Source organism: Sycon ciliatum, chromosome 5 (assembly GCF_964019385.1).
Source record: "Sycon ciliatum chromosome 5, ocSycCili1.1, whole genome shotgun sequence".
NCBI lineage: Eukaryota > Metazoa > Porifera > Calcarea > Leucosolenida > Sycettidae > Sycon > Sycon ciliatum.
The window spans coordinates 25,582,806-25,649,475 of record NC_088647.1 but is presented as its reverse complement, the minus strand read 5'-3'; the positions used below and the strand labels follow the sequence as shown (position 1 = coordinate 25,649,475).

General features: G+C 48.3%; 3 protein-coding genes across 4 annotated transcripts in view; all 3 read left to right on the top strand.

Annotated features, from left to right (window-relative positions):
• The first annotated feature begins 23,148 nt into the window (after window positions 1–23,148).
• Window positions 23,149–38,670, top strand: LOC135818169 (E3 ubiquitin-protein ligase TRIM71-like). 2 transcript variants are annotated; one of them, XM_065331513.1, is made up of 6 exons: window positions 23,149–24,779; window positions 26,490–26,594; window positions 27,186–27,241; window positions 29,357–29,459; window positions 30,180–30,326; window positions 31,145–32,066. In XM_065331513.1, the coding sequence occupies exons 1-6, from the start codon at window positions 23,250–23,252 to the stop codon at window positions 31,346–31,348; spliced, it is 2,145 nt and encodes a 714-aa protein (XP_065187585.1). In that variant the 5' UTR covers window positions 23,149–23,249; the 3' UTR covers window positions 31,349–32,066. The 2 variants fall into 2 exon arrangements, with proteins under 2 accessions (XP_065187585.1, XP_065187586.1); XM_065331514.1 differs by lacking the exons at window positions 26,490–26,594; window positions 27,186–27,241; window positions 29,357–29,459; window positions 30,180–30,326; window positions 31,145–32,066 and adding an exon at window positions 37,278–38,670 and having other exon boundaries at window positions 23,149–24,636.
• On the top strand, window positions 35,725–37,273 carry LOC135816486 (E3 ubiquitin-protein ligase TRIM45-like; the record flags this gene model as incomplete). The annotated part of the gene is made up of 1 exon (XM_065329685.1): window positions 35,725–37,273. A coding segment is annotated over exon 1 (1,380 nt), but the record flags the coding sequence as incomplete, so codon positions are not given.
• A 27,886-nt stretch (window positions 38,671–66,556) lies between the features above and the next one.
• The window catches only part of LOC135816693 (uncharacterized), a 7,166-nt gene continuing 7,052 nt past the window's right edge, over window positions 66,557–66,670 (top strand). The window contains exon 1 of the mRNA XM_065329823.1: window positions 66,557–66,670. This exon is cut by the window's right edge and continues 214 nt beyond it. The gene's annotated coding sequence lies outside the window, so the exon portion shown is untranslated.

The following is a 66,670-nucleotide window of genomic DNA, read 5'->3' as shown; positions in this document are numbered from 1 at the left end:
AATTGACTGAGTTACGATAGTTTGAACGCACGCGATCCAGACAAATCGCGTATATGCGCGATGTACACTCAGGACGTAATATTACGTCCTCCGTGGTGCAGTGGTATTCTGAATGACGTATTATTACGTCCTTCGTGCTGAACAGGTTAAAAGCACACTGTGAAGTGCTCACTGTGAAGTGATCTGAAAACCACCCGGGCCTCCAATAAAGGACACCGTAGATCTACGGTAGTATACGTACGCACATTGCATGTACAGTCATGTACATGTTAGGCCATCCCCTGGATTATCAAAATGTGTGCCTTTATCATTTTTCTGTTGTTTTTACACTTCTCCGTGCTTTGTAATGAATATGTGTAGTACCACATGTGCATGTCATCATGGTCAGTCGCGCGGATCGCGCGCTGTGCACCAACCTCTGAAATGAGGTTGAAATAATAATGGAACAGTCTCCAATAAAGGAACGTCTCCACTAATAGCACGGGGCGGAGGTACATTGAAAAAATAAAGGACCGTGCTTATATTAGAGATAATACGGTTATGTGTATTTTCTGATTGCTTTTTCACTGCAGGAAGCCTCTGAATTCATACCAGGAAACCCTATTTCCGGTGCTCTTCAAGTAAGTAAATACGGTTGTGTGTGAAGTGTGTGAAGGCCGGGAGGAGTCTGGTAGTGGTGGTAGAAAGACTGACAGATAGTCATCAGCGGATAATGCCCGCATTCTAGAACTGTTTCACCATAAGCCAGAGGGTCATCTCTATTCTTTTGAACAGCGCACAAATCTTAAACTCTATGTTTTCGTGTACCGCTGCTTGACCCCACATCTTGCTAGTCCCCTTCTCCAATCCTTGTTCCAGCTTAGGGCTGCTGTGCCTGGACACCAGGCTCGCACGCGCGGCCAGGCACAGCGCGCATTAGTTCTTCCGCCTGTTTCTACGCAATATGGCATGCGTTCTATTTCTTTCCTGGCGGCAGACAGATGGAATGCTCTTCCCACTGACTGCCGTCAGGCCCCGTCTCTTACTCTGTATGTAAACATGGTAAAAATTCACCTAGGGTTCCCAGTAAAAAGGCAACGCCTGTTGGGACTCCCCTAGTAAAATAATAAAATCTACTACTACTACTACTACTAGGGTCCGAGACGGGGCATGCTGCGTACGCACTGCACAATTGGCATGCAACCAGCATGCATAGTTTGGTGCAGAACGTGATCAAGTTTCCTGTGTTTTCACGATCCCTACGACTGAACTTATTTGTTCATGCGTGTGTTACTTCCCAGCATTTTTTCACTTGATTTTTTCAGTTCTGAAGAAAGAAGTTACTAAATACTTTCCGAGAACCACTGTTTGGTTTTTGTTTGCAGCAACCGTCGTCACTAGTCCAAGAAACCCCACTTGTCTTTTCATGCGTTCTCTGGTGATACTGACATTTGACACTCTTGAATCCAGGCTAGCCGGCAAGAAGAAGGCCTCAGTTTGCTGTGATATTATCGACAGTGTTGTGCTCGGAACATTTTGTCGATGGTGACTTTCATCCTTGCCTTTGCGAGGACACGAACCGTCCTGCTAAGGGACTCTGGAGCTTGAGAAAAGGCATGTCCCATCCCTGCTCTCGCCATGCAAGGAAGATCGACTGCTTGCTGGCGCTGCTCAAGCTGCTGATGTTGAACTGCAGAGAGACACAGCCTCATCACTTTGATGTGCGGAGAAAGTCATCCGAGTTTGAGCTGTGGCTGTGTGCACGATGTGACAGACTATCATATCGCATACATAGCAATGTTCTGTTCCCCTCTCAGACCATTCTTCATTTGGCAGTTCATCCACGGACTCCACAGCCATCGATGGCAAACCACCCAAAACACTCTCCTCCATCTCCAAATGGAAATCTACAATGTCTCGCCCTGCTCAACAACTGATACTCTGCACAATAGGGCTTGAAAGTGAAGACGTCAAAAACGGCCAGGGAGTAGTAAGTTGACATCAGATCTCTATTTTGGATCCACTAAGGTGTGACTTTGCTATTGCCTCAGTATGTGGGTGCATAGCGACCCACTCATGTCGTATGCAGGGGTGACTTTTACTTCGCCACCAGTTGTAACCCCGCCCCCAGTAGCCAAATCAGTCAGTTTCACTGGTTACATCACCTTGCTGTGAGTAAGACGGCTTGAAATGTGCTTGGATCCATACAAAAACTGGATCCAAGTGGATCCAGTTTTTGAATTTTTGAAATTGTTGCTATGCTGTGACGTAGCACTTTCAAGCCCTATAATCGAAGAGGATGCCGCGTCTCGGATCACGTGACCTTTATTGTGCAAAAGGTCTATTTTGAGCAGAGCCCCAATTTATCTGAAAAAGGCATCCGACCAAAGAATATTTCGGCATAATCACTGCATAAAGCAGAAAAGGGCCCCAAATCGTGCCTCAAACGGCCTCATTTCGGGACCATTTGGTTTATCAACTGGCATAATTTAGGCATAACCTTGTCATTTGTGCGGCATACTACTAGCGTACATGTAGCTAAAAGAGTATTCCAAGCAAATCAGATACCTGCCAGTCAAATAAATAAATTTACAGTATGCTGCAGTGTACACTGTATACTGATAACTGTATTGTGTTTTGTGAACTATGCCAGTATGCCGGGGGCATTGTGCTTGCCATGGTGGGTGCAGGTACATTGACAGCAAAGTCTGTGCTACCTGTCATGACAGACATGGCCGGCCTTATTAGGCAAGGCTCAGCTTGTCATGCAGTCTCTGAAAGGTACATCCAATGACAGGACAACTGTCTGCATGTATATATGTGAATGTAGCCTACACTGCACAAGCATGATGTGCTGCGCTCCATCTACTACTGACACGCCACATTTATCTCTGTGTCCACCGCCAAGTGCGAGTATTATTTTCTTCTGGAGATTCCTCGTACTGCTTTTGTGATCCCAGAGAGGTTGCAGTGTCCCTTTGCCAGCTTGATTGTTGAGAAAACGATTAGTAAGAAACAGTGTGTGTTGGACAAGAGAATAATTCCTGCTTGAGACATGCCTTCTGTGAGCTGTGTAGCGTGTGGCTGTGAAAACAAGAGGATTAAACTGGTCAAGTGCCTCCACTCTCTGTGCATATCGTGCCTGGAGCAGAATGTTGATGAAGATTGCTCCATTACGTGTCCGAAGTGTAGGGCTTCAACACCGTTGCAGGTTGGACTTTCTCCCATGCTGTCTTTGCCAGATAGTTATGCGAATGTAGAGGGTGGTGGTGCAGAGCAGAAGTCTGCAGTGTCGTGTGATGAATGTATGGATGTAAAAGTGGCTGTTTCGCGCTGTGCAACATGCCGCAGTCATCTGTGTAGTTTTCACACTGAAGGACACAAGATCTCCCGAGCTACACATGGTCATGCGGTACTTGCATTGACTGAAGCAGGCACTGAGACTGCTGAGACCACTACTGCTGCTTCAGCTACTCAGTCACAGCATCACTGTGCACTGCACCCAAGCAGTATCCTGACCAAGTTCTGCACAAAGTGTAAGAAGCTGTTATGTGAGCGATGCATTGGTACTGGAAAACATGAGCCACACAAACAAGATCTTGTGTCTATCAATGCTGCAGCAGAGAAGATGAGAGCATCAGTGAATGATTTGTTGTTGAGCTGTGTGTCTGAGAGTGATGGCGTTCTGGAGAGCTCCATTCAGAAAGTACAGTCCTCCATTCGTAACCTGCATGATCAGATAGAGCTTGCATCAGAAGAGGCCGTGCTATTTTTCCGTTCTCTGGTAGAAGCTATTCAGAAACGTGAAACCAGTGTTCTGAATGAACTTGATGATCTTCGAAGTCAGGCACTGGGACCTCTGGAGAAGCAACTCGCTAGGCTGCAGGGCAGTGTGTCGCAAACAGAGGTGGTGAGAGGCATGCTGGATGCTTGCCAGGACAGTGTTGATTTTGTGCGCATGTCGTCTTGGCTAGTGACAGCCTTGAACGGTGCAGCGGAGGTTGGCAAGAGTGATGCTGAGGCATGTGTTGTGAGTGGCGTCGTCTTTGCGGCAAGCGACACGCGTGATCTTGTGGCTGCCATCAGCAAAGCTGGTCTTTGTGTTGACGCAGCAAAGAACAAAGTGCGTTGCTCAGGCAATCGTAAGATGGGCAGTGATGTTGAGATCGACATAGAGATGGAGCAACTTTCCGATGCTGCTACTATCAGCCAAGACCAGCTGAGGAAGATCGATGTAGGAGTATGTGTGACAAATGCGGACGGCAAGACAGTCCAGTGCGAGCCCCTACAGCAATCATCTACTGGACATCTGGTGACTAAATGCCGTCCTGCTGCAGCCGGCGAATACGCTGTTTCCACTACGATTGCCGGTGTCCCTCTGAAAAGTAGTGGAGTGAAGTTCAGTGTTGTTCCACTAGCACCTGCTCAGCCGGCACCTGCACCCGTGTTTGATATCAACCGCTGTGATGAATATGTTCAGATCAGTAACAACAACCGAACCATCCGTAAGTCGTCCGGCGGGAACTGGCGTTCAGTATGTAGCTCACCGATACAGGAACAGTGCGGTAGTAGTGCTATACAGCTACGTATAGATGTCACACATAATGCCAATATGTTTGTATGCTTATGTGCATCGTCTAGTCCAGTACTGAGGGGTGTACATCGCACACAGGGTGAAGTGTACGGTTGGTGTGGTTACATTGCTGAGACCTTTCGTGGTGGTGGTGCTCTAGGCCAGCCCTGGCAGAGCAATGATTTGATCACATTGACATTAAACCATGATGATCATAGCCTGACCGGACTGCATCATCGTACCGGTGTAACTCGAGTGTTGCGCAACATCCCAACCAGTAACCTATGCTGGTATGTATCGTTGTGCTACGAAGGTGATCAAGTGACAATAGTCCATTGAAGCCCATTACTGATCTGCTGGCAATGGCCTAATCTGTAGTAATACCAGCACAGGATACTTGTCAGGATGGACTTGTTGCGGCAATGCTGGTAATCAAGTTACGTGTATGTTTTGTGAAGTATCGTTTTCGTTAGTAGTCTCCGGCTACAGTGACTACACAGTACAGACTGATGTCAGAATAGGAATTGTCTGCTTTATTAGATATTTCTATGTTGCTGGATGTCTTGCTCACATTGTTCTGTTGTTTTACCCCAGTATATCTCGTGATATCTGCTTGTACGTTTACTGCCTGTATTTTATACCATCGCACTGGCTTTTCATGTTTGTTTGTTTTCCCTAGCCTTTTCCATCGCTGTAATGCCTTTGTGATGACCCTGCGTACACAGTAATGCTCGTAAGCATTTACATGTAGCAGTTATGTACCCTAATGCTGAAACCATGACTATGCATAATAATTAGAACAGTAGCATAGGTACACATGATGTACATTTCTAGAAGATGGAGTCACGTGTTTAGATATGTTCTGCTCCTCATCATCACTACAGTCACATCCTGATGGCACTCCTCAATGGGTTGCCTAGACTCGCCCTTACCACAGAACTGTAATCGATCGTCTTGTCTTTCCGTCTGCGCGATCTGCCTGTTTCCATTGCACGTTTATAGTGTTACAGTTTCCTTGCAGCAACGTTCCGCTCGCTCCTGCTGACTTTGCTCTCGCTCTGTTTGCTGCTGCCTGCTCGATGCTTCTCTTCGCAGCTGCTTGCTATAGACTTCAGTGGTATAAGTTTGCTGACTGGAGTAGAGTGTGTCAGTTGAGTGCAGTAGAGTTGTGGAGTTGAGTTTATTAGAGAGTTTACATTACCGCTCAAGTGGACTTGTCCGCTTGAGCCGGGTTTTTGCATTGCAGTTTCTTACCTATCCTTTGCATTTCTACTTTTACTATATCGGACCTTTGTGCTCCGCCACGCTGATTTCTCTGTGCGTTGGGTCTGAGGTATGCCTGGGTGGAATGACCAAGAGGTGCACATATACTTTGTGCAAACGGGCTTGGGATAACTCACACGTAGGGACGATCGGCCGACCATGACACTTGGTGCTGTGACCAGGATTCTTCTTGGTCTAGTTTCCCAGGCCCTCCGCCCTACTCTTGGTCCACGCTCTTTCACTCTTCGTCTTTGTTCCGTCCTCCACTGTCTGTGGCCCCGCTGTGTCTGCATGCCGCCTCGCAAATCCCTTGGGTTGTGAGTGCCACTGATATTTCCTCGTCGATCGCGGACGACGAGTCGCGTGCCAAATCCTCCGTTGGCCTACGCCTTCGTGACCAGTTCTGGTGATGGAATTGGAACCAGTCCGTGAGAGGCACGGGTTCCTGGAAGGCCGACCGCACATTATCTCGCCCTGACTAGCACAGGAGATGTTCATGAAACTGGTTCGGACCGGAGGAGGACTCCGGCTCGCTCGGGACCATGCGTACGTCTCGACTGTTCCGCGACGCTGTCTAGCTGCCGAGTGCGGGCGTCGCGGACCACAGCCAAGTGGACCCGTTGCGAGGTGCGGTGAAGAGGAAGGAAAGGAGTAGGTCGTGAGGACCTGAATTATAGCAGCTGGCTCTTCTCCGGTTGATCACCGGACGCACCCAGGGTAAGTGGTAATGGATGACTAATGCATAACTAATGCATGCAAGTAACAATCGTGCTCGTATCGTGTAGGGTATATGGCTGCCCGTGTGTTGGAAATTGTTGTTGTTGCTCTTCGCGGATCTCCTTGTTGTGTTGCCTTGTCTCGTACTGTACTTGCCTGAAGATTTAGTTTCTGTAAGCAGAAATTGGTTGACTGGTTTTAAAGGGTTTCAGTGGTAATAGATGAAAGTCATTGAGTTCATTGAGAAGGTTGAGAAGTCGAAAGGTTAATTGACGAAATACGTAATGTAGAAAGTTGAAGCACCAGCCGTTGACGTAACAATGTTTTCGTTTTCATTTTTGTTATTATTTTCGGGGGTTTGCCGGTTCATGAACCGATTCTGTCACGGGTTCCAGGTCACAAATGAGTACATACACCACTCCTGTCTATGGGGAATACACCTTTGGGCTGTTACTTGTCAGCGCTATCATAGCGTTGGGTTTAGTTTGAAGTTTGTCCGGAGGTGGGAATCTTGTCGTGTGAATCGTTGTGGGGAGTTTGAACCGCCTTTCTCATTGCTGCCGTTGTCTATCGGCAAGAATGTGCACTATGCCGCCCAGTGGGACTTCCGTATTCATGTGTCGTTCATTCCCGCCGATTTGCATACTGTGGTTGCAAATCACTCTAGTCCATATACCAGACGACAGTGTACATTGTGCGCCCCTTTTCTCGAATGACATGGCTCTTCCGCCGCCTTGTGCTTTCTGTCTGGCACACGCCGCCGCTGCTGATATTGCAGCCAAGGAAACCTATTTGAGTCTCACCTGTTACAGTGTAATGTGTGCGCCGTCCTTTCCGCCAATCAAATTATGCTCTTCTGTGGTGTATTTGGCATTCCGCTGCTAAGTCCACTAAGCGTGTCATTTACACAGCATTGTGCTGGGCTGTTGCCACCTTGCTTGACTGACAGGTAGCCCATCCTCGCCCGTCATTCTCGTTGTTACGCGAAGCTGGATCATCTTGTGAGTTCAATCATTGTGGAACACCGTTTGGGTCCTTATTCCGCTGACGTTTCCGGTGTTAACCCCGTTGCTGGAGCCGCTCAGATCATTCTTGACTTAGTCTGTGCAGGAGACATGCAACAACGCATGCGTACAGCTCTCTAGCTCTCTTCATCCCTTGATTTGCCAGAGGCATAGAACCACATGCGCAACGAATTATGTCATCTGCCGATAATACTAATGCTAGTAAGACTGTGTTTTCCGGAGTAAAACAATAAACACCAGAAATTCACCCCCCAAAAAAAGTCAGTACGGGTTATGTACAACGCTGGTGATAAACAGGATACGGGTAGATGTCTGTATTTCGTGACAAATGAATAATCTGGGCAGGGCTCGGGGGAAATACGGAACATGTCTATACCTGTTAGGCTGTAGTGTGTACTGACTGTCTGTGTGTTGCTCACACTGATACGTCGTTTATGGAAATAGACTAATGACGATGAACCACGTGTGTGTATCATAATTACTAATAATCAGGGCAAGCAACACCATTATGATTGTGTGCATGCGTTGATGTACGAGCTTGATGGCACGCTTTTCTTTTCTTTTAGTTCCGAGCGTTCACACTTGTTCCTGATCCTTTTGGGTTGCTCTCCTCTGTTTTATTCTTGCTCTTGCTCTTGCGTTTCGTCATGTTGTGTCTGGCACTGCTGCCACTAGCTCTCTGGTTGTTGTTGTGCCTAAATACTTGTGGGACCGGAAGAAGGTTTCGCTCCCTTCAAGTTTTGCCTTCGAGTGTTTCTGTTGTTGTAGTCACAGTTTTACCCGCGATGAGTGAAAAACTAGTGGACTAGGGGCCAAGTCATTCGCGGCCTCCAAGCCATTTTCTGGTAGCAGCGGATGGTTCTGCGAAGGTAGCTGGCATTGTACATTGGTCGTATCCATTCTGGTTAGCTGAGCCACGAGGGAGTTGAAGACACTATTCGCCAACTAAACCAGTACATGAACGAGTGTCGCAAGGTACGTCTACCTGGCGGAACCGATACGTAGTGGAGTCGAATGTCAGAGACCAGAAAAACTGAAACTGCTAGCCTTACCAGCTTGGTGTCACTGCGTGCAGTTCGAGGATATCACAGACTGTCAGTGTGAATTCCGAATGTATGCAGTAGTCGACGACGCACCACACATCGCAAGACTCTCAATCGTGGAGAGATTTGTTTGGATGGCAGTGAGTGCTAGAGCAGACGGAATTGATGTCGGGTGAGGTTGGGAATATGGAACTCACTCATCAGAGGACTTTGCCCAAAGGACTGATCTATTCGGATTAGGCGCCGCTGTTGGCAGTTGTCACTGTGAAAGTCACACACGCGGGAACTTCGGCCAGAAGAGTGACCCTGTCAGATTCGTGGACGGTGGAGGAGGACAGACCACATCGTCGCCAGCCTTACATAGCAGCAGTCTCAATTCTCTCAAGTACAAGGTATTTGCAATTTTATAACCTGAAGATAAAAAGTACGGACTCGGATGGAGAGCCAAGGATACATTTATTGGGGTACTAGCTGTGCTAGTACTCGTTAGCAACAATCCGAACTAGCGCATACACCGCGCTGCATTACTCTGTGCTGCCTGCAAGACTGACGTCATGCGCTTTGCTTTGCTGCGTAATCACAAATGGCACCCAGCCCGTTTTGCTGAAAAGAAAAGAAATCTTGCTTGCCCTGTTGTGTTCCTCTAGACAGCAGATCGTGCTTCCGCAGTGTTACTTTTCAGCGCTCCTTTTCCCGAGTGTCATCTCGATACTGTATTTATTCAGCATGTCCGACCTAACTGTCGACACTGTGAAGGCAATGACTTGCCAAGCCCTCCGAGGCGAGCTTTCCCAGCGCGGCCTCGACGCGAAAGGAAATAAAAGTATTTTACAAGACCGTTTGCTTGCACAGCTAGCCCTTGGAAGTCAGGTCTGCTCCGGCCTGGAAAACCAGCAACACGACATTGCGGACACGGCTCGTGAGCCCAGGAGCCCGACCGGCACCAATGCCTCCTCCACCAGCTCAGGCGACGTGGGCGCAATGGATATCCGCGCTCTCGTGCGGGACGAGGTGCAGTCGGCTTTGTCGGCCGCCATTCCAGAGAGCATCGTGCCGCTCCTAACTTAAGGCCAAGGCAATATGGCTGCTGCCGCTACAACGCCAGCCCAAGGCCCAGGCTCTTGCAATCCACCCGTCCAGCCACCAGCACCAGCTGTGCCCAAGGCTGTGCAGGAGCGTATCTTGCGACTTGAGTTTGTCGATCTTTCAAGTTTGTTGCCTGAGATTCTCGCACTTCACACTTGCGGCCGAACATTCCGACTGGTGCACAGCCCGAATAACGACAGCCAACTAAACATTGTCGAGTCGGATGATGCGAAGCAGGTACGTCGCAAGGTCCACGACATAGCTACATGGCTCGAAGCATGGACAACTTACATGTCTGTTGTCACGGCTGCTGCCCCACACCGTACCGCCGAACTGATTGCGTACCAGCAGTTGATCCTGACTGCTAACCGCCAGTTTTTTCGAAGCGCGTGGCTGGAGTGCGACCGCCAGCTGCAGATGCTCACGGCCCAGCAACCGGGGACGAAGAAGTTGGACTCCATCGACGTAAACCTGTGGCAGATAGCATTCACAGGGCATGCGCGCCCAACATGCGCCCAATGTAAGACTGTTCACCCAGGGGCGGGTTTGTGTCCTTTTCGTACCCAAGCCCATTTCCCCAAGCCAGCAGCATTTACCTCCAGCGGTCGCACACACACCAATGACGGCCAGGAAATCTGCCGCAATTTCAACGGAGGCTGCTGCTCCTCGTCGTCGTGCCGATTCTCCCATACTTGCAGCCAGTGTGGCAAGGAGCACCCACGCACCAAGTGCAACCAGCTTTGCTCTTGGTTTTGCCGGCCAACATGACATTTCTGTTTTCTCTAATAATCTGCCCTCGGCTAACACTCACGCTGCATTTATCTCCGTGCAATTAGCTGCTTCCTGCGCACGCGGCGAGACCGCAGGCCCATTTTCCTTGCCGCCATTTCAGTTCATGCGCTGCTTTGGCATCGGTGCCGTCCCCAAAAGAACGGCAAGCTGCGCATGATCCACCATCTGTCTAGTCCAGCAGGCGCCTGTGTGAACGACAGCATTCCCGCCGAGCCGTTCTCTCTGCACTACGTGAGCATTGACGACGCGATCAACATCATCATGTCATGCCCACAGCCTGTGTATTTGTCCAAGCTCGATGTTCGCAGTGCATTTCGGCAGATCCCTGTCCGCCATCAGGACTTTCACTTACTTGGTATTCGCTGGGAAGGCTCCTACTACTACGAGCGTGTTCTGCCTTTCGGCCTTCGCTCCAGCCCAGCCATCTTTGACTCAGTAGCCACAGCAGTCAACTGGATCATGCAGCACGAGTTTGCTTTAGAACACCTGCTTCATTACCTCAACGACTTTCTCAATATCTCCACTGGTTTGGTTGCAGCCAACCAGCAACTGGCCATCCTTCTGAGGCATTCACGTATCTCGGCATTCCCCTGGCTCCATCCAAGCTCAAAGGGCCATCACCATCATTGACCTTCCTTGGTATTGTGTTAGACTGTGAGCGCCAAGAAGCCCGGCTACCAGAGGACAAGCTCTCCGAGATCCGTACGCTACTCATGGCCACTGTTAGCGAGCGCAGCATCGGCCAGCGTCAACTCGAGTCCCTCCTGGGGAAGCTCGCTTTTGCTGCCCGAGTCCTCGTTCCGGGACGCACATTCATGCGTCGACTATGGTCCGTGTGTAGCCGACACCGGGAGCCCCATTATCGTATCAAGCTAAGCAACGAGTGCATCGACGATCTGACTTGGTGGCTGCGCCTGCTGCAGGACTGGAATGGGAAGTCCTTCTTCCTCCATCCGCAGTGGACGCGATCTCCTGACATGCAGCTATTTACCGATGCGAGCGGCTGGGGGGGGGGGGGGGCTACAACCACGGTCGATGGATTTGTGAAACCTGGTCCGAGAAAGATGCCGAGCGCAGCATAGAGTGGAAAGAGTTGTATGCCATCTTGGTAGCGTGCAGTACCTGGGGCTATGAGTGGTCCAAGCTCCGCATCCTGTTCCACTGTGACAATTCGGCTGTTGTCGATTGCCTTCGATCTGGCTGCTGCAAATCTCCTCCTGTCATGCCTTTACTGCGTGAACTATTTTTTGTGAGTGCACGGTGCAATTTTGCTGTCTCTGCCGTTCCCATTGCTGGCCATCAAAATGCTATTGCTGATTGTCTGTCTCGCTCCTTCATGCAGGCATTCAGACGCCACGCCCCGAACGCCAAGGCGGCTCCGAACATTGCCCGCCTGCCTCAGCAATGCTAGCCACTGTCTGCCAATATGCTGCTTGTGCCGTGTCAAGGAACACCCGCCGCACTTACACCACTGGTGAAGACCGCTAATATGATTTCTGCCGCCTGCAACACTGGTCACCCTATCCTGCTACCGACGTTATGCTGTGCTGTTTTGCGTCGTTCCTCACACGAACTGTAAGACCTGGAATTGTATCTGTGTATGTAAGTGCGGTGCGTAATGCCCATCTCAAGAACAGGTTTGCTGACCCCTTAGTAGATGCGTGGCTTCTGAAGAGGGTGATGAAGGGCATCCAGCGATGCCATGGTACGGCTGTACTCACCCCTCGCCTTCCTATCACTATGCCAATCCTACGACACCTGATAGACGCATGCCGGAAAAGTAGTACCCTCAATGGCCATGACAAGCTGCTCTACCAAGCCGCCATGCTGCTAGTGTTCTTTGGATTTCTCCGGTGTGCTGAATTCACCAATGGCGTCACACGGGGCTGCATCAGCTTCCCTGGTGACGGATGCCCACAGCTTTTCCTGCGTTCGTCCAAGACCGACCCATTCGGCAAAGGCGTCACTATTGATATTGGCCCATCCGTACCGCCGTACTGCCCGGTCCATGCCATGGTTAGCTACCTGTTTGCCACTCGTCGCCAAGGAACCGAGCAACGCTTGTTCATACTCTCGAACGGACAGCAGCTGACCCGACAGTCATTCACAGCAACAGTACGGTTTCTTGTTGCCACGGCCGGGGTACCATCCCAGTCGCACTACTCCGGGCATTCATTCCGCATCGAAGCAGCCACCACCGCTGGTATGGCCGGTGTCCCCGATTCCCTCATCTGAGCGGCAGGTCGATGGAAGAGTGATGCATGTCTACGCTACATTCGGACTACAGCGAGCGCTAAACGCCGGCTATCGTCCCGGCTTGCTGCCGTGTCACGGATGCCATGATGCCTGACTCGCGTGAGTAATGAGCTATATGTACTGAACTCTAGTCGCACCATACTTGCCTGTGCTGACATTAATTGACCTTTGCTGTGCGTCAATAGTACTTAGCTAACGGGGTGCTGGTTTCATGGGTCCACTCTCACAACTGGTGTTATCTAGCTATTTGCTGCAGCTCTGCCTTGAGCTATATTACATCCATTTAGCATTGCACCTCTACGTTGAGCTAACAGCAGCTCTACTTTGAGCTAACAGCGGCTCTACTTTGAGCTAACAGCAGCTCTACTTTGAGCTAACTGCAGCTCTACTTTGAGCTAACCGCAGCTCTACTTTGAGCTAACAGCAGCTCTACTTCGAGCTAACCTCAGCACTACCTTGAGCTAATAGGAGCTCTACTTTGAGCTACTGTAAAGTGAGAAACTTTCGCTGGAGATTAAATTTCGCTATTTTCGCGACCATCACACATTCGCGAATATAAAACGCCGCAAACCCCTCCGTACATTGATTGTAGACAGTACAAGATCCGACTGAAGAGATTGAATCGCAAAAGTTTCTCATCGTAAACCAGCCCAATTTATAAAAACGCTAAATTTGCGCGCCGCGAAAGTTTGTCGCTTTACAGTAATAGCAGCTCTACTTTGAGCTTCAAACCAGTTGTTTCGAAACCAGCACCCCTCAATCCAAAGATGCCGCTTTGTTGACTTGTTTGTGTGAGGTACGGGGGCTAAAGTAAAAAAAAAGGAGCAAGAAACTACAAGTTACGCTATAATGTCCACTAACACCACCAGTTACTAAACAATCAGCTCGTGCGAGAACATTGCACAAAACTGAACAACAATACTGATGTTAGGAAATTTGAGGCTACATGCCACGTACTGCTCTTTTCTCTCCGAAACTCAACACTTGCAAGCCAGATATGAAAGAAAGAAAAAATCATCAGTCACACCACCGGGACTCGAACTAGGGACCTTGCTATTCGCGAGCAATGCTCTAACCAACTGAGCTACAGTATGACTCTTATCCACAGTGATGGTAAATCTATCCTTCTTCGATCAATCAATATCTGGCTTGCATCATACTGGCAACTCACACCAATCAAGAGGGCCCTCGGCCATTCGCTTGATATCATGGGGAGCGCATCAAACTATGTCCACTGCGAGCAAATACAAATTGCAATATCAAATTTGGACTTCACGGAGAAATTTCAAAGTATTTGAAATTGCAATTTGTATTTGCTCGCAGTGGACATAGTTTGATGCGCTCCCCATGATATCAAGCGAATGGCCGAGGGCCCTCTTGATTGGTGTGAGTTGCCAGTATGATGCAAGCCAGATATTGATTGATCGAAGAAGGATAGATTTACTATCACTGTGGATAAGAGTCATACTGTAGCTCAGTTGGTTAGAGCATTGCTCGCGAATGGCAAGGTCCCTCTTTCGAGTCCCGGTGGTGTGACTGATGATTTTTTCTTTCTTTCATATCTGGCTTGCAAGTGTTGAGTTTCGGAGAGAAAAGAGGGCCTCAAATTTCCTAACAATACTGACGTTCTACAAGTAACTGGCTAACAGCTCTAGCACATCTTGGATGCGCACTCCAACAGCCTTCCAACTTGGAAGGTTCTAAGTTGTAGAAATAACACAAGGAGGGGAAGGTAAGCGCAACCAAGATTAGCACGAGCTGAAAGTCTCAGCTGTGAAGGACGTTGGCGGATGTTCATGCATGTCGATGACGATACTGGCAAGACCACTGGACAATACGGTCAAACCACGATTATAGGACGCAAAGCAAACCTTCCAAGTTGGAAGGCTGTTGGAGTGCGCATCCAAGATGTGCTAGAGCTGTTAGCCATTTAGTTGTAGAACGTCAGTACCGTCGGTCAATGTCGTGTATCGCATGAGCTGATTGTTTAGTAACTGGTGGTGTTAGTGGACATTATAGCGTACTGCAACTTGTAGTTTCTTGGTCCTTTTTTTCTTTACCATATAAAAGTACACATACTGTAAGGGGGTCTCTAAGTAAATACATGTATTCACTTAGAGACGTCTAACAGGCGTTTCTTTCTTGACCCACCCTCCCACCCCCAGAAATGCCCCCCCCCCCCCCAATGCAGACAATAACACTCATAATACACCATGCTATGCACACATATACAGTACAGTCGACTTCAGTTATGACGAATGGGCATATAGCGAACCCTTGTCCATGTCCCTATTTGAACCCATACGAAATTGACCATTTGTAGCGAACAGTTTTTGTTTATAACGAACCAAATCACACCTACAAGTCGTTTCTGTGAGTACAGTCTAGGGTATGTGTCCCTGACCCTGTCTACTCTGCCGTGACGTGTGCAGTGAAGTGTGTCTCAATGTCTATCTGCTCTAGCTGTAGCAGTGGTACATCATGCACTGTACACTGTGCATGTACAGTCTACTTTGCTTATAACCACACTCGGCGGGGCATCAGAAAACTGTTCTTATTCGCGAAGTGTCCTTATACCCGAAGTCTCATTATAATTATGTGTCACAGTTGGATGGGACTTTGCTCTGGGCATGAACATGCTGTCGTTATTCGCGAATTGTCGTTATATCCGCAGTCGTTATTAGCGAAGTTGACTGTACGTGCGCGGTATGGTATGCATCATTACACAGGGGCGTAGGCAGGGGGGAGAGGGGGGGGGGGGGTGCTTTGGGTGCCAAAGCACCCCCATCAAACATTTCGATCGTGGTTCGCAGCTGGCTCGAGAGAGAGAGACCGTAATAGGCGGACTGCTGATCACATGTGCAACTCTGCACAACCGGCACACTGTGGTAAACGTTGTTCAGACCAGGCAGGTATTACATGTACATATTATACATGTAGGTATTGTGCTACTGCGCTTGAATATTTTTGTCTGGTGATTGGCCATTTTGCAATGAAATCTATAGTCTCCGGCGGTCTATGGCCAGTAAGGGCAACTCCGCTTCCCTTCCATTGCCGTGCAGCATTACGTCGGACCTCAGCAGACTCAGCTCAGCACATGATTTGTATTGCACTCCACATGTTTTGTTAGAAGCAAAGAGTCACACAAACACGTCATGGGTAGAAGTAGCAACACAGTCCATGGACATCACTCATAGGGCATAGCAGTTTGTTGGCGCTATGTGTTTGTAGAATGTACTACTAATACAGTGTACTAGTACAAGTACATGTACATGTACATGTCATGAAACTCAAACACCCAGCACCAGTATGGAAAGGCTTTAGACAGAAAGCTTTTCCAATGTACATGTGCATGTAGTTCTGACGGTTGGGTGTTCACATTGGAGGTTGTGGAAAAGCAAAGAAGATTCTTTCATGTGTTTCAGGTGTTGGTACAGCAGCCGAACAGTGAAAGTAACGTTGAAGTGGAGTTTGCGCTTTCTGTGGGAAGTATGGGGTACGGTTGATCTAGGATGCCTCACTACACTATCAAACACGACAAAGAGAGAATAAGGGTTGAGAAATCTGACTCAAGTTCGCTAGAGAGTGTGATACTTCTGGATAAAGCAGCATCCAGGACTAAGCTCATCCGATTAGTTGGAAGCAGGGAGTAGTAAATGTTACTACTACCCGTTTGGATATTTGCCATTCACTGATTGATTTTCAGCGTCAAGTGTGCGACTGATTTTGCTCCCCCCCCCCCCCCCCCCTCTCGCCGTATCGCGGACCAAACACTTGAGTGCTTGTACTTTTGTGCGGGGAAAGTCGTGGCACCCTCCTTGATCACTATCCGCTGGCTACACCCCTGTTGCATGCACTCCGAAATGAATTTTTTAGAACCGACGACTTGCAGGTGAACCCACCCACCAGAAATGCCTGTTAGACGTCTCTAAGTAAATACATGTATTTACCGACGGCAAGAGTACATAACCAAGAGTGTGCAACTCCTATCTTGAGCAGCGATGGGTTCACCCACGGCGGAATGTTTTTATTGCTTCATTCTTTGGCAGAAGTATGATGAAGTGGGTATCCTTTCCCGCGCTTGTTTTGTAGATACGGTGAGAGTTCGTCAGGTTCAAGACACATGGATCTATCGTCCGTTGTTCTGCTTCGACTACCGTAGCTGTAATGTACAAATTATTTGTACTTTGATCTTTGGCTACGCATGATGGCATCAGTGAGCCAAACCGCCGCCAAAGACTGATGTCATAAAAAATTCCATCGTGGGCTGGGGGATCGTCGAGTTGCACACTCTTGGTTATGTACTCTTGCCGACGGCCCTTAAGTCTACAAATTAATATTTTCGGCCCCTTACAATTTCGGCCTCCCAGGGCTAAAACCCATATCGGCCGCATCAAATTTTCGGCCCGTACTGCTGCCACCTATATACACTGTCACACGGAACCTTGCAAAACAAAATTTCGGCCCCAACACATTTTCGGCCAAACATGACCGGGGCGGAAAATAGCCGAAAATAAGTATGCGCTGAATATTTGTTGACTTACTGTAAGTATGAGTTATGAGTAACCATGGAAACTGACCACCACTTGTTGCAAAAGATGGATCCACGAGCGGGATTCGAACCTAGCACTCCTGTCTTTCCGGGACAGTGCCCTACCGATTAGGCTACCGGGGATCACACACACTCATGGGTCCTTCTTGCTACACACCGTAACAAGAGAGCACTGTAAAACCGAAAGATTTCGCTGGAGTTCTATTTTCGATAACTTCGGTACAGGTATTTTTTTACCTAAAATATAACGGGACCTAAAATTCGAAAAGCCATGCCACATGGTGTGCAAAATGCATTTTGGATCTGGAAAACCGATTTACCGAAATTTTCACGCCACCGAACAGTTGATTTTAGGAAATACCGAAAATATTAGACCAGCGAAAATTCCCGGTTTTACAGTAGGCAGTCAGAAAGTGTGATAACTGGGCACAAAACTGAGAGGCAAACTGCGGAGACATTCAACGACCTGAGCCCTAGCTCCAACACATCTCCAGTGAGCAAACCAACAGCTTTCCCACTTGAAAGGTTCATGGCCCAGTAAATGAGGAAAGAGGGGAAGGTGAGCGCAGTGAAAATGTGCACAAGCTAAGTCCCACGGCAACAGAGAACGTCGCCTCTTATAGGACTGTTCAGATTCGTAGGCAGGGGGGGGGGGGTGCTTTGGGTGCCAAAGCACCCCCCTCAAAAATTTCAACCATGGGTCTGGCTTTTTTTTTTTTTTTTTTTTTTTTTCAACCGGGACTGCCATCAGCCCAGACTGGGTGCATGCTACATAGATCGGCGAGTACTGCATGCATTGTACTACACGTGCTTGCACTTTTCCGTTCCAGTCAGTGTGCAGTAAGTGTGCAAGTATTACTCCATGCAGCCGCGTGGCGCATGATCCGGCCTGTAGCGTTGGTCACGCTACAAGCTCAGCATTTGCATATACGCTCAGCGTACTGTTCAATACGACGTTTGCTACAAGCTCAGCATTTGCGTATACGCTCAGCGTACTGTTCAATACGACGTTCGCTACAAGCTCAGCATTTGCGTATACGCTCAGCGTACTGTAGAGAGAGAGAGAGAGAGAGAGAGAGAGAGAGAGAGAGAGAGAGAGAGAGAGAGAGAGAGAGAGAGAGAGAGAGAGAGAGAGAGAGAGAGAGAGAGAGAGAGAGAGAGAGAGAGAGGGAGGGAGGGAGGGAGGGAGGGAGGGAGGGAGGGAGGGAGGGAGGGAGGGAGGGAGGGAGGGAGGGAGGGAGGGAGGGAGGGAGGGAGAGAGACAGAGAGACAGAGAGACAGAGAGACAGAGAGAGAGACAGAGAGAGAGACAGAGAGAGAGACAGAGAGACAGAGAGACAGAGAGAGACAGAGAGAGACAGAGAGAGATTGTTGAACGCTTAGTCATATTTTGATCGACGACGATGTCCTTGCTCGAGTATTTCAGCAAAGCGAAGCGGAAAAAGGTAGACGTTGTAGAGAGTTCTGACTCTGAAACTGTTGAACCTGGAGACTCCGAGTCCGAGTCGAGTGCCCAAATTCCTTCTCCCAGTATTCCAAGTCAAGTGTCTGCAGCTGCTCCCGTTGCTTCTTTGATCTCCAGCGTGCCGTCTCCAGCTGCACCTGTTGCTTCTTCTACCTCCAGCGTGCCATCTGCAAGCTGCAACAACGTTGGTCAGTACATCGACGACATTGCCAAGGGCGTGCAACTGGCAGATGACGACAAATATTGCCTGCTGAAGCAGCATTTCTCGCCGGATGCTCGCTACGCGTTCCCAAGACACGATGGCCGAGCGTTTCAGCATCGCTGGCTTCAAACCTACCAGCCCTGGTTGGTGTTCAGTGCCACCTGTGGTGGCGGCTTCTGTTTGCCCTGTGTGTTATTCGCTCGCTCATATCGTGGGTCATCGCTGGGTGTATTTGCCAGGCGACCACTGACGAATTTTCGAAAAGCTTTGGAGTTGCTGGATGACCACATGACGAAGCAGTTCCACCGGGACGCAATAGTACGAGCGGATGGATTCTTATCTATAATGGATGGAAAGAGAGAGAATGTCATCCAGCAAACCAACACAGCACTTGCAGACAAAGTGGCAGCCAACCGCAAAAAGCTGACCTCTATCATCAAAGTCATTCTGCTATGCGGACGCCAGAACTTCCCCCTGCGTGGACATTGTGACCCTGGCACTGATGTTGAGTCCGACGGTGCTGCTAACCATGGGAATTTCTGGGCTCTAGTGGATTTCCGCGTCGAGGCTGGTGATTCGTGTCTTGGCGAGCACTTGTCAACTGCTCCTGCCAATGCCACGTACATGTCTGGCGACATTCAGAACCAGCTTGTCAGCATCATTGGTGACCACATCACACGGCAAATTGTTGCAAGAGTGAAGACAGCGAAATTGTTCATGGTCATCGCAGATGAAGTAACAGACGTGTCCAATAAAGAGCAGCTTGGACTCGTGATTCGCTATGTGGAGGCATCCAGTAGAATTGTTCGAGAGGACTTCGTGACGTTCGTCGAGTGCGATCAAGGTGTTACGGGTGAAGCACTTGCCAAGGTTATAGTTGAAGCTATCCAGCAGCTTGGCCTTGACCTAAGCAACATGCGGGGACAGTGTTACGACGGCGCTTCTAACATGTCAGGAGCAACTAAAGGAGTAGCTGCACGGATTGCACAGAGCTACCCTCTTGCCCTGTACCTGCATTGTGCTTCACACTGTCTGAACCTGGTGGTTGTGTCGTCGCTGCAAGATAATATGGTCCGCAACATGATGGGTGTTGTGGACAGGGCGTCGGTCTTCTTCAACGCGCATCCAAAACGACAGACTGCTCTGGAGCATGCAGCATCAGCCACGCAGCCTGACACAGCCAGCCACAAGGTGAAGGACCTGTGCAGGACCAGATGGGTGCAGCGGTTAGACGCATTAGAAGCATTCCTCAACCTCCTGCCCTCCCTCGTGGTATGTTTCCAAGAGATTTCCGAAGCGCCTGCTGCTGCATGGTCCCGAGATTCACTCATCGATGCCAAAGGCCTCCTCTCCCGGGTTACAACCACAGAATTCGTGAGTGCTCTGGTCATCACTAACAAGTGCCTTGGCTATGTGCGTGGGATAACGTCTAGCCTCCAGTCGGAAGCCAGGGACATCGTTCATGCCATGGTAGATGTCCACACAGTGCAGGAAACACTCGAGAAGGTACATGCTGATGTGGACAAGCACCACGGGGATTGGTTCAAGGTGGTGGAATCGACGTGTGCCAAGATGAACGTCAGCTTGAACTGTGGGTCCTGACTTGATTTCCAGTCACCAGTCACCTGCATACTATTAATTTTGCTTGCTCTAAATACATCATTAGTATCGGATATATTACTCCCAAACTATCACTTTAATAATAGCATAGTATACAGTACACTAGCTGTCACACAGAGGAGGCCCAAATTTTTTTGGAATGTTTTCCCTCTATTCACATCATGACGATACATAGAGAACAGTCGACAGTGCAATGCAAATGTGCAATTATATAGATTGTTGGAATGGGAAGCTGGAGACATTCATAATACATAAATTCAAGGTGTACACCGCACTAGCATGCATATACAAGATTCCTCAAAAGAACGTTTATGGAAGAAATTATGGGCCTAAACCATGATCCTGGCTACGCCCCTGCTGTTGAGTGCATGCAGGCCAGCTAGAAAAGGTACGGGAGGAGGTACCTAACATACCACCTCTCCATGAAAAAATCCCGCGTTCTCGCGGAGAAAAAAAAAAGAGAGAAAAAGATTTTAAAAAATGACCGGAGGAGAAAACACACACACACACACACACACACACACACACGCACACACACACACACACGCACACACACACACACACACACACACGCACACACACACGCACACACACACACATGCACACACACACACACACACGCACACACACACACGCACACACACACACACACACACACACGCACACACACACACACACACACACACACACACGCACACACACACGCACACACACACACACACACACACACACGCACACACACACACACACGCACACACACACACGCACACACACACACACGCACACACACACACACGCACACACACACACACACACACACACACACACACACACACACACAATGCATTTTTAGTACACACTTTTGTGAGATCCGTGCGCGCGTGCAAATGTCATATTGCACGCACGCACGGATCTCACAAAAGTGTGTACTAAAAATGCACTACAGATCATTCCTGTACTACTTATAGTGTGTAATAACTATTGGAGTTTGACGAGGAACGTGAATTACTCGTATTTTTCACGGCTAATACAGCCTAGTTACACTTTTGCTAAACATCCAAAAATTAGAGCGTGGCTCACCATGATCGGACCCCTAACTTGGTAATGTTTAATGAACACACGCGCGCGCACACACACTACAAAAAATCACGAAAATAAATTTGCCGAAAAAGGAACGCATACAAAAAAAAGAAAGAGAGAAAGGCAGCTGACCTGCATGGCTTGAACGAGACGAGGTTGACATAGACGAGACGAGGTTGGCGTAGGAGAGACGAGGTTGATAGAGACGAGACGAGGTTGGCGTAGGAGAGACGAGACTGACATGGACGAGACGAGGTTGACATAGACGAGACGAATGGCGGTTGAGGACGGCTGGGCATGGGATGATCTCAGGGTCGTGGGTCGATCAATACTGTAAATACACAAAATTTCGGCGCTGCAAAATTTCGGCACTTCACGATTTTTGACATTTCGGCGGCGATTTATTTTCGGCGTGGGGTAGAGGACATGGTATTGCGACAGATGCTGTGAAAAATTTCATCGGCGTTTTAAGTTAGGCGTTTTGGGTCGGTGCCGAATATAGCCGAAATTAAATAGCTGCCGAAAATTTGTATATTTACAGTAATCGGGCGCCAATGTTGAATATGAAAAAGGATGACTGACGACACATTATCCAGACATTACAACGGGAACAGGTAGGTTGGTGGAACGACATTTATTAGAGACGGGACAAGAGACCAAGACGAACGAAACGACTACATGGTGATTATTGAAGAGTGAGAAAGGAGAGGAAGAGATCAAGTCTGAACGGCAAGATATTAAAGGGCCTGGGTAGCTATGGCAATTATGGCCGCGCAAGTAGCTACCCAGGCCAACGGAACAAAAGGAGACAAAAGGTGAGTACGCGAGTGCATGCAGGCCAGCTAGAAAAGGTACGGGAGGAGGTACCTAACAGGACGAAGGCGAGACCAGTTAATGTATTGGCAATGCGGTCTAACTACAATTTGAAGCAGCAAGGCAAAACACCCAACTTGGGTGGGTCAGAAAATTCAATCAAGGGTGAATATGGAAGGGACACTTTTGATTGTTTTTCACTGCAGGAGGTCTCTGCCTTCAACACAGGAAACTCTCTTTTCAGTGCTCTTCAAGTAAGTAATTATTTTTGTGTGAATGGGGGGGGGGGGGGTCAGTGGTAGTGGTGCTAGAGACAGGCTGTGTGAATGGGGGGGGGGGGGTGATCAGTGGTAGTGGTGCTATAGACAGGCTGTGTGATGCAATACACTGTACATGACTGTATGGTGTTTGGTGAACTATAAGTTATCAGAATGGGAATGTCATGGTTCAGTGCAGGGTGGGTGCAGGTGCATTGACAGCAAAGTCTGTGCTACCTGTCATGACAGACCTGGCCTTGGCTTGGGGCCAGCTCAGCTTGTCATGCAATCTCTGAAAAGTACATGCAGTGAGAGTACAACTGTCTGCATGTGTACATGGTGTGTGTAGCCTACATTGCACTAGACTGCTGTGCAGAGCTACATCTACTACTGACACCGTGCCACTTTTATCTCTGTGTCCACCGCCTGGTGCGAGTGTTATTTTCTTCTCGAGATTCCTCGTGTTGAAAAAACAAGTTGTGAGAAGCCGAGTGTGTTGTACTAGAGAATAATTCATGCTTGAGCCATGCCTCCTGTGACCTGTGTAGCGTGTGGCTGTGAAAACAAGAGGATTAAACTGGTTCAGTGCCTCCACTCTCTGTGCATATCGTGCCTTGAGCAGAATGTTGATGAAGATGGCTCCATTACGTGTCCAAAGTGTAGTGCGTCTACACCGCTGCAGGCTGGATGCTCCCCCATGCTGTCTTTGCCAGATAGTTATGCGAATGTAGAGGGTAGTGGTGCAAAGCAGAAGTCTGCAGTGTCGTGTGATGAATGTATGGATATGGAAGTAGCTGTATCGCACTGTGCAACATGCAGCAGTCATCTGTGCAGTGTACACACTGAAGGACACAAGCGCTCCCGAGCTACACATGGTCATGAGGTACTTGCATTGACTGAAGCAGGCACTGAGACTGCTGAGACCACTACTTCTGCTTCAGCTACTCAATCACAACATCGCTGTGCACTGCACCCAAGCAGTAGTCTGACCAAGTTCTGCACAAAGTGTAAGAAGCTGTTATGTGAGCGATGCATTGGTACTGGAAAACATGAGCCGCATAAACAAGATTTTGTGTCGATCAATGCTGCAGCAGAGAAGATGAGAGCGTCAGTGAATGATTTGTTGCTGAGCTGTGTGTCTGAGAGTGATGGCGTTCTGGAGAGCTCCATTCAGAAAGTACAGTCCTCCATTCGTAGACTTCATGATCAGATAGAGCTTGCATCAGAAGAGGCTTTGCTATTTTTCCGTTCTCTGGTAGAAGCTATTCAGAAACGTGAAACCAGTGTTCTGAATGAACTTGATGATCTTCGAAGTCAGGCACTGGGACCTCTGGAGAAGCAACTCGCTAGGCTGCAGGGCAGTGTGTCACAAACAGAGGTGGTGAGAGGCATGTTGGAAGCTTGCCAGGACAGTGTGGATTTTGTGCGCATGTCGTCTTGGCTAGTGACAGCCTTGAATGGCGCAGCAGAGGTTGGCAAGAGTGATGCTGAGGCATGTGTTGTGAGCGGCATTTTCTTTGCGGCAAGCGACACACGTGATCTTGTGGCTGCCATCAGCAAAGCTGGTCTTTGTGTTGACGCAGCAAAGAACAAAGTGCGTTGCTCAGGCAATCGTAAGATGGGCAGTGATGTTGAGATCGACATAGAGATGGAGCACCTTTCCGATGCTGCTACTATCAGCCAAGACCAGCTGAGGAAAATCGATGTAGGAGTTTGTGTGACAAATCCGGACGGCAAGACAGTCCAGTGCGAGCCCCTACAGCAATCATCTACTGGACATCTGGTTACTAAATGTCGTCCTGCTGCAGCCGGCGAATACGCTGTTTCCACTACGATTGCCGGTGTTCCTCTGAAAGGTAGTCGAGTGAAGTTCAGTGTTGTTCCACCAGCACCTGCTCAGCCGGCACCTGTACCTGTGTTTGATATTGACCGCTGTCATGACCGTCTTCAGATCAGTAATAACAACCGAACCATCCGTAAGCCGTCGTACGACGGGCGCTTCCATTCAGTGTGTAGCTCACCGATACAGGATCAGTGTGGTAGTAGTGCTATACAGGTACGTATAGATGTCACACAGGATGCCCATATCTATGTGTGCTTATGTGCATTGTCTAGTCCAGTACTGAATGGTCTACATAGCACACAGGGTGAAGTGTACGGTTGGTATGGTCACCGTGCTGATACCACTCGTGGTGGTGGTGGTGCTCTAGGCCAGCGCTGGCAGAGCAATGATTTAATCACATTGACTTTGAACCATGATGATTATAGCCTGACCGGACTGCATCATCGTACCGGTGTAACTCAAGTGTTGCACAACATCCCAACCAGTAACCTATGCTGGTATGTATCGTTGCTCAACGCGGGTGATCAAGTTACGATAGTCCATTGAAGCCCATTACTGATCTGCTGGCTATGGCCTAATCTGTAGTAATACGAGCACAGGATACTTGTCAGGATGGACTTGTTGCGGCAATGCTGGTAATCAAGTTACGTGTATGTTTTGTGAAGTATCGTTTTCGTTAGTAGTCTCCGGCTACAGTGACTACACAGTACAGACTGATGGCAGAATAGGAATTGTCTGCTTTATTAGATATTTCTCTGTTGGTGGATGTCTTGCTCATATCGTTCTGTTGTTTGCTCACCCTGTATCTCCTGACAACTGTTTGTTTGTTTTACTGCCTTTATCTTATGCCAAATTACCTGCTGTTCATACTCATGTGCTGCCAATGCCACCCTTATGTACTCTTTAGTAAGGCTTTCTGCTACTGTAACTGCAAATAACTGCAATAAATGCCAAAAATGTTTTGCACCGTTTGCACAACCTATGATGTGACAATTTCTCTCTCATGGATACAGTTTTAAAAGTAACCGGCGTAGAGCAGCCGGTTTGCATGCCCACAATAGACAATAGTACCCATTCAGCCGACACCTGCCTTCATAGCACTTACTCAGCCGACACCTGCGTTCATATTAAGCTCATGAGCTCCTCCTTGGCCAGAACTTACCCTGAGCATCATTACGGGTGCAAACAAAACTGTAATGTTTTGACCTACTGACAGCTGTCCTGCACTGCATACCTAGTTTTATCAGGGGTTTTTTCTTTTTGTTTGAGAGATAAATTTAATTTTACTTTTTCTTAGATTTTCAGAAGTTTTAGTGAATTGAAACGGGAAAAGTCCGAAGAAAAACTTGACTGCCTCCACCAGGTCTCGAACCAAGGACACTTGGTTATGGCTAGCGCTGCTCTACCGCTAAGCTATGTTGTAGTCGTCATCCCAGCAACGATCGTTCAACATTTTTCTTAAGACTTTGAAACTCACACTTCTTGTGAGTCTACTTAGATAAATTATAGGCATCGATGCCTTAAGAAAGTAGTTGTGCCTTCTCATCTAATCGCACGGCGGTTAGTGCAGAGAACATGCAACTGACAAGAGGTGATGCTAAACCCAGCCCCAATACTATGTTACACTCAGCTAAGCAGCCAATGAAGTATTTAAAAATGATGTAAGCGAAGAAGACAGTGGGGCACAAGTTATGCCTCAAGAGTCCAGCAATTAGAGCAGATCTTGAACAGTTCTATACTAGCACAATGTAGCACAAGACTTGCAAGGAGTACTGAGACATTCCACGGCATGAAAGTCAGATTGAGCCCTGCTCAAGATTTATTTATCAATTTTTCAGAACGCAAGACTTGTATTCTTCTGTACAACAAGATTATTAATGCTGCTTCTTTTGTTACCATTGTTGTTTTTATTGTTTTGTATAGTTCGAGAGTGGTGTACATCGTGTGCAGAGAGTACCAAAGTCGGATGCCATGGGTCGTCGTCACACCAGCACCGTGGCCATCCTTATCCTACCAGAACCCACCGAGGTACGACGCTGTGTTCACGTGTGTCCGTATGTCGGTGTGTGTGTGTGTGTGTGTGTGTGTGTGTGTGTGTGTGTGTGTGTGTGTGTGTGTGTGTGTGTGTGTGTGTGTGTGTGTGAGTGTGTGTGCATCGTGTGTGAATTGTGTGTCCCATATGGTGCAGTGGTATGTGCAGTCGATTCCCCATCAAGAGGTTGCAGGTTGAATTCGTGATTATATTTGTATAAGTCGCACGTGTTCACTTTCTCATTCTCTTAGCTCTTCTTTCATTCACCCTGGTGTTTACCTACTGCTAGTGGATGCCAGAGTGTGTGGTGTGGTTTGCATGTCCAAAAAAATCGAATAATCAAGAGTAGGTATTCGCGGGCCAGAAAAAGCTGCTTCAGTGAGCTATGTGGAGGAGTGATCAGGTTAAAATTGTGGTAGTCGATTTATCAGCCTTCAGCATGTGTACGTGCATCCGTGCCTGTGGTTAGTCCAAATCAGACGCTGTGTGTTTGTGTGTGTGTGTGCGTGTGAGTGTGTGTGTGAGTGTGTGTGTGTGTGTGTGTGTGTGTTTGTGTGCGCCCGTGTTGGTTTGTGCCTTTCTTGCAGCTAGATATTGTCATTGATGCCAAGGATTTGAAATATGAAGTGTTCAGAGCATCTGGGTAGGTCTATGGCTTTTCACAAAGAAGTTCTGTCCCAGTTGGACTCATGATCATCTAGGAATGAATGATATTCGTATAAGATTTTTCGGCCGGAAACAGTTTGTTGCAGCTCGTGAACCGTCCTGTGTTCAAAACATTTGCCCGATAGTGGATTGACACATGGAATATTCGCAGGAGTTACACTGGCGAGTCTTGGCTTTTTGTGGATGGGAATGCATCACCCTAAAGCAGTGTTTACAACTGGTACGTGTACTGTACGCGTGAACCACGCATTTGTGCATACTTTGCTGGCTTTTGGTCGTCTTCGGCCGCTTCAGGAGCTGCATCTGCGCCTAAAGGCCGATTCACAATACAACTTCTTGCGACGCGACATGCGACTTGCGACACATGCGACGAGCTGCGACAGCGACACACGGTTCACAATGTTCTTCATGTTTGCGACATCCACATGCACAAGTAGTACTATGCACGTGCACTGCACGTGCATCCAGGGTCGAAACTGTACTCCATTTGTGTATGTCGCGAGTCCCATGTCGCAAAAGTTGAACTTTCTTCAACTTCTGCGACAGGTACCTTGCGACAGCTCGCGACAGGCAGTTTCTTGTCGCAGCTGTCGCGAATCGCGTATCGCGTCACAGAAAGTTGTATTGTGAATCGCCCTTTAGATCTTTGCAGGGTGGTGGTGTTCCTACGGATGCTGAATACTCAGTCTAGCTGAGTCTCTAGCGAACTCTTTTTTTTTGTTGGTCTTCATGCATATGAAATCATGCCAAAACGAGAGAGCTTGGAAGCTCAGGGCCCTACGCTATGCTTTTTTGCCTTGATGACCTAGGCAAAAAAAGCATAGTAAATTTTTCATTTATCCTATTTTTTTCAAGACATAACCTGGGATTCGAACCCGCACTGTCGCCCTGCATGCATCCCCGATACACTTCGCATCCATACTAATTCTTCCAAGTTGCTTCACGTTATGATCTTGCATTTGAAAGCCCCATTTGAATATTGTGGCCAGCTGTTTGTGGCCAACCACCTTTGATGGTACGGTACGGGACAGGTACAGTCGAGGGTAATACGACACCGTCTACCACCTTGATGACCTAGGCAAAAGGCATAGGGATGTTATAAATTTTTCGATTCTCCTATTTTTCAAGGCATAACCTGGGATTCGAACCCGCGCAATCGCCCTACATGCATTACCCGATACACTTCGCATTCATGCTCATTCTTCCAAGTTGCTTCACGTTATGATCTTGCATTTGAAAGCCCTGTTTGAATATGGTGGCCAGCTGTTTGTGGCCAGCTGTCTTTGATGGCACGGTACGGTACGGGATAGCGCCAGACGGAGGTCCGCCCGCCCGCCACAAACACCAAATTAAAGCTGTGTGGACCCGGGCTAGCGCCAGACGTTACTGAAGTAACGTCTTCTGCATAGCTACGGGAATAAAATTCCAGTATGTTTTATTTTCCAGCACATATCAGGCGCGTACCGGCGTACATGCCAGTCACTTTGATTCACAGGGTCAAAAACTTAGTATTCGGTGGCGTCGCCCGCCCTAAAATACGACTCGAATTGCTGCTTTTTTTTGTTTTTTTGAAAGGCTGAATGTGCGCTTGGGCGCGCATGATCCGCCAGCGTACCGCGTCAACACGCCAGTTGTGAACACAGTTTAATTTAAGATTGTGTAACCTCCTGAGCATCCTTTGTCTAGAGTAGTGCCGTACGGTAGTCTTTCACCACTGGACACAGTTATACAAGCAGATGCTGCAAATTAGCCTCTCTCTCTCCCTCTCCCTCTCTCTCTCTCTCTCTCTCTCTCTCTCTCTCTCTCTCTCGCTCTCTCTCTCTCTCCCTCTCTCTCTCTCTCTCTCTCTCGCTCTCTCTCTCTCTCTCTCTCTCTCTCTCTCTCTCTTTCTCTCTCTCTCTTTTTCTCTCTCTCTCTTTCTCTCTCTGTCTCTCTCTGTCTCTCTCTCTCTCTGTCTCTCTCTCTCTCTCTCTCTCTCTCTCTCTCTCTCTCTCTCTCTCTCTCTCTCTCTCTTTCTCTCTCTCTCCCCCCCCCTCTCTCTCTCTCTCTCTCTCTCTCTCTCTCTCTCTCTCTCTTGTTTTTAATCCCGTAGTGCTGGTGGACAGCATGTCCAGAAGACAGAGAGTGCAGTACGTGTGACTCACATCCCAAGTGGCATTGCATTCCGTTCTGAAACATCTCGTGTGCAGAGTGTGGTAAGTGCTTGGTAATTGCTCCTCCTGTAAACCTTTTTAATAGTCGTAGCACTCCAGCCAGGAAATATTTGTGTTGTGAACAAAATGTGTTAGACTGTTGTTACTGCTGCTGCTGATGTTGTTGTTGTTGTGGTCGTCGTGTGACGTCGCCGATTTTTTTGACAGCGGCAGCCGTGGTTGTGGTGGTGGTTGTTTTCTCGTTCTTGTTGTGTTTGTTGTTCTTATCGCCTTCATTGTCGTTGTTGTCTTCATTGTTGTTCCTGTCTTCATTGTTGTTGTTGTCTTCATTGTTGTAGTTGTCTTCATTGTCGTTGTTGTCTTCATTGTTGTTGCTGTCTTCATTGTCGTTGCTGTCTTCATTGTCGTTGTTGTCTTCATTGTTGTTGTTGTCTTCATTGTTGTTGTTGTTGTTTTCATTGTTGTTGTTGTCTTCATTGTCGTTGTTGTCTTCATTGTTGTTGTTGTCTTCATTGTTGTTGCTGTTTCTGATGTTTCGGCTGTTGTTGCTGCTCCTGCAACTGCTTGGTACGTGAAATTTATTGTTCAAGTTTCTGATTTTGTCTTTGCAGACACTGTCTTTTCCTTCTAGGTGATTTTATAGTTTGAGTCACTGCATGACCGGATTGACTTGTTTTGTCTCCTCTTTGTCTCTTCCTGGGAATTTGTTCACAATGACCATTTGGCTACTTTGTCTTGTCTTGTCCTTGTCCTGTTTCCCAGAACAGAGAAAACTGCCTGAAGCTGCTTCGAGCCAAGCTCTTTGACATTGAATCATCAAAAAAGGAACAAGATGAACAGGAGCATCGCAAATCGATTGTGGGCAAGATGGACTTCAGCGAGAAAGTCAGGACCTTCCACTACTTTGGGGTAAGTAAAAAGGATTCAAGCCCCGTTTTTCTTGAACTGATTGCATCAAGCTGATTACGGGTGTGCTCACACTGTGACCCGGCTAGTCAAGAAATAAGAGTGTTCCTTGCCCGAAAAAAAACTCACTCAATTTTAACTTGAAATGCAGAAAATGCGGCTGTGAAGAAATTTCAAATTGCATCACCTCGCTTTGGCGTGTTTTAGACCTTGTGTGAACAAGATCATCATATTTCTACATGATGAGGTCACTTGAACGCTGTCTAAGGGCGCGTTCAGACTACCGATAAAAAGTGACGGAATGGAGAAGTTTCCAAGGTGATTTGATCACGTGACGTTACTGGCACGTTACCGGCAGAAAAGTTTTACTCCTGCGGCGGTAACTGCATTCTGGCAGTAAAAAAAGTGCTCAGGCTGGGAAAAAGGGAAAATCCCTTCTCAGCGCCGCGGTGAGAGCTGCAAAACTTATGTACCGGTGACGTTAGTTTATCGGTAGTGTGATGTCCTTCACGGTTTATCGCCTTTCACGGTTTGACGGGATTCACGGTAGTCTGAACGCTGTCTAAAAGATCCTCAGGCTACGTATAGTGTTCCATGACCAGCAGACAGTGCCAGTAATACAATTCTCACTCAGCAATGACAAGCTAGTGTCTGATCAGGAGTGTGTTTTTCTTCAAACACAAAGCTCTGAGTAACGGCAAAGACGGACTTGGTTGTGTCATTGCTCGGTGTGAATTCTATACAATTAGGAATATGCAGTGAACTTGGTGTCAACTCTACCGCAGCTGACTAGTTATTTACTCTGTCTTTTCTGATCACAGATGCAGGTTGTTGACCATCGCTTTGATCTCAAAACCACTGGATTGACAGCGGTGCTGAACAATGCTGCCGATACTGCTGCCTTCCTGGAGAAGGTGGCCACGTCTGCAAAGATCAGTGCTATCAGGAAAGCGCTGAGGGCATCGCCGCCAGACCACATCTCCGAGTTTAAGCCCAAGACACTCCATGCGGCCGAGTCCCCGTGAGTGTGTTCCGGGCCGGAGTCAGCAAATACCCTGAAACCTGTGCACTGTGCATGGTATAAACGTATGTGCTGTGCCGGATTGACCAACATGCACATGGACGCACTCTGCAAGTCTTTTTGTTCCTCGCCCGAACAGAAAACCGCTGGCGTAAGCTCTCAGCTGGGTTTTTTCCGCCATGCTATTCACGTTACAGTGTGGATGGTATAGCAGTCCGCATATCCAGTAGTGTTGCTGTTATAGGTGTTCACCAGTATCATAAGACTCACCACTACAGCTCAGTGGTACAGTACACTGCGAGAGGCATCGGGCAGCTTGCGTCCTATTGGCACACTGAACCCGACATGCAATTGCCAATGAATGCGTTCCGCACTGTACTGCATGTCGGGTTTCACACACAAAACTTTGATCTCTTGGTGCAAATTTGATATCACTTTGAGGCGACTGACCTGCTTGTACAGAGCTGCAACTCACAACACACAGCAGTCCATACCTCATAACAGAAACTACACTCTGGCCTCCTGATGAGAAGCGGGACTTCCCCCCGGCTTGGCCATACTCTAGCATTTAGCACAGGTTCATGAGCTATCATGAATGCATTCTTTTCAAGCTGGACATAATATATCGAACTGTATTCAGTCGAGGCACCTATTTATTCCAGTTCATAAGTATTATAACTAAAAGATACTCTATAGTCTAGACGACTATGGACAAAGCGGTATTGTCATCGCACTGTTGAGTATGCTCAATACTGTGTGTATCAAAAGTATATACTTCTGGACTTCTAATTTTCACCACCCGAACAGTCTGTGTACTCTCTCTCTCTCTCTCTCTCTCTCTCTCTCTCTCTCTCTCTCTCTCTCTCTCTCTCTCTCTCTCTCTCCCTCCTCTCTCTCTCTCACACACCTACTCTCTCTCACACCTACTCTCTCTCTCTCTCACTCTCACTCTCTTTCTCTCTCTTCTGATCCTCCTCCTGCTCCCCCGTCCATGTCTCTTACGTCTGATGTTATGCTCTATTTAAATACATCTCTGTAGGCCGTATCATGTTGTCCTTGGGTGTCGCTCTTCTTGCTCTGTTTCTAGTCCTTGCTGTGGGATCCATTCTACATGTTTGTGCTCTTGCAGTAGGCATTGGCTGAGAAACTGGAGTCGCCGCTGTAGCCACTTCCCATGCTGTTTGACAGCGGTGGAGGCTCTGCTGGAGTCCACCATGCTGATAGGATTGTGGTGGTTGAGACCATGCCGGCTCCGCTGTCACTGTTCTCAGTACAGACAGTGTAGCTTGATGCGTTGATCTTGACTCAGTCTATGCAGGAGACATGCAACAATGCATGCGTACAGCTCTCTACTACTCTAGCTCTCTTCATGCCTTGATTTGCCAGAGGCATAGGACCACATGCGCACCGAATAACGCCATCTGCCGATAATACTAATGCTAGTAAGACTGTATTTTCCGGAGTAAAACAATAAGCAACAGAACTTCACCCCCAAAAAGTCGGTTCAAGTTACCGGTATGTACAACGCTGGTGATAAACAGGATACCGGTAGATGTCTGTATTTCGTGACAAATGAATAATCTGGGCACGGCTCGGGAAAATTTGGAACATGTCTACCTGTACAGTCGTCCCTCTCTAATCCAGCACTTTATAATCCAGCACCCTCGATAAACCAGCACAATGTCCAGTAGCCAAAATGTCCTCTTCATGCACATTGTAGCAGTAAATCAGATTTGTTAATCCAGCACCCTCCCTAATCCAGCAGATTTTCCGTGGCACAAATGGTGCCGGATTTAATAGAGAGGGACCACTGTACTGACTGTCTGTGTGTTGCTCACACTGATAGTGATACGCCGTTTATGGAAATAGACTAATGATGTCGATGAACCACGTGCGTGTATCAAAATCACTAATAATCAGGGCGCAAGCAACACCATTATGCATTATGATTACGTGCATGCGTTGATGTACGAGCTTGATGGCACGCTTTTCATTTTTTTAGTTCCGAGCGTTCACACTTGTTCCTGATCCTTTTGGGTTGCTCTCCTCTGTTTTATTCTTGCTCTTGCGTTTCGTCATGTTGTGTCTGGCAATGCTGCCTGCCACTAGCTCTCTGGCTGTTGTTGTGCCTAAATACCTGTGGGACCGGAAGAAGGTTTCGCTCCCTTCAAGTTTTGCCTTCGAGTGTTTCTGTTGTTGCAGTCACAGTTTTACCCGCGATGAGTGAAAAACTAGTGGACTAGGGGCCAAGTCATTCGCGGCCTCCAAGCCATTTTCTGGTAGCAGCGGATGGTTCTAGCTCTCTTTGCGAGGCGCTACTACTTCGAGGATATAATGCCGGGTGATGAACAATGTTACATGGAATATGCGGACTCCGGAGAGATATTCGCGCTTGATTGAACTACTTCGAACGGTAATGATTCCGCCCTCTACGTAACGACGGCAATATGCAATGGCAGCGACTCTGAGCGAGGCCCCGCATGCAGCCAACCGATATGCCACAGAGCGTGGATCGGAGCACGACAGCGCACCATTTTAGCCGGTCTAAGAAGAGAGCGGAGCGTGCAGGAAAATAATTCGTCGTTTACCAGTTAGTCTGCGAAGGTGGCTGGCAGTGTACATTGGTCGTATCCATTCTGGTTAGCTGGGCCACGACGGAGTCGAAGACACTATTCCGTATTCGCCAACTAAGCCAGTACATGAACGAGTGCAAGATCTGGCGCGGACCCGATATATACATGTAGTGGAGTCGAACGTCAGAGACCAGAGAAAAAACTGCTAATAATAGTGGGTGCTATGCTAGTCTTACCGGCTTGAACGTCACCTGGTCACTGCCTGCAGTTGGAGGATATCACGGACTGTCAGTGTGATTTCCGAATGCATGCAGCAGTCGACGCAGCGCACATCGCAGGACTTTCAATCGTGGAGAGATTTGTTTGGATGGCAGTGAGAGCTAGAGCAGACAGAATTGATGTAGGGTGAGGTTGGGAATATGGAACTCACTCATCAGAGAACTTCGCCTCAAGGTGTGACCTATTTGGGGTTCAGCCCTGCTGCAGTGCTTGTGGCAGTTGTCACTGTGAAAGTTACACACAAGGGAACTTTGGCCAGAAGAGTGACCCTGTCAGATTCATGGACGGTGGAGGAGGACAGACCACATCGTCGCCAGACTTACACAGCAGCAGTCTCAATTCTCTCCAGTACAAGGTATTTGTAATTTTATAACCTGAAGATAGAAAAGTACAGATACATGTAGGTATGAGTTATGAGTAACCATGGAAACTGACCACCACTGTAACAAGATAGTACTGTAAAACCGGAAGATTTCGCGGGAGTTTTATTTTCGGTGACTTCGGTACATCGTCAAACTTCGGTGCAGGAAATTTTTACCTAAAATAAAACGAGACCTAAAATCCAAAAAGCGATGCCACATAGTGTGCAAAATACATTTGTATCTGGAAAACTGATTTACCGAAATTTTCGTGCCACCGAACAGTTGATTTTAGGAAATACCAAAAATATTAGACCAGCAAAAATTCCCGGGTTTACAGTAGGCAGTCAGAAAGTGTGATAACTGGGCACAAAACTGAGAGGCAAACTGAGGAGACATTCAACGACCTGAGACCTAGCTCCAACACATCTCCAGTGAGCAAACCAACAGCTTTCCAACTTGAAAGATTCATGGCTAAGTAAATGAGGAAAGAGGGGAACGTGAGCGCAGTGAAAATGTGCACAAGCTAAGTCCCACGGCAACAGAGAACGTCGCCTCTTATAGGACGAAGGCGAGACCAGTTAATGTATTGGCACTGCGGTCTAACTACAATTTGAGGCAGCAAGGCAAAACACCCAACTTGGGTAGGTCAGAAATATCAAAGGTGAATATGGAAGGGACACTTTTGATTGTTTTTCACTGCAGGAGGTCTCTGCCTTCAACATAGGAAACTCTCTTTTCAGTGCTCTTCAAGTAAGTAATTATTTCTGTGTGAGAGGGGTGGTCAGTGGTAGTGGTGCTAGAGACTGGCTGTGTGAATGGGGGGGGGGGGGGGGGAGGGGTGGTCAGTGGTAGTGGTGCTAGAGACAGGCTGTGTGATGCAATGCACTGTACATGACTGTATGCTGTTTGGTGGACTATAAGTATAACAGAATGGGAATGTCATGGTTCAGTGCAGGGTGGGTGCAGGTGCATTGACAGCAAAGTCTGTGCTACCTGTCATGACAGACCTGGCCAGCCTTGGGGCCAGCTCAGCTTGTCATGCAATCTCTGAAAAGTACATGCAGTGAGAGTACCACTGTCTGCATGTGTACATGCTGTGTGTAGCCTACATTGCACTAGACTGCTGTGCAGAGCTACATCTACTACTGACACCGTGCCACTTTTATCTCTGTGTTCACCGCCTGGTGCGAGTGTTATTTTTTTCTCGAGATTCCTCGTGCTGCATTTGTGATCCCAGAGAGGTTCCAGTATCCCTTTGCCAGCTTGATTGTTGAGAAAACAATTAGTGAGAAGCTGAATGTGTTGGACTAGAGGATAATAATTCCTGCTTGAGACATGCCTCCTGTGAGCTGTGTAGCATGTGGCTGTGAAAACAAGAGGATTAAACTGGTCCAGTGCCTCCACTCTCTGTGCATGTCATGCCTTGAGCAGAATGTTGATGAAGATGGCTCCGTTACGTGTCCGAAGTGTAGGGCTTCAACACCATGGCAGCAGGTTGGATGCTCCCCCATGCTGTCTTTGCCAGATAGCTATGCCAATGTAGAGGGTAGTGGTACAGAGCAGAAGTCTGCAGTGTCGTGTGATGAATGTATGGATGTAAAAGTGGCTGTTTCGCGCTGTGCAACATGCCGCAGTCATCTGTGCAGTTTTCACACTGAAGGACACAAGATCTCCCGAGCTACACATGATCATGAGGTACTTGCATTGACTGAAGCAGGCACTGAGACTGCTGAGACCGCTACTGCTGCTTCAGCTACGCAATCACAACATCGCTGTGCACTGCACCCAAGCAGCATCCTGACCAAGTTCTGCACAAAGTGTAAGAAGCTGTTATGTGAGCGATGCATTGGTACTGGAAAACATGAGCCACACAAACAAGATCTTGTGTCTATCAATGCTGCAGCAGAGAAGATGAGAGCGTCAGTGAATGATTTGTTGTTGAGCTGTGTGTCTGAGAGAGATGGCATTCTGGAGAGCTCCATTGAGAAAGTACAGTCCTCCATTCGTAACCTTCATGATCAGATAGAGCTTGCATCAGAAGAGGCCGTGCTATTTTTCCGTTCTCTGGTAGAAACTATTCAGAAACGAGAAACCAGTGTTCTGAATGAACTTGATGATCTTCGAAGTCAGGCACTGGGACCTCTGGAGAAGCAACTCGCTAGGCTGCAGGGCAGTGTGTCGCAAACGGAGGTGGTGAGAGGCATGCTGGATGCTTGCCAGGACAGTGTGGATTTTGTGCGCATGTCGTCTTGGCTAGTGACAGCCTTGAACAGTGCAGCGGCGGTTGGCAAGAGTAATGCTGAGCCATGTGTTGTGAGCGGCATCGTCTTTGCGGCAAGCGACACACGTGATCTTGTGGCTGCCATCAGCAAAGCTGGTCTTTGTGTTGACGCAGCAAAGAACAAAGTGCGTTGCTCAGGCAATCGTAAGATGGGCAGTGATGTTGAGATCGACATAGAGATGGAGCACCTTTCCGATGCTGCTACTATCAGCCAAGACCAGCTGAGGAAGATCGATGTAGGAGTTTGTGTGACAAATCCGGACGGCAAGACAGTCCAGTGCGAGCCCCTACAGCAATCATCTACTGGACATCTGGTGACTAAATGCCGTCCTGCTGCAGCCGGCGAATACGCTGTTACCACTACGATTGCAGGTGTTCCTCTGAAAGGTAGTGGAGTGAAGTTCAGTGTTGTTCCACCAGCACCTGCTCAGCCGGCACCTGTGTTTGATATCAACCGCTGTTATGGCGATATTGAGATCAGGAACAACAACCGAACCATCCGTAAGCTGTCGACCGACTGGAGCTATCGTTCAGTATGTAGCACACCGATACAGGAACAGTGCGGTAGTAGTGCTATACAGGTACGTATAGATGTCATACAGGATGCCTGTATCTATGTGTACTTATGTGCATCGTCTAGTCCACTACTGTCCAATGTACATAGCACACAGGGTGAAGTGTACGGTTGGTTTGGTTTCCGTGCTGATACCTCTCTTGGTGGTGGTGCTCTAGGCCGGGGCTGGCAGAGCAATGATTTGATCACATTGACTTTGAACCATGATGATCATAGCCTGACCGGACTGCATCATCGTACCGGTGTTACTGAAGTGTTGCACAACATCCCAACCAGTAACCTATGCTGGTATGTGTCGTTGCAGAGCAAAGGTGATCAAGTGACAATAGTCCATTGAAGCCCATTACTGATCTGCTGGCTATGGCCTAATCTGTAGTAATACGAGCACAGGATTCTTGTCAGGATGGACTTGTTGCGGCAATGCTGGTAATCAAGTTACGTGTATGTTTTGTGAAGTATGGTTTTCGTTAGTAGTCTCCGGCTACAGTGACTACACAGTACAGACTGATGGCAGAATAGGAATTGTCTGCTTTATTAGATATTTCTATGTTGCTGGATGTCTTGCTCACATTGTTCTGTTGTTTTACCCCAGTATATCTCGTGATATCTGCTTGTACGTTTACTGCCTGTATTTTATACCAACGCACTGGCTTTTCATGTTTGTTTGTTTTCCCTAGCCTTTTCCATCACTGTAATGCCTTTGTGATGACCCTGCGTACACAGTAATGCTCGTAACCATTTACATGTAGCAGTTATGTACCCTAATGCTGAAACCATGACTATGCATAATAATTGGAACAGTAGCATAGGTACACATGATGTACATTTCTAGAAGATGGAGTCAAGTGTTAAGATATGTTCTACTCCTCATTATCACTACAGTCACATCCTGATGGCATTCCTCAATGTGTTGCCTAGACTGGCCCTTACCACAGAACTGTAATCGATCGTCTTGTCTTTCCGTCTGCGCGATCTGCCTGTTTCCATTGCACGTTTATAGTGTTACAGTTTCCTTGCAGCAACGTGCCACTCGCTCCTGCTGACTTTGCTCGTGCTCTGTTTGCTGCTGCCTGCTCGATGCTTCTCTTCACAGCTGCTTGCTCTAGACTTCAGCAGTATAAGTTTGCTGACTGGAGTAGAGTGTGTCAGTTGAGTGCAGTAGAGTTGTAGAGTTGCGTTTATTAGAGAGTTTACATTACCGCTCAAGTGGACTTGTCCGCTTGAGCCGGGTTTTTGCATTGCAGGTTCTTACCTATCCTTTCTCTGTGCGTTGGGTCTCAGGTATGCCTTAGTGGAATGACCAAGAGGCGCACATATACTTTGTGCAAACGGGCTTGGGATAACTCACACGTAGGGAGGATCGGCCGACCACGACAGTTGGTGCTGTGACCAGGATTCTTACTGGTCTTGTTTCCCAGGCCCTTCGCCCTACTCTTTGTCCACACTCTTTCACTCTCCGTCTTTGTTCCGTCCTCCACCTCCAAGACAAGGACTTTCTGACGACAGAGCTGCTCAATGGTGGATAACCGAAGTCTCTCGCGCAGGGGCTGCAGGGGCGTGCTCGGCTCCCCTTCCAGGGGGGTGCACCACTTCCAGACAACAGCAATTTTCCAAAGGTTGTACCGGTGACATCATCAGATATTTGTACATGTGACGTCATCATTACTGTTACAAAGATTGTATGTCATCAAGAATGAACACAGTACGAGACGGCATCATATCAATTTTTTCAAAATTAAGGATGAAAACTTTACAAACGTTTAAAAATCAATCCGTCGACGGCACTGTGCATGTGCCAGGCAGGCCGATGCAAACACACATTGCATGGATATAGCTAAGAACAATCGTCACATTAGTTGACGTATCTGGACAGGATTCGGCGAGGAGAGCGTGGAAAGAACAGCTTCAGCACCTCTTCTGTGTTTACAGGCATGCCGTAGTGGGTATGCAGCAGAGCAAGCCCGTGAGGTCGGGCTTTCCTCAATATATTGGTGACTTTTCAAAACCCCGGTCGAAATATTTTGGGGGATGCACTTGCCCCCTGTGCCCCTCGTCAAGCACGCCCCTGGGCTGGGTAGCGACGGGATCATTCAATCGCAAGTCTGCGCGGATGCCAGTCCTCGCTGATCTCTCAAGCCGTATGAGGCCTGCAGCAGTGAGAGAGGGGCAGAAGGAGTTTGTGGCGTAGCCCAGCTTCGCCTGGATCATGGCAAGGTACTATGTCCGCCGAGCCTGAAGACTCAGCTGTTGTGCGTATGGTTCTTTTTTTCTTTTCTTTTTTGTAGTGTGTTCCTTTTGACTTTGTTGCATTGTTTTTGTTGCACGTGCAGTCTTCTGTGCACCGTGGAACGCTTACCTCCTTGTCACGTGTAAAATTGATTATTTTTTGTCCTGCGCATGCTCATATGATGCCACGATGTTTGTCTTTTCTTTGGTTATCAGTTTTGCTTCGTCGTCTCCGGTCTTCTTCTTTGGCCGTCTCCGTCTTGTCAATTAACTATGTAGTACTTAAGTCAGTTGCGTTGCTGTGTGTGGCAAGTGGGATGGGCGGGAGGCTGGGCCCCTGACGCCTGGAGAACATGTGCTGGTGCACAAAACCAACAAGGGGAATACTGTAAACCGCCCAATATTCGCGTCAGCAAATGTTCGCGATTTCTTAGAACCAGAGAGTTTGCGATGGTGAAAGTTCACGAAACACTGGGGCCACTTACATCCACCCACTGTTGAAGTTAGATTTCACAATGGTGAATATTCGCGTTACTCTCTTCTCGCGAAAATAGCGAACATTAATTCGTCGCGAATATTAGGCAGTTTCCAGTACGTTGTCAAAGTAATGGGGGAGACATTCAATGTAACAACACAGTAATGAGAGAAGAACACTATCACATGTTGAAACTGGGTGGACAGTATAGTGTTACTTGTAGTTCCTTGATCTTATTTCTTTTCTAAAATTAGAATAAATGTAAGGAAATGTGAACACAGTCATTCGCAGACACAGAGCAACAAGTAGTTATATCAAATGTTTTCTTCTGGCTATCACCAGGCAAGAATCATCATGCACATTGAATTGCAAGTAAGCCGTAAATATGGAGAATATGCTGTCAAAACAACGGAGGGATATTCAATGTTACAACACAGCAATGAGGGAAAAACCTTATGACAGTCATGTTGAAACAAGGTGTAAGGGTGAACAAATGGTTGACGGTTTGAAAGTTTACATTACAGGTGTGTGTAGGGGTGCTAGGGAAAAGTGTAAGAGCAGTGGTGTGTTCTTTCTGAATGCGTAGGCCTGGGTTTCGAAGGCGTATGAAAATAGCTTCTAAAATATGAAGTTGTCGCACGCTACTCGTGTAACACAAAGCACTAAAGCACGAGTCATCATAAACATCGCTATATAATTTGAAGTTCTATTCTCTCAAGACACACTGTACAATGTGTAGTCTGATTATATTTGTATAGGAAATGTTACTCTGGGGTTTCTCTGCCATTCATCATTTGGACACAAATTGTGTTTATGGACAACTCCACCTTGCCAGTTTATGAATTACACCTTTGTTGCAGTACCTACTGTCGCTTCACACGCCCAACCAACATACTAAGCAGGGTATATTTCCAAATTGTAACTGTACGTAAGAGAACAGAAAGAAAATAAATAATGTCATGGTTAGCGTGAGACTCAGCTAGAGGCCTTTATATTTTTATGTTTATGTATCTATGTCATTCGGATCTTCCCAAGTTGTACATTGTACTGTTGAGATACCGAATTCAAATAAATCAATACCAAAATACCATACCAGGCTGAGTTTTCCGCATCCACAGGAACGTCACCATCCTCTAGGATCAAGGCGCAGATGCAGCTCCTAAGCGGTGGGGGGTGAGTAGACCAGACCCACCAGAAAGTGATGAAAGACCGAAAATCCCATTAATTGCACCCTTGTTTCCCTCGTGCCAGGCCGCGAGTTCCCAATTAACGGTGGGTCGTAAGCACAGGTGGAAAATCCTTCCACTTCCGAGCAGGAATTGAATCTGCTACCCTCTGTTTCTCGATCATGGTCTCAGACCATCCCACTATGCCTGTACGAAAGTGAAATGCGTGAAATTTCTGGATTCACTGTGGTGACAAAACCGACTGTGTCCCAAATGAAATTGTTTGAACGTCAAATGTGCGTGCTCCTGATCAACTGGCTCTCGGTTTTCTTCATTTCTTAGCATGTGTGTGTGTATAAGTTTCGGATTGTTTTCTTTGCTTTGCTGCCCTGATGGTCAAATTAAATTGTTTGACTATTAACGCGGCCAGTTTCTGATCAATATCTGATCAACCATGTCTCTGTCAGTGAGCGATGTCCAGCCAAAACGCTCTTTGCTTTGCTTCGCTGACGCAGTGACGGTCAAATTGTTTGACAATCGCGGCCAGATTCTGATCAATAGCCGATCAACCATGTCTCTGTCAGTGAGCGATGTCCAGCCAAAACGCTCTTTGCTTTGCTGCGCTGACGGTCAAATTGTTTGACAATCGCGGCCAGTTTCTGATCAATATCCGATCAACCATGTCTCTGTCAGTGTCAGTGAGCGATGTCCAGCCATAACGCTCTTTGCTTTCCTGCGTTGACGGTCAAATTGTTTGACGATCTCGGCCAGTTTCTGATCAATATCCGATCAACCATGTCTTTGTCAGTGAGCGATGTCCAGCCAAAATGCGCTCTGCTGAGCTGCGAAACGCACTGGCATCCCGCAATTTTGACCCGATAGGAACAAAACCTACTCCGCGGACTCGCCTGCTCGCGTTAAAGTTGACTCCAGACTACTGTACGCGAGGACTTGGCCGCTCCGGCAGCGGAGCAGAACCTAGCCGAGGCAACTGCAGCCCCATCCCTGGGAGACTTTAGTCGGGAGGAGGTTCGCGCTGCCCTTGGAACTCGGGCTGCAACTCCAGCCGTGCTGACAACCCACACGCCGGCGCCTCCGATCCAAGCCCCGACAATTCGCGCAACGTTTGTGCGGCGCGGGAGCTCTCCCACGCACGGCATGGCGCTCTGCCTGCTTTGGCTGTCGCCACGGCCACCTCAACCGCCGCAGGTAAGAAAACCTTTTATGCTACGGTGCCGAAACCCGTTCATGATAAGGTAGTGACTGGCCAGTCGACTCTGATTTGGTTCCTTATTGCCAAGTGACTAGTCAGTCCCAAGGGGACACCAGCCGCAGCGTTTTACAACTTGACCACTACAGCTCCTACGGCGCAGTGGTTCTGGCACCTGTAAGCGGGCACTCCAGTCCAGGAGAGTCGAGGACATTGGCGCCTGGCTCGACGCTTGGACCACGTATTGTGCGACTTACGCAGCAGCACACCCCTCCAGGGCCCCGGAGCTGTTTTCGTACCAGCCCATAATCTTGAAGATGGCTCGGAAATTTAGGCTCCAGGCTGTGTACGAGTACGATCGATCACTTCGCCCCCGTTTCGTAATATCCGATGCTCTGGCATTGGCATTGTGCCCAAGACGTCTGGTGGTGTACGCCTCATCATGCGCCTACCTGCTCCTAGCAGCTCTGGCATTAATGACGGCCTTTCTTTTGACGAGCTTTCCCTATATTACGTCACTGTAGACGGCGAAATACACTGCATTTCCCAACACAGTCCCTGAGCTCTCCTCTCTAAAGCTGACAAGAAGTATGCCTGGCGGCTTTGGCCTGTTTCCCCTCATGTCTGGCCCCGGCTTGGCATTTTTGGGAAGGTTCGTACCATGTAGATAAGGCACCGCCATTTGGCCTTAGATCCTCCCCCTTCCGTTCAACAGACCGGCTGATGTGGACTCTCAGCCCAACGGCGACTCTGCAATGATCCTGTTAACAGCGCTTCCGGACTCTCAGCCCATGCAGTGCTGACACACCCTTCACAGTCCACCCTCCAGCAGTTGACGACGCAACCATGGACCTCATCCGCCAGGGCCTGGCGGACAGCTCCAGCATGACATGCGCTTCGCTGCCGCGCTCCAAACGCTTGTCGCCCTGCGCCAGGGCAAGCCACACTCAGGGACTGATCAGTGCCGGCAGCATTGTTCCAGATCCTGTACTTCGAGCACATCGCCCACTATGCTAATGGGCAGCCGCATTGGACGGCACTCAAATCAATAGCAGTGCAATAGTAATGCAGATAAATCCTGTTTGGGTCCGGTTGTCAGCGGTGCCGGACTCGCATCCCAACTGCCGAAGTGGTGCCGACACAACCAGCGCAGTCCACCCTCCAGCAATTGACGACGCAACCATGGACCTCATCCGCCAGGGCCTGGCGGACAGCTCCAGCATGGCATGCGCTTCGCTGCAGCACTCCGAACGCTTGTCGCCCTGCGCCAGGGCAAGCCACACTCAGGGACTGATCAGTGCCGGCAGCATTGTTCCAGATTCTGTACTTCGAGCACATCGCCCACTATGCTAATGGGCAGCCGCATTGGACGGCGCTCACATAAATTGCAGTGCAATAGTAATGCAGATAAATACTGTTTGGGTCCGGTTGTCAGCGCGTCCGGACTTGCAGCCCAACTGCCGAAGCGGTGCCGGCACAACCAGCGCAGTCCACCCTTCAGCAGTTGATGACGCAACCATGGACCTCATCCGCCAGGGCCTGGCGGACAGCTCCAGCACGACATACGCTTCGCTGCAGCGCTCCGAACGCTTGTCGCCCTGCACTAGGGCAAGCCATACCCAGTGACTGATCAGTGCCAGCAGCATTGTTCCAGATCCGGTACGTTGAGCGCATTGCCCACAATGCCAATGGGCAGCCGCATTGGACGGCGCTCACATCAATTGTAGTGTAATGGTAATGCAGATAAATCCTGTTTGGGTCAGGCTGTCGGTGCTTGCGGACTCGCAGCCCAACTGCCGACGCAGTGCCGACACAACCAGCGCAGTCCACCCTTCAGCAGTTGACGACACAACCATGGACTTCATCCACCAGGGCCTGGCGGACAGCTCCAGCACGACATACGCTTCGCTGCAGCGCTCCGGACGCTTGTCGCCCCCGCGCCAGGGCAAGCTACACCCAGGGACTGATCAGTGCCAGCAGCGTTGTTCCAGATCCGGTACTTAGAGCGCATTGCCCACTATGCTAATGCGCAGCCGCATTGGACGGCGCTCGCATCAATTGCTGTAAATAGTAATGCCGATAAATCCTGTTTGGGTCATGTTGTATTTTTGGGAGAACAGTAAGGATCGTGAGTCAGGCCGGCATTGAGCCAAGTGCGCCTATATTGGCTCACAAGTGCATCCTTTAAGCCATCCCGTAAAGGAGAACAGTAGGGATCGTGAGTCAGGCCGGCATTGAGCCAAGTGCGCCTACATTCGCCCACAAGTGCATCCCTACTGCATGCTCGTGTATTGACACGTCTGAATTCTCGCCGGGCAATTGTTGCCCCAGTTAGTGTCGGCATTGGCCATACTAACGCACAGCGGTGCTTGCAATACTAGCTCTGGCATTGGACCAGAATATTGCATATTGTATGCGGCAATTGTTGCCTATCTCCTGGTAATACAACGCGTAATAGCTCCCAAACAGGTCGGCTTGTTGCGTGGTTGGTAATGTTGAATAAAATTTGCAGCGCCAACGACCTTTTGAGTAGTGGTGATGACTGATGAGAATATTCACTGCAGGAAGCCCGATAATCGTATTGCAAAGACGTGTCTATCATTTCAACTATTTAAACACACATGTTGGTCTAAGTTAAAGCGAAGCATAGCGAGGATAGTGCGGGCTCTGGGCGTTCATTTCTTGGCGTGTACCGGTACGTGTATTTTCTGATTGCTTTTTCACTGCAGGAAGCCTCTGAATTCATAACAGGAAACCCTATTTCCGGTGCTCTTCAAGTGAGTGAATACGGTTGTGTGTGAAGTGTGTTGAAGGGGGGGGGGGGGTAGTGGTGGTAGAGAGGCTGGCGGATAGTCATCGGAGGAAAATTCCCGCATACTAGACCTTTTGTACTGTTAGCTCCCGGCTAAATGAAGTCCCCGCACACCAGAACACAGGAAATCTTGGCCTGGCTGATTTCCGAATGTCTCAGGAAGCAAGACTGGCTTCGGCAGTGGACGTGCATGTGGTGTGTCTGTGTCCGGCAAACGAAAACGATGGGACAACCCTTGTACCGGCGAACTCTCGCGCTCTTCAGCAATGCTCATGTAACAGCCAGCTTCAGCGAAGCTACGCTCTACCCTTTCTTGTCTCTTGGATTTCGCTGAACGGCCCATTGTGAAAACAATTATTATTATTATTATTATTAACTGGTTTGAGGGAAAGAGACAAACGGGAAAAGTCTGAAGAAAAAATTGACTGTCACCACCAGGACTCGAACCAGGGACCCTCGCTTGTAGCCAGCGATGCTCTAACCACTGAGCTATGGTGTAGTCGTCATCCCAGCAGAGGCCGTTCAACATTTTCTTCCGACTTCGTAACTCACACTTCCTGTGAATCCACACAGGCGGGTGGGACGCAGCCCTCACTGTAACCCACACACTTCACGTACAAACTAGCACGCGGGGAGCCCCAAGTCATAAAATATTAACTGGTTTGAGGGAAAGAGACAAACGGGAAAAGTCTGAAGAAAAAATTGACTGTCACCACCAGGACTATTATTATTATTAATTCAACATCTCCTGGCTCGTCAGAAGACTGCCAATATATATGAGAAGTCGGGTGGTAGCCAACCACGGTGAACTGAATAATAAGGAGAGAAACAAAGAGAGTACTGCAAGGGGAGGCATGACGAAAATGGTGAGATTATTTAGGACGAAGAAGCTGAAGCTTGAACTCCTTAATGTCTGTGCATGCTTTAAGGCTAGTTGGCAGGGAAGACCAGAGAGTGTACGCAGAGAAGATAGGAGATTTCAGAAACAGGGAGGTATTGGCACGGGGTAATGAGAAGGAATGACGTGTTGATCTGGTGGACACAAACCAGTTATACTTAGCAAAGTGTTTTGGAGCCAGGTCTAATAAGATCATGTGTACAAGGATGCAAAGATGTTGCTGGTGTTGCTCTAAGAGGGGAGATACTGAAGCTAAACTGTAGAGACGTTGGGATTTGTACGAAATTCTCAACATACGAATTCCGTGGGAACTGGAGGATTAACTAAATTTATTATCCTCATCACTGACAACAGGCTCATGCTCATTATTCCAACAAGAGAATACATCTTGACTCTTCCTTTCAATAATTATTCGCTCCAAAGAAGTCCAAGCAATGGACGACAGATAACTCGAAAACAAGAATGATTTCATTTTACAAGAGCATAGCAAAAAAGGAACAGCATGCGCACACAAAGGGGTGCGCGCGTGTGTAGAACAAGTTATACGTGCACACGTTACACGTATCTGTGTCCGCTGAAGAAGTTACCGGTACGCAGAAACAGTTACGTAGTATGAGACGCACACTACAAACGAGCGTCTGCAATAGCCAAACGGAATGAAAACCGGTAAATAAATATCTGAGAAGACTGTAATTTTAATGTAAGTTAGTTAGTGACTTCAGACAAATAAGAAATAAATGAATAAATAGATTCTTGAACTTTCTAGCGAAATGAGCATTTCCTACCCTCCCCCCAATTGGCCAGTTATGGACAATTGTGACTAGACCCAAATTAAATGCAGTTATTAGTGATCAGCGCTTGTCTCATCTCATTTGCGTGAGCAGCTGCGCGTCTCTGCGATCTTGGTCGGCGTGCTGGAGCGTCTTCATGCTGCTCAGCGTCAACCTGCTGACTGTTAGACAACTCTACGAGATAGAGGCGCTGGACTGGTCTCTTCAAGTAATGGCGCTTCCGAAATTGTCCGAAAATTTGTTTTTGTATTTTTGAATTTTCGAAAAAAATGATCTGCAAAAATTCCCTGTGGACTCGATCGACGCCTTGATCAACTATCGATCTACATCTAATACGTAACCTATCGTGCGTAGCGCTAGCGGCGAACAACTAAATTTGGCAGAGACAATTCCGAATAGGCAACTACTCTACGGACACAGTGTAGACTCTACTACCCAGCTAGCAGTTATCCTAACAACAGACAGCAGTCAGTATGCAATCATGCACAAAACACGGGCACAGAAAATGTTCTGAAAAAATGTTTGGCCAGACAGGTTTTTATTTAATTTTTTATTTATTCACAATCACGTGGCACTAGCCAATGAAATGGTGATGTGGGCGATAGCCAGCCATGTCGGTAATAGAGCTAGAGGGGAGAAAGAAAAAGAATGAAAGGGGAACTGAAAAGTAAGAGAAGCGTGGGGGAGCTAGGGCAGGGCTGGATATCAACTAGTATGTTACATTCTGCAGTAGCTGTGTGAATGTATTGTAACATTGGCAGGATTTTAGATTTTGTGGGAGGAGAGACCAATGGCGGTAAACAAGGAAGAGAGGAGATGTCCATAGAGGCAGACCGCGCAATAGGGAAGCGGAGAGAGTTTCTGGTGCGCATGTCTTGAGATTGAACAAACCAGCTTAGGCAGGAGAGAGCATGAGGAGGAGCAATGCCCAGCTTAATTTTATGAATTGTCTGGCATGTCAAAAAACGCACGCGGACCGAGAGCGGCACAGCAGAAGCAAGGCGGTATAAGTCTGTGCTTGGAGTCAGGCGAGGAAGCCGAAATAATATTTTCAAAAGACGCCTATGCATAACTTCGAGTCGAGCAATCAGTGTTTTAGAAATGCCAGCCCAAATTATGCAGCAATAATCAAAAATAGGCAGAATGTAAGATGTGTAGATAACATGGCGACAGTCGGTGTGGAGGTGGGTGATGTGTGATGAGAGAAATCCCATTACTGAGCTAGTACAGCTGTCTAAATTTTCGATCTGGGATTTCCAGGTTGAGTGTTGGTCAATAATGACGCCAAGATGCTTGTGTTTTTCAACGATACAGAGCGGGGTTGTGGTGCCTGGAAAGGTGAAGGGACTGGTTTTTAATGAAGATAGGTCACAGGAACAACTGGGGGGGGGGGGGAGGGGTACACATTACAGCAGTTTTCGAAGAGTTGGGCTGCAATTTCCATTTTTCCATCCAATGAATAACGGCATCTATGTTGGACTGTAACTTGGCACTAGCGTCGGGGAGAGTGGGTGCTATCACAAGTAGTGCTGTATCATCAGCATATTATAGTGATGTGTGTTCCATTTTTGCCAGATCGTTTACATACACACGAAAGAGAAGAGGTCCCAGGATTGATCCCTGAGGAACTCCAGACCGTACATGCCCTTTGGCAGACAGAGCAGAGCCGACACGCACCCTTTGCTGTCTGCCCGTCAGGTAATTACTGAGCCACGTTAAGCAAGTACCATGGATTCCATGGCTCGACAGCTTGTATAGGAGCCGGGGTGTCCATACTGTGTCGAAGGCCTTGCTTAGATGAAAGAAACATAGCATGCTGTAATGGCCGTTCTCACGAACAGAACACATCGATTAAACAAGTCTGAGAAGCTGCCAGGACGTAGAGTCGCCTTTTCGGAATCCAGACTGGGACGGATGTAGAACAGGAGACAGGTAAGTGTATAAGTGGTTGTACATAATACGTTCACACAGCTTGGAGATTGTTGACAATAACGAAATCGGGCTTACTTCCCTTGTTCTTAAAGACCGGAGTTACAATTGCGTGTTTCCAAATAGCAGGGAAAGCACCAGTTGCAAAAGTGAGGTTAAAGATGAGGCTGAGATGGTATGCAATACTGGAACAAAATAGTTTCAGGAGTTCATGAGAAATACCGTCCGCTCCCGCAGCCTTTTGGGTCTTAACGTTGCGGATTTGCTTTGCCACAGCAAAAGGCGTTGTGGTGACATCTTGCAACGTAGGTGTGGTTCTTCCACGTGATGGAGCGTCGGGTGGCTTGAAGTCTGGCACATTCCATGAAGGATCATCTTGTGTTCCAAAACCAATAAACTGTTCGTTCAAAGCATCTGCCACATCCACAGGGTCAGAATATAGAGTACCAGCGACTGAGAGCTGAGTTACAGTCGTTCTGCTGTTGCCTTGGGGAGATCGAAGCTTCCGGACAAACTGGAATAAACTTGGTGATGCGGGTCTTGCCGTGGATGCACTTAGGGATGAGATGTACAGTCGATGGGCAGTTCGAGACATATTGCGAGTAACGTTTCGCTCTCGTCTGTAAATAGCGAAGTTGTCAGCCGAGGGAAACTTTCGGTAAACACTATACGAATCTCGTTTTTTCTTTATTTGATGTCGGAGGGTACTGGTCAGCCAGGGGGAGGGGGGGGGGGGGTTCATATGGATACGCTTGAGAGCCGGCGGCTTCCACCTGGGCAGAAATCTTGCACAGATGCTATGGAAGATAGAGTAAAAGTTGTCAACAGATATGTCAGGATCGCGCCTCTCCAGGCTCAAAGCTGCTGGCCAATGTATGTGGGACATGGCAGTATTCATACTCGCGACAATGTTGCTGTCTAGAGAATCCAAAGAAAAGACACTAAAATCAGGGACATCCAGGGGAGTCGAACGAGAACGATATGTGGGCATTTCTGGGCAGGGTACAGTACGGATGTGGCCAACAACGATAGAATGATCGGATTGACCAAGTGGTGCTGTAGCACGGAGGCAGAATATAGAGTCCGGTTGTATCAGTGACAACTAGGTCGAGAGCTGCCCCCATGCCAGACAATGACTCATGTGTTGGAAAATTTACGAGCTGCGTGAGAGAGAACATGCCGAAAAGACTGTGAAGCTGGCGGCCAGCGGCATCCGTGGTAGTTCCATGCCAATGGCATGACCTAGCATTAAAGTCTCCCATCAACAGGATAGATGGTGTTCGGTTCTTAAGAGTACTTAGACAGTGCTGGAGGGAATTGCAGAAGGTGTTGATACTTAATGGAGTAAGGGCTGGGGGTCGATATACTGCACCAATAACCAACTTTTTCACATGAGACGCCTCTGGGAAATGTATGTTAGCAGATGACAGGGCTATTTCCACCCACGTGGCTTCCAGGAGAGGGATGCTTAGGTCAGATCGACGGGTGACCTTTGGAAACGTCCCAGACCGTACTATGAATACAGACGCCGCCATATGCATGGGTGGCATCGGTAGCTGACCTGCTTTCATCTGGCGGATGATCTCGGCGAAAACTGTCATATCCAGCGACCGTGAAAGACGACTGTGGAGAGAGCCATGTTTCCGTTATGCAAACATTGAGGGGTTTAACTGTGGAACAAATGTGAGCCAGCTCGGCAGTCTTGTTCTTAATGGACCTGGCATTGATGCACATGATAGGCTGTGATCCTGCGGTTGGCTGCGAAAGTGGGTAAAAAGGCTGAGCTAATGGATTAAGTGTGCTGTTAGTAGCAATGTTTGGGGAACAGTGAGGAAGTATCGGGGGGGGGGGGGAGGGGGGGGGGGGCTGAGGTTCATTATTGTGCAGACTGATCGATGGTTGTGTTGTCAGCTGTACTTATTCTGTCAGCCTTGAATCGCCATTCTCAAGCTGTCACTCCGTCAGGCCAAAAGTCAGTTTTTTGCACAGCTTCCCAGTCATCTTCTGTGACGACTACGTGCGCGTATGCTAGGCCAAAGTTTTTTGTCTCAGAAACGGAGCATTTCAGTACACTCACTTGCTTGTCTTCGCACCATTTTGCGATTGAGGAAGCAGAGCAACCAGGGTGAATTCTTCCTACATGAACAGCTTTGCATTTGGTATAGGTTGGCGCCAATGCGTGACCTATGGACTGTAAACAATGCATGCAACAACAACACGACGAGCAGAAAGAAACACAATGCAGAAAGGAAAATATCGACGAAGAGAGTGAATGAGGATATGGTAGTTCATTTGCGTGGGCCTCCGTGGTTCTTCATAGCAGACGATCTCCGAAGGCGTACACACTCCGCCAGCGATGTAGACATGGACGTTTTCCGCTGCCACCAGTGTTAGCTCCCGGCTAAATGAAGTCCCCGCACACCAGAACACAGGGGTTTTATAGTATTGAGTATGGAAAGTAGTTCGACAAGAGTGTAGACAGGAATGAAAAGGAGAACGTGACAACGACAACCCAAGACAGAACAGAACAGAACAGAACTGGAGATCCACTGGAGATCCACTGGAGCATGCGCTCTTCTATATGTGAGTGGCTCTCATCGCCAAGGGGAACGAGCGGGAAATACGAATAGTGAGTATGTACAGGTTGTAGCATAACTACACCTATTACAGTACCATGAGCCAGAGGGTTCGAGACGGGGCATGCAGCGTACGCACTGCACACTTGGCATGCAACCAGCATGCATAGTTTGGTGCAGAACGTGATCAAGTTTCCTGTGTTTTCACGATCCCTACGGCCAAACTTATTTGTTCATGTATGTGTTACTTCCCAGCATTTTGTCACTTGAATTTCTCAGTTCTGAAGGAAGAGGTTTCTAAATGCTTTCCTAGGACCACTGTTGGGATCTTGTTTGCAGCAAGCGTCGTCACTAGTCCAAGAAACCCCGCTTGTCTTTCCATGCGTTCTCTGGTGATGCTGACAGTTGACACTCTTGAATCCAGGCCATCCAGTGAGAAGACGGCCGCAGTTTTCTGTGATATTATCCACAGTGTTGTGCTCGGAGCATTTTGTCAATGGCGATTTTCATCCTTGCCTTTGCGAGGACACGAACCGTCTTGTTAAGAGACTCAGGAGCTTGAGAAACGGCATGTCCCCTCCCTTCTTGCGCCATCCAAGGAAGATCGACGGCTTGCTGACGCTGCTCGAGCTGCTGATGTTGAACTGTGGAGAGACATAGCCTCATCACTCAGATGTGTGGAGAAAGTCATCCGAGTTTGAGATGTGGCTGTGTGCACGATGTAACAGACTATCACACCATGCACATAGCCACCAAAGTAAACTTCATGGGCACGATCTATGGCGTCTTCACCAGGGTCGGCGCCACTGGCACGGCCGGTACGGCCATGGCCGTACCAAAAAAAAAAAAAAAAAAAAATGGGAATTTTAGGGGAATTCTATCGATCTTTTGCCAGATCCATTGACCTTCAGAAGAGTTTTGGGGGAATTCTGTAAATTTTGATCTTCCAGAGAATAAGCGCGCATCCATGGACGCATGTATATGTATATGCAGCAACAGCCGGACACGACACCGGTTCTTGCTTTACTGGGACAAAAGGACTTGACTGGGCTTGAATGCATTCATGCAGACACGTCCAGGAGCAGAGTGCGGACTAGTCCACGGGGAATTCACGCTGTTGGCGACATGTTCAAAACCACAAGAACTGATATGTCAATTGTTTTAGCAGCAATACTGTGCATTTTGACCTGAATTCCTTTCCTTCATGGATCGTTTCAGCTCCTTCTACCCATCATATCTGCACTGGGGCTTTCCTCTCTCTGATCCACTACCACACAGACCTATCCCCCCATACCCAGCCACGACCGTACTACCTATAGGCTATACCTTGCAGTCAGAATCATGACAACTGGACTGTACTGAGAAGACAAGACTACTAGAACAATCTCACTGAGAGCTCAAGTCGTCAGATGAGCACAGTAATGCATCCATGTGCTGCACGCAGAGCAATTCGTGTTGCGTGGCACTTATGACAAGTTGTGCAGATGAAAGAAGGCGAGTATTCCACAATTTAAAAGAAACATAGGCAAATATAGTAAGGCATGCAAGCTCCACTTCAGCCACTTCATTACATGTGTGCCGGTCATTTGCATTAATTTGTACAGCAACGTCACAAAAATACAGATATGTACAAGAGTAGTAGCTATGATACGATTGGATGCACTATGCGCTTATGGCATTCATAGCATAACTGTTCGCATGTCAGATTAGGCGGCTTGTATTTCTCTGCTTTGAGGGACAGCTAATTCCTCATTGCGATGATTGTACTGAAGCATCGGTGAGGTTTCGATGGAGTCCTGGAGCGTCGCCTGCTGGTGGTCCGAGAACGAACTCTTCAGGAAAGAGAATACCCGCTCGGCAGCTGCAGAAGATGGCTGCACCAGCAAGACGAGTCGCACACATCTGAAGAGGGCGGGGAGGGCATCCTTCATTCGAAGCCAAAATGTGACAGGGTCGGTGTTCGCCGACACATAGCAGATGGCTTGAACCGCTTCGAACCAGCCACATGCGAAGAAGTGCTTGCTCTCCTACTGAAGGTAGACGAGAGGAAGGCCACGGGTAGCGACGGAATTCCCTGCTATGTGTTGCGACACTGCGCTCGGGTCCTGGCCCCGTCACTGACTATCTTGATGAACGCGTCACTGGCCATGGGAAAGGTTTCGATGATGCTGAAATTGGCCCATATTCGCCCCATTTTCAAGGCAGGAGACCCCGAAACTGCTAAAAACTACCGCCCTATATCTTTGCTCCCTGTTGTTTCAAAGATCCTGGAAAGGATTGTGCATAAAAGGCTCTGTGTGCTCCTAACCGAACATGACCTCCTTCCTGCCGAGCAATTCGCTTACCGAGCCCACCACTCCACAGAGGACGCAGTCTTGTTGGCTGTGGATCAATTTTACGAAGCCGCAGACCAGCACCTGCATACCGGCGTGGTGCTCATTGATATGAGCAAAGCTTTCGACAAGGTCCAACATCAGACCTTGCTCCAGGATCTCTTCGAACTTGGTGTCTCCTCTACGGCACTGGACTGGTTTGCGGACTACCTCAGCGCACGACGCCAATGTGTGGTCACTGCCAACGGTACACGCTCAGAGGAAACAGCTTGCACGTGCGGTGTCCCCCAGGGAAGCGTGCTTGGTCCGATATTATTCGCGATCTACACGAGATGTGTCGCATCAGTAGCTGACCCGGTGCGTACACTAATGTTCGCGGATGACATCATGCTGTACCTGAGCCACGCTCGTGCTCACGCCATCAACATCACCCTTTCCGCAGCAGTGTCGGCTGTCGCCAGGCTACTCGATGCCAAAGGGCTTATCCTCAACACCGGAAAGACGCAAGTGCTTGCAATCAAAGCTGGACGGCAGGCAAACCTCGACCTCCACATTACTTGCACTGGCATGCCTCTTGCCCAGACCAGTACGAAAATCTTCGCAGGTCACCGCAAGTCACCTCTATCGTCCGACGCACGGCTATGAAGCTGCGGATCCTCCGCCAGATCCGGCACTGCCTAACAGTGAGGCAGGCGATGCTGTATTACTCTGCCCTTGTCGTACCGGATATTCTATATGCGTCGAATGCGTTTCTCCCAGGACTGTCCGCTGAGCAGCGGAACACAGTAGCCAAACTGGATAAACGTTGCATCCGTTGCGTGGCCGATGAGCACCCATTGGCCCACACTCTTCCCCTGTACACCAGGCTGGGTGTCTGCCCAGTGCTGGAACGAGGAGAATGCAAGCTCCGACTCCTGACATTTAGAATCCGTTCTGGAATCGTCAGTGAGCTGTTGTCGTCCCGAATTGTATTGCAAGGCCCGCCGACAGGCATGACCACTCGAGGTCAATTGGGACGCAACCTTCCCCTCCCCCTGGCCCACAGTGCTTCTGGCGCATGCCGACCGCTTCTAGCCAGCTGCCGACTCTGGAATGGCCTGCCCGACTGTATGAAGTCCATAGTATCTGTCCGTGAATTCAAAACATGCTACGCGTATTTTACTTCGGTTAAATGTAAATTTGTAATGGCTTTCGTAACCTGCTGATGAGGCTCGATAGAATCATGCTTCGATGACCCGACTTGTAAATTTGAGATCCATTTTTTCTGCTCGTCTTGACCCTGCCTCCCCTGATTGCTACTTCCATTTTCGTATTTTTATTTTCATTTATTTTTCTCTTCATTTCTGACTCTTCTTACTGGTTGTCATCGCTTCCATAATATTGGGCAGAACTGCCCGTTTGCCTTGCGATGTAAAATAAATAAACAACAACAACAACAACAACAACAACAACAACAACAACAACAACACTCCCTCCAAGGACGCTAGGTATGCGGGTAGCTCATCTACCAGAGGAAGCACATCGCCAAGGAAGGGGGCTGCTTCAACCAATTCCCGCAGGTGCTCCAGGCCAGGTTGGACTAGGGAAGCCCGTACTGGATGTAGGATGGAAGCTGCATGAAAGAAACCCATGGATTCCTCAAGGAAAGGCTTAACAGGAGGCTGGGCATCTGGGTCACCCAGAAACAACTTGGAGAAATAGGCAAGACCTGGCTGAATGCAAGTGCGACCATCCGACATCAAGACATCCTGACGGACAGCATCATCAGGTGAGATCTTCTTGGCAACGGCATCGACATTGCTCAGAGGCCACACATCTGGGACACCGTGTACTTTGTGAGCAAGAGCTGACACTTCCTGGGCTGCAGAGAGTGCAAGCGGACCACCTCCTTCCAGGATCGCTGTTGCCCGCACGAAGGGCTCCCCTCCGTCAATTACTGCTGCGAGCTGGATCTGAAGCTGTGAACACTTTACGGCATGGATTAAGATCTCCCGCACAGTGTCATTGCTGGCTGGCGCGACAGTCGGATTGGTTGCGATGAAACTCTGCACGTCCTTGAACATGTTGAGTATCTGCTTTGCAACCTCCCATCTAGACCACCAGCGTGTTGGCGAGTACAACGTTACTTGACAGCAATGCCAGTTTTCCGCTTCCGTCGCAGCCTGGCTTGTGGCGAGTGAGAAAACATACTGATCCAGGCCGCAATGAACTTCGACAATACGGGTGTGACTAACTTCTGGCCAACCTTGTCCAGAGTGTGCGAGTAACATCCCACGTCAATGAGGTTCGGAGAGAAGATCTTGACAGTCTCCATGGCGACATCATTCACGCTTGCTTGGTCACGCGTGGCAGCTACAGCTAACATCACCAGTTACTAAACAATCAGCTCATGCGATAACATTGCATGACACGGACAGACGGTACTGACGTTCTACAACTAACTGGCTAACAGCTCTAGCACATCTTGGATGCGCACTCCAACAGCCTTCCAACTTGGAAGGTTCTAAGTTGTAGAAATAACACGAGGAGGAGAAGGTGAGCGCAACCAAGATAAGCACGAGCTGAAAGTCTCAGCTGTGAAGGACGTTGGCGGATGTTCATGCATGTCGATGACGATACTGGCAAGACCACTGGACAATACGGTCAAACCACGATTCAAGGACGTAAAGCAAACCTTCCAAGTTGGAAGGCTGTTGGAGTGCGCATCCAAGATGTGCTAGAGCTGTTAGCCAGTTAGTTGTAGAACGTCAGTACCGCCGGTCAATGTCATGTATCGCATGAGCTGATTGTTTAGTAACTGGTGGTGTTAGTGGACATTATAGCGTACTGCAACTTGTAGTTTCTTGCTCCTTTCTTTCTTTACTATATAAAAGTACACACACTGTAAGGGGTCTCTAAGTAAATACATGTATTTACTTAGAGACGTCTAACAGACGTTTCTTTCTTGACCCACCCTCCCACCCCCAGAAACGCCACCCCCCCCCCCCCAAATGCAGACAATACCACTCATAATAAACACCATGCTATGCACACATGATACAGTACAGTTGCCTTCAGGTATGACGAATGCGTATATAGCAAACCCTTGTCCATGTCCCTGTTTGAACCCATACGAAATTGACCATTTGTAGCGAACAGTTTTTGTTTATAATAACGAACCAAATCACACCTACAAGTCGTTTCTGTGAGTACAGTCTAGAGTATGTGTCCCTGACCTTGTCTACTATGCCGTGACGTGTGCAGTGAAGTGTGTCTCAATGTCTACCTGCTCTAGCTGTAGCAGTGGTACATCATGCACTGTACACTGTGCATGTACAGTCTACTTTGCTTATAACGACACTCGGCGGCGGGGCATCAGAAAACTGTCCTTATTCGCGAAGTGTCCTTATACCCGAAGTCTCATTATAATTATGTGTCACAGTTGGATGGGACTTTGCTCTGGGCATGAAAATTCTGTCGTTATTCGCGAACTGTCGTTATATCCGCAGTCGTTATTAGCGAAGTTGACTGTACATGCGCGGTATGGTATGCATCATTACACAGGGGCGTAGGCAGGGGGGAGAGGGGGGGGGGGTGTTTTGGGTGCCAAAGCACCCCCCTCAAACATTTCGATCGTGGTTCGCAGCTGGCTCGAGAGAGAGACCGTAATAGGCGGACTGCTGATCCTATGTGCAACTCTGCACATCCGGCACACTGTGGTAAACGTTGTTCAGAGCAGGCAGGTAGTACATGTACCTATTATACATGTAGGCATTGTGCTACTGCGCTTGAATATTTTTGTCTGGTCATTGGCCATTTTGCAATGAAATCTATAGTCTCCGACGGTCTATGGCCAGTAAGGGCAACTCCGCTTTCCTTCCATTGCCGTGCAGCATTACGTCAGACCTCAGCAGACTCAGCTCAGCACATGATTTGTATGGCACTCCACATGTTTTGTTAGAAGCAAAGAGTCACACAAACACGTCATGGGTAGAAGTAGCAACACAGTCCATGGACATCACTCATAGGGCATAGCAGTTTGTTGGCGCTATGTGTTTGTAGAATGTACTACTAATACAGTGTACTAGTACAAGTACATGTACATGTACATGTCATGAAACTCAAACACCCAGCACCAGTATGGAAAGGCTTTAGACAGAAAGCTTTTCCAATGTACATGTGCATGTAGTTCTGACGGTTGGGTGTTCACATTGGAGGTTGTGGAAAAGCAAGGAAGTTTTCTTTCATGTGTTTCAGGTACAGCAGCCGAACAGTGAAAGTAACGTTGAAGTGGAGTTTGCGGTTTCCGTGGGAAGTATGGGGTACGGTTGATCTAGGATGCCTCACTGCACTATCAAACACGACGAAGAGAAAAAAAGGTTGAGAAATCTGACTCAAGTTCGATGGAGAGTGTGATACTTCTGGATAAAGCAGCATCCAGGACTAAGCTCATCCGATTAGTTGGAAGCAGGGAGTAGTAAATATTGCTACTACCCGTTTGGATATTTGCCATTCACTGATTGATTTTCAGCGTCAAGTGTGCGACTGATTTTGCTCCCCCCCCCCCCCCCCCTCTCGCCGTATCGCGGACCAAACACTTGAGTGCTTGTAGTACTTTTGTGCGGGGAAAGCCGTGGCACCCTCCTTGATCACTATCCGCTGGCTACACCCCTGTTGCATGCACTCCGAAATGAATTTTTTAGAACCGACGACTTGCAGGTGAACCCACCCACCAGAAATGCCTGCTAGACGTCTCTAAGTAAATACATGTATTTACCAACGGCAAGAGTACATAACCAAGAGTGTGCAACTCCTTCCTATCTTGAGCAGCGATGGGTTCACCCACGGCGGAATGTTTTTATTGCTTCATTCTTTGGCAGAAGTATGATGAAGTGGGTATCCTTTCCCACGCTTGTTTTGTAGATACGGTGAGAGTTCGTCAGGTTCAAGACACATGGATCTATCGTCCGTTGTTCTGCTTCGACTACCGTAGCTGTAATGTACAAATTATTTGTACTTTGATCTCTGGCTACGCATGATGGCATCAGTGAGCCAAACCGCCGCCAAAGACTGAAGTCATAAAAAAATTCCACCGTGGGCTGGGGGATCGTCGAGTTGCACACTCTTGGTTATGTACTCTTGCCGACGGCCCTTAAGTCTACAAATTATTATTTTCGGCCCCTTACAATTTCGGCCTCCCAGGGCTAAAACCCATATCGGCCGCATCAAATTTTCGGCCCGCACTGCTGCCGCCTGTGTACACTGTCACAAGGAACCTTGCAAAACAAAATTTCGGCCCCAACAAATGTTCGGCCAAATATGACCCGGGCGGAAAATAGCCGAAAATAAGTATGCGCTCAATATTTGTTGACTTACTGTAAGTATGAGTTATGAGTAACCATGGAAACTGACCACCACTTGTTGCAAAAGTAGGATCCACGAGCGGGATTCGAACCCAGCACCCCTGTCTTTCCGGGACAGTGCCCTACCAATTAGGCTACCGGTGATCACACACACTCATGCCAGTCATGGGTCCTTCTTCCTACATACTGTAACAAGATAGCACTGTAAAACCGGAAAATTTCGCTGGAGTTTTATTTTCGATAACTTCGGTACAGGACATTTTTTACCTAAAATAAAACTTGACGTAAAATTCAAAAACCCATTCCACATAGTGTGCAAAATGCATTTTGGATCTGGAAAACTGATTTACCGAAATGGTCACGCCACCGAACAGTTGATTTTAGGAAATACCGAAAATATTAGACCAGCGAAAATTCCCGGTTTTACAGTAGGCAGTCAGAAAGTGTGATAACTGGGCACAAAGCTGAGAGGCAAACTGCGGAGACATTCAACGACCTGAGACCTAGCTCCAACACATCTCCAGTGAGCAAGCCAACAGCTTTCCCGCTTGAAAGGTTCATGGCTCAGTAAATGAGGAAAGAGGGGAAGGTGAGCGCAGTGAAAATGTGCACAAGCTAAGTCCTCCGGCAACAGAGAACGTCGCCTCTTATACTAGGACGAAGGCGAGACCAGTAACAGGTAATGTATTGGCAATGCGGTCTAACTACAATTTGAAGCAGCAAGGCAAACACCCAACTTGGGTGGGTCAGAAAATTCAATCAAGGGTGAATATGGAAGGGACACTTTTGATTGTTTTTCACTGCAGGAGGTCTCTGCCTTCAACACACGAAACTCTCTTTTCAGTGCTCTTCAAGTAAGTAATTATTTCTGTGTGAATGGGGGGGGGGGGTCAGTGGTAGTGGTGCTAGAGACAGGCTGTGTGAATGGGGGGGGGGGGGGTGGGGGTGGTCAGTGGTAGTTGTGCTAGAGACAGGCTGTGTGATGCAATGCACTGTACATGACTGTATGCTGTTTGGTGGACTATAACAGAATGGGAATGTCATGGTTCAGTGCAGGGTGGGTGCAGGTGCATTGACAGCAAAGTCTGTGCTACCTGTCATGACAGACCTGGCCTTGGCTTGGGGCCAGCTCAGCTTGTCATGCAATCTCTGAAAAGTACATGCAGTGAGAGTACAACTGTCTGCATGTGTACATGCTGTGTGTAGCCTACATTGCACTAGACTGCTGTGCAGAGCTACATCTACTACTGACACCGTGCCACTTTTATCTCTGTGTCCACCGCCTGGTGCCAGTGTTATTTTCTTCTGGAGATTCCTCGTGCTGTATTTGTGATCCCAGAGACGTTGTAGTGTCCCTTTGCCAGCTTGATTGTTGAGAAAACAATTAGTAAGAAGCTGAGTGTGTTGGACTAGAGAATAATTCCTGCTTGAGACATGCCTCCTGTGAGCTGTGTAGCATGTGGCTGTGAAAACAAGAGGATTAAACTGGTCCAGTGCCTCCACTCTCTGTGCATATCGTGCCTTGAGCAGAATGTTGATGAAGATGGCTCCATCACCTGTCCTAAGTGTAGGGCTTCAACACCGTTGCAGGTTGGACTTTCTTCCATGCTGTCTTTGCCAGACAGTTATGCGAATGTAAAGGGTAGTGGTGCAGAGCAGACGTCTGCAGTGTTGTGTGATGAATGTATGGATGTGGAAGCGGCTGTATCGCACTGTGCAACGTGTAGCAGTCATCTGTGCAGTGTACACACTGATGCACACAAGCGCTCCCGAGCTACACATGGTCATGAGGTACTTGCATTGACTGAAGCAGACACTGAGAGTCAGACTGCTGAGACCACTACTGCTGCTTCAGCTACTCAATCCCAGCATCACTGTGCACTGCACCCAAGCAGTATCCTGACCAAGTTCTGCACAAAGTGTAAGAAACTGTTATGTGAGCGATGCATTGGTACTGGAAAACATGAGCCACACAAACAAGATCTTGTATCTATCAGTGCTGCAGCAGAGAAGATGAGAGCATCAGTGAATGATTTGTTGTCGAGCTGTGTGTCTGAGAGTGATGGCATTCTGGAGAGCTCTATTGAGAAAGTACAGTCCTCCATTCGTAACCTTCATGATCAGATAGAGCTTGCATCAGAAGAGGCAGTGCTTTTTTTCCGTTCTCTGGTAGAAGCAATTCAGAAACGTGAAACGTGCGTTCTGAATGAACTTGATGATCTTCGAAGTCAGGCACTGGGACCTCTGGAGAAGCAACTCGCTAGGCTGCAGGGCAGTGTGTCACAAACAGAGGTGGTGAGAGGCATGCTGGAAGCTTGCCAGGACAGTGTGGATTTTGTGCGCATGTCGTCTTGGCTAGTGACAGCCTTGAACGGTGCAGCGGAGGTTGGAAAGAGTGATGCTGAGGCATGTGTTGTGAGCGGCATCGTCTTTGCGGCAAGCGACACACGTGATCTTGTGGCTGCCATCAGCAAAGCTGGTCTTTGTGTTGACGCAGCAAAGAACAAAGTGCGTTGCTCAGGCAATCGTAAGATGGGCAGTGATGTTGAGATCGACATAGAGATGGAGCACCTTTCCGATGCTGCTACTATCAGCCAAGACCAGCTGAGGAAGATCGATGTAGGAGTTTGTGTGACAAATCCGGACGGCAAGACAGTCCAGTGCGAGCCCCTACAGCAATCATCTACTGGACATCTGGTGACTAAATGTCGTCCTGCTGCAGCCGGCGAATACGCTGTTTCCACTACGATTGCCGGTGTTCCTCTGAAAGGTAGTGGAGTGAAGTTCCGTGTTGTTCCACCAGCACCTGCTCAGCCGGCACCTGTACCTGTGTTTGATATCAACCGCCGCCATGGCGATATTCAGATCAGGAACAACAACCGAACCATCCATAATTCGTCGCCCGGCTGGCATTCAGTGTGTAGCTCACCGATACAGGAGCAGTGGGGTAGCAGTGCTATACAGGTACGTATAGATGTCACACAGAATGCCTATATCTATGTGTCCTTATGTGCATGGTCTAGTCCAGTACTGGATGGTGTACATGGCACACAGGGTGAAGTGTACGGTTGGTATGGTGGCTGTGCTTTGACCTCTCGTGGTGGTGGTGATCTAGGCCAGCCCTGGCAGAGCAATGATTTGATCACATTGACATTGAACCATGATGATCATAGCCTGACCGGACTGCATCATCGTACCGGTGTAACTGAAGTGTTGCGCAACATCCCAACCAGTAACCTATGCTGGTATGTATCGTTGAGAGAGGCGGGTGATGAAGTGACAATAGTCCATTGAATCCCATTACTGATCCGCTGGCTATAGCCTAATCTGTAGTAATACGAGCACAGGATGCTTGTCAGGATGGACTTGTTGCGGCAATGCTGGTAATCAAGTTACGTGTACGTTTTGCGAAGTATGGTTTTCGTTAGTAGTCTCCGGCTACAGTGACTACACAGTACAGACTGATGGCAGAATAGGAATTGTCTGCTTTATTAGATATTTCTATGTTGCTGGATGTCTTGCTCATATTGTTCTGTTGTTTTACTCCAGTATATCTCGTGATATCTGCTTGTACGTTTACTGCCTGTATTTTATCCCAACGCACTGGCTTTTCATGTTTGTTTGTTTTCCCTAGCCTTTTCCATCAATGTAATGCCTTTGTGATGACCCTGCGTACACAGTAATGCTCGTAACCATTTACATGTAGCAGTTATGTACCCTAATGCTGAAACCATGACTATGCATAATAATTAGAACAGTAGCATAGGTACACATGATGTACGTTTCTAGAAGATGGAGTCACGTGTTTAGATATGTTCTACTCCTTATCATCACTACAGTCACATCCTGCTGGCACTCCTCAATGTGTTGCCTAGACTCTCCCTTACCACAGAACTGTAATCGATCGTCTTGTCTTTCCGTCTGCGCGATCTACCTGTTTCCATTGCACGTTTATAGTGTTACAGTTTCCTTGCAGCAACGTGCCGCTCGCTCCTGCTGACTTTGCTCGCGCTCTGTTTGCTGCTGCCTGCTCTATGCTTCTCTTCGCAGCTGCTTCCGATATAGACTTCAGCGGTATAAGTTTGCTGACTGGAGTAGAGTGTGTCAGTTGAGTGCAGTAGAGTTGTAGAGTTGAGTTTATTAGAGAGTTTACATTACCGCTCAAGTGGACTTGTCCGCTTGAGCCGGGTTTTTGCATTGCAGTTTCTTACCTATCCTTTGCATTTCTACTTTTACTATATCGGACCTTTGTGCTCCGCCACGCTGATTTCTCTGTGCGTTGGGTCTGAGGTATGCCTGAGTGGAATGACCAAGAGGCACACATATACTTTGTGCAAACGGGCTTGGGATAACTCACACGTAGGGATGATCGGCCGACCACGACACTTGGTGCTGTGACCAGGATTCTTCTTGGTCTAGTTTCCCAGGCCCTCCGCTCTACTCTTGGTCCACGCGCTTTCACTCTCCGTCATTGTTCCGTCCTCCACTGTCTGTGGCCCCGCTGTGTCTGTACACCGCCTCCCAAATCCCTTGGGTTGTTAGTGCCACTGATGTTCCTCATCGATCGCGGACGACGAGTCGCGCGCCAAATCCTCCTTCACCCCCCCCCCCCAAAAAAAGTCAGTGTGGGTTATGTTCAACGCTGGTGATAAACAGGATACCGGTAGATGTCTGTATTTCGTGACAAATGAATAATCTGGGCACGGCTCGGGAAAATACGGAACATGTCTACCTGTACTGACTGTCTGTGTGTTGCTCACACTGATAGTGACCTCGTTTATCGAATAACACTGATGACTGATGACTGATGTCGATGAACCACGTGCGTGTACCATCAGTCTAATCAGTGCAAGCAACACCATTATGATCGTGTGCATGCGTTGATGTACGAGCTTGATGGCACGCTTTTCTTTTTTTATTTCCGAGCGTTCACACTTGTTTCTGATCCTTTTGGGTTGCTCTCCTCTGTTTTATTCTTGCTCTTGCGTTTCGTCACGTTGGGTCAGGCACTAGCTACGTGGCTGTTGTGCATAAATATTTGTAGGACTGGAAGAAGGTTTAGCTCTCTTCAAATTGTGCCTTCGAGTATTTCTGTTGTGGGCCAGTCACAGTTTTTACTCGCGAGGGGTGAAAAGTTAGGGGGCCAGGGGCCAAGTCATTCGCGGCCTGCAAGCCATTTTCTGGTAGGAGCGGATGGCTCTAGCTCTCTTTACAAGGCGCTACAACTACGAGGATATTTAATGCCGGGTGATGAACATGGAATATGCGGACTCCGGAGAGATATTCGCCCTTGATTGAACTACTTCGAACGGTAATGATTCCGCCCCCTACGTAGCGACGGCAATATGCAATGGCAGCGAGGCCCCGCATGCAGCCAACCGATATGCCAGAGAGCGTGGATCGGAGCACGACAGCGTACCATTTCAGCCGATCTAAGAAGAGCACGGAGCGTGCAGGAAAATACTTCGTCGTTTACCAGTTAGTCTGCGAAGGTAGCTGGCATTGTACATTGGTCGTATCCATTCTGGTTAGCTGAGCCACGACGGAGTCGAAGACACTATTCACCAACTAAGCCAGTACATGAACGAGTGTCGCAAGGTATGTCTACCTGGCGGAACCCATACGTAGTGGAGTCGAACGTCAGAGACCAGAAAAACTGAAACTGCTAGTCTTACCAGCTTGGAGCCACTGCGTGCAGTTCGAGGATATCACGGACAGTCAGTGTGATTTCCAAATGTATGCAGTAGTCGACGCACCACACATCGCAAGACTCTCAATCGTGGAGAGATTTGTTTGGATGGCAGTGACTGCTAGAGCAGACGGAATTGATGTCAGGTGAGGTCGGGAGTATGGAACTCACTCATCAGAGGACTTTGCCCAAAGGACTGATCTATTCGGATATGGCGCCGCTGTTGGCAGTTGTCACTGTGAAAGTCACAGACAAGGGAACTTCGGCCAGAAGAGTGACCCTGTCAGATTCGTGGACGGTGGAGGAGGACAGACCACATCGTCGCCAGCCTTACATAGCAGCAGTCTCAATTCTCTCAAGTACAAGGTAATTGCAATTTTATAACCTGAACATATAAAAGTACGGACTCGGATGGAGAGCCAAGGATACATTTATTGGGGTACTAGCTGTGCTAGTACTCGTTAGCAACAATCCGAACTAGCGCATACACCGCGCTGCATTACTCTGTGCTGCCTGCAAGACTGACGTCATGCGCTTTGCTTTGCTGCGTAATCACAGATGGCACCAGCTCGTTTTGCTGAAAAGAAAACAAATCTTGCTTGCCCCGTTGTGTTCCTCAAGACAGCAGATCGTGCTTCCGCAGTGTTGCTTTTCAGCGTTCCTTTTCCCGAGTGTCATCTCGATACTGTATTTATTCAGCATGTCCGACCTAACTGTCGACACTGTGAAGGCAATGACTTGCCAAGCCCTCCGCGGCGAGCTTTCCCAGCGCGGCTTCAACCCGAAAGGAAACGAGAGAGCTTGGAAGCTCAGGGCCCTGCGCTATGCTTTGTTGCCTAGCTCATCGTGCATGTTGTTAGAACTGATGGAAAAGTTTTTTTCCTTTGATTAGCTACATCATTGTATTGCAAAAACGTTTCAATGAGTTACTGAAGTAACGTCTTCTGCATAGCTATGGGACCGGCGCTGACTCTGCCGATCACGGGCGTTCTGGAGTCGACGGGATGTCTGTCCTGCCGTTTCCTGGGACCGGCGCTGACTCTGCCGATCACGGTCGTTCGTCTTCTTCTTATTATTATACTGACGGCAACTAACATCCATTCTAATTGCATTTACTCGTCTCCCTACTTCGTATTTCTTTCCAGAAAATCTCCCCATACAGCAGGGAGTCGTTTACATAATATGACTCCCTGCTATACATCTACATGACTGTATACACGTTATAATTATTATGCTATCGGCCTACATGCGATTCCCGGGCTGTTCGACAGGCGGCCCAGCCAACCTGCTAGTGGGATCTCGGCCTCGCACACAAATCCACTCAAAATGTTACTGCACTGAATGCATTCCCCGATACACTTCGCATATATACTCATTCTCTTGATGGTACCGTACACTTGATGGTACAGGACAGGTACGGGATAGCGCCAGGCATGCCGATGGCACAAACAAACAAAAATATTGTGGCCAGCTGTCTTTGTTGGTACGGTACGGTACGGGACAGATACAGGATAGCGCCAGGCGTGACACAAACAAACAAACAAACAAACAAACAAACAAACAAACAAACAAACAAACACCAAATTAAAGCTGTGTGGACCCTGGCTAGCGCCAGACGTTACTGAAGTAACGTCTTCTGCATAGCTACGGGAATAAAAGTATTTCACAAGACCGTTTGCTTGCACAGCTAGCCCTTGGAAGTCAGGTCTGCTCCGGCCTGGAAAACCAGCAACACGACATTGCGGACACGGCTCGTGAGCCCAGGAGCCCGACCGGCACCAATGCCTCCTCCACCAGCTCAGGCGACGTG

Bases quoted from the DNA above. Each gene is read 5' to 3' on its own strand.
- LOC135818169 (XM_065331513.1), top strand. From the start codon at position 23,250: ATGCCTCCTGTGACCTGTGTAGCGTGTGGCTGTGAAAACAAGAGGATT. The intron at 26,595-27,185 runs GTACGACGCTGT...CCTTTCTTGCAG, and splicing joins TCCTACCAGAACCCACCGAG to CTAGATATTGTCATTGATGC. The intron at 30,327-31,144 runs GTAAGTAAAAAG...TTCTGATCACAG, and splicing joins GGACCTTCCACTACTTTGGG to ATGCAGGTTGTTGACCATCG.